This window comes from Piliocolobus tephrosceles, chromosome 6 (genome assembly GCF_002776525.5).
Source record: "Piliocolobus tephrosceles isolate RC106 chromosome 6, ASM277652v3, whole genome shotgun sequence".
Taxonomy (NCBI): Eukaryota; Metazoa; Chordata; class Mammalia; order Primates; family Cercopithecidae; genus Piliocolobus; species Piliocolobus tephrosceles.
This window is the reverse complement of record NC_045439.1, coordinates 82,417,311-82,487,102: the sequence shown is the minus strand read 5'-3', so window position 1 is coordinate 82,487,102 and position 69,792 is coordinate 82,417,311. Positions and strand designations below refer to the sequence as shown.

Genomic DNA, 69,792 nt, shown 5'->3' with positions numbered 1-69,792 from the left:
GAGAGGTTTAAGTTAGTCTTGTAGGGAAAGGTTCAAGAATCCAGGAAGACTTAGCTGGGGGAAGTGAACTCCTGAATGTGAACCAGAGTTCAGTTTAAAAACTATCTGTTGGCCGGGTGCGGTGGCTCATGCCTGTAATCCCAGCACTTTGGGAGGCCGAGGGGGGTGGATTGCCTGAGATCAGGAGTTGGAGACCAGTCTGGCCAAAATGGTGAAACCCCCTCTACAGCAAAATTAGCCTGGCATGGTGGCATGCGCCTGTAATCCCAGCTACTTGGGAGGCTGAGGCAGGGGAGTTGCTTGAACCAGGGAGGTGGATGTTGCAGTGAGCCAAGATCACACTACAGAACTCCAGCCTGGGCAACAGTGAGACTCCATCTCAAAAAAAAAAAAAACAAAAAAACAAAAAAAAACCCACTAAAAAACAAAAAAAAAAACCTATCTGTTGAGGGTCTAGTAGGTACTAGCTCTCTGTAGGGCCCAGCAACAGAAGGGGAGACTCTAATCCCTTCCTTAGCAACTTAGGATTCGCTGTGACAAAAAGTGGCATATGCATGAAATGATCAAAATGAACACTTTATGATAAAGGATTAATTGCTGAGCGGAGTGTTCCAAACAGTAAGTTATAGGAGTTCATTGAAGGGAGTTTCACTTGGGCTACATTGGCTAGGGAAGACTTTGAGGAGAAGATTGGACTTGGGCCAAGAGCGATAAGCTAAGCTTTGACAGGGCAGAGTGGAAAATGAAGAGCAATCCAGGTAAAAGGAAGGGCATGAACACAGGCAGAGGTGGAAATGGTGATAGGATATTCAGGAGACAGAGGGGACAGGCCTGGCTGTGGATGGCCGTAGGGCATTAGATGGTGGCAGGACATGCTGCTGGTGAGCATGTGGCGGCGGCAGTTGAAACAGGGGCTGTGGCTCAGCTGAGAGGCCACGCCACATGGCAGAGCATAGAAAAAAATGAGCAGAGGGTGACAAAACCAGGCTTGGGCAACACCCATGACTGGGGGTGGCAGAAGGAATGAAGCCAGTGGAGGAGATGGAAAGCGAGTGGCCCAAAGTGGGAGAACCAGTAGAGCATTGTCGCAGAAGCAGCGAGAAGGAGGTGGTCACTAGTGCCTCAGGCTTCCAAGAGTAGGAGCCAACATGGCCTGAAAGGATACCTTGAAGTTTAGCCATTTGTGGGGCTGCTGGGCCCTCAGTAGGAAGGTCCTAAGGAGAGGTGGAGGCAGAAGTCAGACTGAGCCAGACTCAGGAGCAAGCAAGTGGGAAGAATGTGGCCAAGTAGTGTCTGACCATGTTAGACAAACTTATTAGGGAAAGGACCAGAGCTGGATGATACTGTTCAGTTATTACATGGAAAAGGGAGACGACTTAGGTATTCTTATCCTGAAAAAGGAGAGGATAAACTGGGGAAGCGCCTTTCCCCAACAGTTATTGAGTGCCTATCATATGCCAGGCAGAAACTGCTAGGAACTTATAATGGCAACAGTCCCTACCCCTGCAGTCCAGTGGGGAAAACGACAGTAAACATGTAAATAAATGAGCAAGCAAAAGTACTGTTGGCCAGGTGCGGTGGCTCACACCTGTAATCCCAGCACTTTGGGAGGCTGAGGTGGGCGGATCATTTGAGGTCAGGAGTTTAAGACCAACCTGGCCAACATGGTGAAACCCCATCTCTACTAAAAATACAAAAATTATCCGGGCATGGTGGCGAGTGCCTATAATCCCAGTTACTCAGGAGGCTGAGGCAGGAGAATCTCTTGAGCCTGGGAGGCGGAGGTTGCAGTGAGCTGAGATCATGCCATTGCACTCCAGCCTGGGTGACAGAGCGAGACTCTGTCCCCCGACTCCAAAAAAACGAAAGTACTGTGGATGACAGTGCATGCACTAAGAGAGTTAACAGGCAGGTGTGGTAGAGAGGACTGAGGGGAGGCCCGAGGAGGTGATGTTTCTACTGAGACCTGAAAAATGAGATGGAGCAAGCCATGGGAAGAACCAGGAGAAGGGCATTCCAGGTAGGAGATGCAAAGGTCCTGAAGCAGAAAGGACTTGCCATGGTTGAGGAACAGGGAGGGGAGAATGGCTGGCAGGCAGAAGTCAAGAGTACTTGCGAGGCCTTGTAGTGCAATGGGAAGGCCACCAAAGCTTTTAAAGCTGGGGGTGAACAGGATCAAATGAACTTTTAAAAGTCACACTGCCTGCCTTGAAGAGACAGGAATTATAGTGAGTCAAGACCAGTGGAAAACCTACTTCCACTGGAAGGCTCCTGCATGAGTCCAGGTGACAGGTGACATCACTTGGTCTAAGGTGGTGTCAGGGATCTAGAAAACACTCTTATTCCTCATAGAATGCTATGGAGGATGGAGTTGGGAATGGTGAGGTTTTGCAACCTAGAAGGAGCATGGTACATGATGAGGTGGGGGCTGGATATACCAGCAGGGAAGGATGCAGGGTCTAAGGCCTGAGCAGGCCCCATACTCTGCTGTGGGTGTCACTAGGTCTCAGCAGAGCTCTTTCCTCTATCCAGCTCATCATCCATGGTAGCTTTGCTCTGATCCAGCTGCCCCGTTTCCACATCTTCTTCCTGGTCCCAGCAATCATCTATGGGGGTGACAAGCTAGTGAGCCTGAGCCGGAAGAAGGTGGAGATCAGCGTGGTGAAGGCGGAGCTGCTGCCCTCAGGTACTAGCCTGGTAGGAGATCAGTTTGGTGGCACTGAGGGAACTGACGAGGCAGAGGCAGAGTCTAGACCACACAGTCTCCTGTTCGGGCCCAGTGGAGCTGGCAGGGGCCTTGGGTGCTAGGGACAAAGGAGCTGGTAGGGGCTAGGCGCAGTGGCTCATGCCTGTCATCCCAGCACTTTGGGAGGCCAAGGCAGGTGGATCACGAGGTCAAGAGATTGAGACCATCCTGGCCCACATAGTGAAACCCTGTCTCTACTACAAAAAAAAAAAAATACAAAAATTAACTGGGTGTGGTGGTGCACACCTGTAGTCCCAGCTACTTGGGAGGCTGAGGCAGGAGAATCAGTTGAACCCGGGATGCAGAGGTTGCAGTGAGCTGAGATGGCACCACTGCACTCCAGCCTGGTGACAGAGCAAGATGCAAGACTCCGAAAAAAAAAAAAAGGGGGGGAGGGGGGGAGGGGGGGAGGGAGGGAAGGAGGGAGGAAAGAAGGAAGAGCTGTTTGCCAGAGGACCTGAGCCTCTCTCATCACAGAGCAGAGAAGCTCAGGCCAGGCTGCCCCTTGCCCAGCTGACCCTCAGCCCCAGTGCTGCCTGGCCCCCCACAGGGTGAGCTTCTGATGGGGGAGGCCTCCCTTGTCATATTCCAGAAGCAGAGCTGAGGCTGGGGTGGGGAGCTCTCTGGAGGCCACATTGTTGCTGGGTTCAGGGCAGCAGCCTCTCACCCACCGTCCCTCCCCAGGAGTGACCCACCTGCGGTTCCAGCGGCCCCAGGGCTTTGAGTACAAGTCAGGGCAGTGGGTGCGGATCGCTTGCCTGGCTCTGGGGACCACCGAGTACCACCCCTTCACACTGACCTCTGCGCCCCATGAGGACACGCTCAGCCTGCACATCCGGGCGGCGGGGCCCTGGACCACTCGCCTCAGGGAGATCTACTCAGCCCCGACGGGTGACAGATGTGCCAGATACCCGAAGGTACCAGACCCAGGCCAGATGTGCCACATGCTTCCATATCCCCTTTGAAGGCCTTGGTCCGCCAGCACTAGACTCCCCGCTCTGTTCCTCCCGTCTGCATCTAGAGACTGGTTGTTTCAGATAATACCACAAACCCTCTTCTTCCCCTCACTCCATATACGTATCTGCCTTTCCCTTTCTCTCATTTCTGGCTTCCAATCTCCGGTGGTGGCCAAGCTTAACTCAAACCCACGCCCCTCCCTACAGCTGTACCTTGATGGACCATTTGGAGAGGGCCACCAGGAGTGGCATAAGTTTGAGGTGTCAGTGCTAGTGGGAGGGGGCATTGGGGTCACCCCTTTTGCCTCCATCCTCAAAGACCTGGTCTTCAAGTCATCTGTCAGCTGCCAAGTATTCTGTAAGAAGGTGAGTGCCCCCTCTTCCCACCAACCCATGGCCCCTTCTTCCTTGTCATGGTACCCATCTGTGCCTTTCTCCTCTGCCTTTGTTCTTGGCTTCCCTGAACTGGGCAGGTGCAAGTTGGTTTGAAACCCGGGGTTGGTGGTGGGTGGGGTGGTATCGAGATATGCTAGACCCTGAAGGACAGAACTGGTTTGCGGATGCCTCTAGGATCCTGCCTGGTTTACGAAGACTCCTTCCCTCAGTTAGGGGTGCTCCACATAGGATTTGCTTCTGGGAGTTCCTCCAGGCAAGGCTGGAGGGGGTAAAAAAACCCATTCCTTCTTACAGAGGATCCCAGCACTTGCAGCCTTATTGGGCTGGGAGAGGGAAGGGCATGTTGGGTGGGGCACAAGTGAAACTGGCTCAGCTCTTAAGAGGAAGAGGAGGAGTGGTGGCAAGGCAGGGCTGGTGGGCCAGGTTGGCCCCAGGAACAAACCCTCAGGTCCTCACACGGGTCCTTTCACACCAGCCTGGACCTGGTGGCAGGTCCCTGCTCGTTTCTCTGGACCTGGCAGGTGAGTCAGGGGCGCTGGAATGCACAGGGCAGAAGCCCAGCCCATGTGCTGTCAGCATTCAGCGGGTGACAGCTCCCCTGTTCTCCTCTGCCCTCTGCTTCTTAACTACACAGCCCCACTTTCCCCCTCTCGGAAGCTGCAGAGGGCTCCCCGCAGGGCAGCTTCCACCTGCTGGTCTCTCTTTGAGCCCATTCCCATCTGCCCAGGCAGCTGCTGGGTCTCCCTGAAGCTGCTCTGTGAAATGCCCTTTAGCCACTAGGTGCCTGGCAGCCTGAGCAGGGACCACTGGAGGGAGCTGTAGGACAGGCTAAGCATGAGGGCTGCTTCTCACTCCACAGACCTTCACCTCCCCATCACCAAGGGACCTTTCCCATGGCCCTGGGGTCTCTCACTTCCTCCTCTCTGGGGCCCTGGGCCAACTCCATCTCTGGCCTTAGAGCCTGGCCCTGTGGCCCATACACTCCCTCTCCCCCGGCTGTCTAGGGAAGGGTACAAGCTGGCTGAGGTCAGAAGAGTTCTATTGGTATGGACACCCCTGGGATGTAGGGAGGCTGAGCTGAGCTGGGTCCTGAGCTGCAGCCACGTGTCCCCAGATCTACTTCATCTGGGTGACGCGGACCCAGCGTCAGTTTGAGTGGCTGGCTGATATCATCCGAGAGGTGGAGGAGAATGACCACCAGGACCTGGTGTCTGTGCACATCTACATCACCCAGCTGGCTGAGAAGTTCGACCTCAGGACCACAATGCTGGTATGTCAGGGCCCACCAGGAGGGTATGTGGGCCACTGTCTGAGCTAGGAGTTGATCCTAGCCGTGCGTGGCTGAACTTTGTTCCATCCTTCTCTACCATAGTACATTTGTGAACGGCACTTCCAGAAGGTTCTGAACCGGAGTCTATTCACAGGCCTGCGTTCCATCACCCACTTTGGCCGCCCCCCTTTTGAGTCCTTCTTCAACTCCCTGCAGGAGGTCCACCCCCAGGTCAGTCCAACCCATATCCAGGTTCTCTTCTTCCTTATCATTTGGGGTCTGAGCAAAGCTCCCAAACCTGCCCCATCAAGGAAGAAACTGACTGCTGATGAGAACCCATCCCCTGGGAGATTGGTGGGGTAACGGAATGGAAAGGATAGGTGGGGGTCACTCTTAGGTGCTAAGGAAGGAGGCAGGCAATAGGGACTTGCCATCTCTGAAGCCATGATGTATTGTCCAGAAGGAAGAGCTCAATCATTGAGCTAGTCCTCGCCATAAACTAAGGGCTACCCTCACCAATACTGAGTCAGTCCTCACCCTGGACACTGACGGAACCTTTATCGTGAGCACTGGGCTAGTCACTACTCACAAATACTGGGCTAGCCCTCCATGAGAGGCTAAGCAGTTCTTCAGCTTTAACACTGATTAGCCCAACCCCTATTAGCAATGTTGATCTAGCACTTAGCAAAATTCCACTAGACTAATAAACACTGAGCCAGCCCTCACCATGCAAACCATCAGGAGCCCTGCTGGCTTGCTTTTTTTTTTTTTTTTTTTAAAAGAACGGGTATTGCTCTGTTGCCCAGGCCAGAATGCAGTGGTGCAGTACCAGTTCATTGTAACCTCCAACTCCTTGGTGCAAGCAATCCTCCCGCCTCAGCCTCCCAAGTAGCTGGGACTACAGGAGTATACCACTATGCCCGGCTAATTAAAAAAAAATTAGAGACAGGGATCTTGATATGTTGCCCAGGTTGGTCTTGAATTGGGGAGCTACCCCTTCCTCTGAACATTGAGTTATTTCTGCCTCTGAACACTGAGCTACCTCTGCCTCTGAGCAGCGAGCTAGCCTTCACTTATTCCTCCTGCAATAGGTCCGGAAGATCGGGGTGTTTAGCTGTGGCCCCCCTGGCATGACCAAGAATGTGGAAAAGGCCTGTCAGCTCATCAACAGGCAGGACCGGACTCACTTCTCCCACCATTATGAGAACTTCTAGGCCCCTGCCCAGGGGTTCTGCCCACTGCCCAGTCGAGCAGAGGTTTGGGCCCACAGCTCACCTCTGTTCTTCCTATTTCTGGCTGCCTCAGCCTTCTCTCATTTCTCACCTCCCAACCTTGTTCCAGGTGGCCATGGTCAGTCACCAGGTGTGGGCTCAGGGACCTCCAGGCCCAGGATGTGTCTCAGCCTGGAGAAATGGTGGGGGAGGGGGGCAGTGTCTAGGGTCTAGAGTGAGAAGTAGGGGAGCTGCTGGTTTGGGGCAAAGTAAAACCTCTGTTTCCAGACTTCAGAAACAAAACAAATCTCAAAAGACAAACTGACCTGACAAGTACCGTGTGTATGCGGGTCTGTATGTGTGTTGGGGTGGCGAGTGTAAGGATGCATTGGGAGCATGGATGCTGGCATCTTAGAACCCTCCCTACTCCCAGACCTCCTCCTCCTCTGGGCTCGCCACTGTCAGAAGGGCTGGCAATTGCCTTGCAGGAGGTAGAGGCTGGACCCATGGCAAGCCATTTACAGAAACCCGCTCAGCACCACAGTCTAACACCACAACTGATTTCACCCAAGGTTTTAAGCACGTTCTTTCATCAGACCCTGGCCCAACACCTATGTATGCAATGCTCCTCAGCCCTCTTCTCCCTGCTCCAGTAGTCTCCCTTACAAATAAATCACTTTTCTGTGTTCAGGGTTTCTTTATTCTGCCCTAGAGCCAGATGGGACATGGGGAGAGGAAGCCACTCACCCAGCCAGCTCACCAGGCTGACCCAGACATCTCTCAAGCTGGCCAGTGTCCTGAGTAAAGCAGCTGGCCCAAGGTAAAGCGCCCCAGCTAGAGATCCCTTCCCCAGCCCAGGGGTGCCCTTCCTGACAGAGGGTCTGTCAGCCACTCGCGTGAGGCCTGGTGAGCCTGCTCAGAAGGGGCGAAGAGGGTGTGGAAGCTTCTGGAGGAGGTGGGCTGGGGAAGAGAACGCGGGAGGGGCAGACTCAGCTGGAGCCTATAGGGAGCCAGAGCCACCTGGCTTTTTCCAGGACCTCAGTCACTCCCAGCCCTTCTCTGAGCAAAGGGAGAGTTGGGCATCTGTGCCTACATGGCTCTTCCAGGCAGTGAGACGACGGCAAGGAGACAAATGAACACATCACCCAACCTCTCTGGCCTGTTTTCTCATCTGCAAAATGGCTGGATGCTCTCCAAGTTGACTTAAAGACAGGACAACCCTCTGAGGGATTTTTTTTTTTTTTTTTTTTTTTTTTGAGACAGAGTTTTGCTCTTGTTGCCCAGGCTGGAGTGCAATGGCATGATCTCGGCTCACCACAACCTCTGCCTCCTGAGTTAAAACAATTCTCCTGCCTCAGCCTCCCGAGTAGCTGGGATTACAGGCATGCACCACCAGGTCCGGATAATTTTGTATTTTTAGTAGAGACTGGGTTTCTCCATGTTGGTCAGGCTGGCCTCGAACTCCTGACCTAAGGTGATCCACCAACCTCGGACTCCCAAAGTGCTGGGATTACAGGCGTGGGCCACCGCGCCCGGCAAGAGAGTGCCCAATTTAAATGCCTACATACCACATATGCTCAATTTCGAGAAAATAGCCACTGGCTTAGAAACTTTCAAGTACTGTGATTCACAGCACACTTTGGAGGTTGCATGTTTAGGTTCTGGAAGAGGCCCTCGGACGGCCCTTTTGCGCAGCGGTCCCCGGAAGGTGCCTGCCCAGCACGTCGAGGGGTCCTGACCAGCCTGCCCGCGGGATGGGGCGGGCCTGAGAGCCGCTCCGCCTGGCGGCCCCGTGGGCCTTCCCCGGCCGGCCCACAGGCCTGGGCGGGTTCCAGCGGTGGGCGCCGGCCGGGGTGCGGTCTAGGCCGCGGGCCGGTGGTTAGGGGCTCGCAGGCCGGCCCCGCCCGCGGGTCTGTCCGGGACAAACCCTTCCGTCAGGGGGCGAGTGAGGCGCGGCAGGCCCTCAGTTCCTTGGCCAAGGAGACGAGCGCGGCCCCCGCGGCCCGCCCCGCTGGCTTTCCCGCCTCCGCCGGCGCGCGGCTTCCGCGTGGCAGGCCGCCCCGCTCCCCGGCCCGGCGCGCTGCCTCTTTGTCTCTCCGCGCCTCCCCTTCTCCCAGACAAATGGCCGTTGGCAGGAAATTGGACGCGCTCGGGGAAGCCGCGCGCAGCGGGGAGGGGGCGCCGCGCGGCCAGCGGGCCTTGGGTGCCCCCAGCCGGGGCGTGGGCGGCGGCGATGTTTTGACATCTCGTCAAAGAAAGGAACTTGATGCTTCGAAAGTGCTTTTCACAGCCGGGCTGTGTCTGCTCCAGAGCTGATTTATAAGCAGAATCTGCGCTCGCTTCTCCGCTCCCTCCCCCGTCAGCCCGGGGACGGCGCCGGAGGCGCGGGCGCGGCTGTGCCCGGCGGGATCGGGTTTATTTATTGCCTCTGGCCCGGAGCCGGGGCGGCCCGGGGACTGCACAGTTCCCTCTGCCCGAGCCCCTCCCCTTGTCTCCCCACCCCCCAAAGCCGGCTGCTTCCCAGGGGCCTGCCTTCCCCAAACCTCACCAGACTCTGGGAGGAGCCCTCCGACGGTCTGGGGTGGAAGTTGGGGACGGTGGCAGAGAGATGGTCAGGCGCCCCATGGGGCCGAATTCTGCTCCACCTCGCAGGGAGCCAGTGGGGAGAAAATGGTGGCGGTGGAGGTCGCCACCTCTGCCCTAAGGTCGGAAAGAAGCCGGAGCTGCCAATCTGAAACTCCCTACGACCCCAGCAGCTCTAGAACCCCCTTCCTCCAGGGGCTATCCTTTCTCTCCAGGGTTTCCTCTATCCCCAGCTCCAGCCAACCCCTTACTCCAAGGCCCCAGGAGCCCTTTCCCTTTAGAATAAATTAAGGAATCTCCAGCTTCTGCTCGATACCCGGAGAAGAAAGGTTTGAAAGATCATGTCCCTGGCAAGCGCCACAGCCCTCAGCCAGGTGATGGGCACAGGGCTGGGTACAGGTCTATCACAGTGCCCTGGCTTCACATCTAAAGAGTCCGGATGGCCACAGGGTAGAGCAGGGACATGTGTTCGGCCCCCTTAATGGGTAGCTTGCGGCTGGCATAGTGGTGCACAATTTCAGGGACGCTGCTGAAGGGCGGGCTGTTCTGGCCCAGCACATATTTGTGTTCCTTGGTCCGGGACAGCTTCATGTGCATGAATCCCTGGCTGCTCCTGGGAAGAGGAGAGGAGACTTTGATGAGTGGGGGCTCTCCTCAGCCCCCCATCCAGTAACCCTCCCCAACCCTACAGCAAATGTTGTGGTTCCAAAGCCAGCTGAGAATGACAGGTGATGAGGGGAGATGGAGGTCAGTCCAGAAAGCAGGGGTGGTGGTGGTGTAAGTAGGTAGCACTGGGCATTGGCTTTGTGGTGAGGCCACTGGGTGTGCCAAGAATGTGTGTACAGGGAGTATACAGGGTGTGTGCAGGTGGAAACTGAGTGACCAACACCACCCCCGCCCCCTGCTGGCCAACCCTGGGGTCCAGGCACCCTGGCCCTCCAGCCTCTGTGGCCAGGGCCAGTTTAACCTCACCTTTCGTGAGCTGTATGGTGGGACACCTGTGAGGGGCTCCTGGTGACTCATGTGGAACCACATACACCCTTGGCAGGAGGGTGGACAGATGTGACAACCAAGCGAGTCTTGGTTGGGGCTCTCCCTTCTAAAGACTAGGGGGAAGGGAGAAGCTGATCTGGAAGACCCCCCAAAATCTGGGACTGCTCGGCTGCCTCCTCCTGGGGATATCCCTTCACTCTCTTGCTCTCTGGGTCTTCGACCAAGCCCCTAGCTCATTTATCTGGCCCTTCGGCCTACGATGACTTCATTCCCTTGCTCAGGGACATGCTCCTGCCCCTCCCATCTCCCTGCCACAACCAGGAAATCGGCCTCAGTGCCTGGCTCTACCCTCAAGACAAGGACCCCACTGCTCAGAGCTCTGGCTAGCTCCTAAATGTCCAGGGACCCTCGGCCCATCAGAGGGCACGGGAGTACCCAAGTACATTTGTCTAAACCACCACAGCTTGGTCTGTCAGGCCTCAGGTCTGAAACCCAAGCACAGGCAAGGGGTAAGGAATGTTTTGGGGAGCCCTGAAGCCTAAGTGTTACGTACTGCTGGCCACAGCCTACCTGGGGACAAGGACAGGGCTTAGAGATCAGTGTGGAAAGCAGAACCAGTGAGGGGGCTGCCTCCATCCTGAGCTCCACCCCGCAGAGAGGTGAGGCTGGCAGTCCTCATCACTCGCCTCCCCTGTCTGGGTACAAAGACCCATTTCACCAGGCCCACAGGTGAGAAATCAGAGTGGGGAGGCTGAAGGGAGGTGACAGATGGGAGGAGAAAACGAGGCCCCATACTCCATCCCTCTGCCTCCCCAGGCATGGAGTCCTCAGAGCCTAGCAGACTTCTGGGAAAAGGCCTGGGGCCCCAGGGCTGGGCGTGTCAGGGTGCAGGGTGGCGGGGGCCATCTGTAGGTCTGAGATAACTGGGGTTGACAGCTCAGGCCCTTGGGAAAAGGAGCCAAGGGCCTGCGGCAAACGGCCCCTGTGGGTGGTGGAGAGGGGGCGCAGTGTCCCGTCAGGCCCAAGGCTGTGGGCAGCAGCATGGGCCCTGCTTTCCTTCACCTCTTCTCAGTTTGGGGCTGACCGCTTCCCCCTTAGTCCACCTGGGGAATTGTCTCTCCTGAAAGCTGCACATTGTTATCTTCTCGAAAGAGATCTGCCTAAGAAGGACAAGTGGCCAGAGAGCTCAGCAGCCACGTGGCTAACCAACCTCCTGCAGAGGGGATGGCTGTGCTTTCCCGCCTCCTGGGACAAAGTCCCAAGGGTCCATTAGGACACAGCAAAGCCCCGGCCAGACCCTCAGGGTACTGGGGTTAGGACCAGCTGGCCTGCAGGACCAGGCCGGCAAGCCTTTCTGAGGAAGTTGTTTAATTACCAGTGAAAGCCCTTCCATTAGGAAGAGAAGAGAAACCATAATCATATTTCAGAGAAGCCATTTATATGTAAACGAGGCTCTGGCAGACAGATGCCCAGCCAGGTCAGACAGGGCGGGAGCAGGTCCCCAGGCCTGCCTTGCCATTTTACCTCCCAGGCTAAGGCAGGCTGGCAGGGCTCCACTCTGGGAGCCAGACCCCTGGCATCTCCCCTTACCTTAGCCTGTACCAAACAATAATATGGCACTGGTGGAGCCCTGGAATACCATGGTTTGCGGAGTCAGACACAGCTGGGTTCAAATCCTGATTTTGGGACTTTATTACCTGGTGGCCTTGGGCAAGTAACAAGGCTCTTTGAATTTATTTTCTGTCTATAAAAAAGAGATCTATCTTGCAGGGGAGTAGTTGGTTTAGAAATGGCATATAGGTTGCTTGGTGTGCTCCATGAACTTTAACTATAATTTTTAAGGCAATACACATTTCTGAGGTTATATACATCAAATTTTTGACAAAAACTTTTCTGGGAAATGCTTCTTTGACTTTATAATTCAAAGACTCCTAGAGTATGACAGCTGGGGGAAAAAAAGCGCTATCAATTCATTTGGCAAAGGTAGAAACCGAGGCTTGGAGATATTAAGTGATTTCCCTAGGATCAACTTTTTCTATTACCTCTTTTTTTTTTTTTTTTTTTTTTTTTTTTAGACAGATTCTTGCTGTTGTTGGCCTGGGCTGGAGTGCAATGGCACGATATCGGCTCACTGCAACCTCTGCCTCCTGGGTTCAAGCGATTCTCCTGACTCAGCCTCCTGAGTAGCTGGGATTACAGGTGCGTACCACCACACCCAGCTAATTTTTGTATTTTTAGTAGAGACCGGGTTTCACCATGTTGGTCAGGTTGGTCTCGAACTCCTGACCTCAGGTGATCCACCAGCCTCGGCCTTCCAAAGTGCTGGGATTACAGGTGTGAGCCAACACGCCCACCACTTTTTCTATTATCTTTTAGTGAAGTTGAATAATTCTCCCCCAGATATGACTGGTTTAGTAGCCCCAAGTTTCCATAGATTGGATTTGTTTGAATGGGAGGGTATAACTGTACTCTGATGGTCCCAGAGAATGTGCTAGAAAGTGGTGCAGGTGTCCTACTAGTGATGGTGGGAGGCAAATGAACATACCACCCCACTGGCTTCCTAACATGGGGTACAGGGTCTACCAGGCAGAACTCCTGGTTACCCAGGGCAGGGCTGGCCATGCTACCAGGGAGTCTGGGAGGCTGATCTACTGCTCCTGGGAGGCAAGCCTGATGGGAAGGGAGGGCCTTGCCTCCCCTACCTCTTCCAGGATCCAAAAGCTCAGACACCCCCCCCCCATCCCCCCGTCCTCAAATGCACACACAGACACACACACTCTTCCTCAGAGTAAACAGGAATAACTTTGTATCCACTACCCTGTCCTCCTCCTAGCACCCAGCCCCCCTCCCGCCCCCTGGCCACCCTATAGACTCCCTCAGGCAAAGCTCCTATCTCCTTGCCTATGCTTCTAGAACATCTTGGGCTTCCATTAATAATGACAGTGATGATTTATTGAGCCCTTAGCACTATGCTAAGCACTTCTCATGCATTATTTCACCTAATCCTTCCCTATATCCTCCCCCATCCATTTCATTAGTAAGGAAACTGAGGCCTAGAGAGGTTAAGGGGGCCCAGGCCACACAGCTAGAACAGAACCCTTCTGAGCTGCATGCTGCGGATCAACTGTTTCTCCCAGTGGACTCTGAGCTCCCTGAGAGCAGGGGCTGAGTCTCAGACATCTCAGGACCCCCAGTGCCTGGGGATTATTCATGGGGGATGGGGAGCTCCCCAGCTTGGCAGGCATAAGGGGAATACTGGAGTCCCCTTCCACCCTGCTGGCTGTCCCTGCACCCACAACCGTCCCCACTCACTTGAGGGACAGGGAGAAGTCATTCTTGCTGGTCTCACTGTTGCGTACCAGGTAGCTGGCCTCTTTGCACAGCCGGAGCAGGTTCTCGGCGTCGGTTCGGCTGATGGCCCCGTGATACCAGCTGAGGATGAGAGAGAGGAAGGGGGGCATCTCTGCTGGGTCCCTCGCCGTCCAGGCCCACCCGTTGTGGGTGTCCCCTGTAGGGAAGCCAGTGCCAGGAGGGGAGGAGCGGAGGGGGAGTCCCCAGCTGGACACAGACACTCACACCTGGTTTTCCAGAGGCAGTGCTGGATCTGTCCACTCCCCCAGGGGGCTGCTGGGCTCCACGCTTAGGGGCTTGGCTGACTTGGGGTTCCCTGCAGAGAGTCGGGGAGGTAGCCGCCCCTTCTCCTCCCGGCCAGGTGACAGGCAGCTCTTCTCCGATCCTTCAAACTGGGCTGTGGGGAACATATCAGTCATGGACTCTAAGAACCCTAGAGGTCCCCAGAGGTGACTATTGAATAGCCAGTGCCCAATCCCTACTTCTTCCAGCCCCAGAAAGGATCAAAGGAATGTTCTAGGAGGGCAGCCCATGCTCAAGGGCCTGACTGGCTCTGGGGACATAATCTTGGATCCATCCCCTGGTGGGGGTGGGCCCAGCCTTCTGTGCCACAGGGCCTCGCAGTCCCCACACTGTGGGAGGAGAGGGCAGAGGAGCAACCCGAGAAACTATGCACGCTTCTGCCTCCAGAGCAGCTGATGCCTTCCCCCAGTCCATCCTCTCAGGGTGGCTTCAGCGCTGATGATATTGTTTCTTTCTCCTCCTCAGAGTTCATTACCGTTCTCCAAATCACCCTGCCAAGCCATTCTGTAGAAATGACTTATTGATCTGAGAACAATTATCTGATTCCCCTTGGTGCCATCCTGACAGGCTAATCCCACCCAAAGCCGCCAGCCGGCTCGCCCCTCCCCCACCCCCAACGTTGCTGCCCACTGGCTCCCTTCCCCAACCCAGAGGCCCAGAGGCGGCACCTCTGCCCTCCCAGACCAGGGCAGCCTGATAGCTGAGCCTACATAAGGAAAGGCTGAGCCCCCATGGATCCCCTGGCCACAGGTACACAGGCACACATGCACACATGCACGTATGGATAGATACCTTCCTTCATCCCATATTTTAAAATACAATATTCAGGCACAAATGTACAACCAGATGCTCATGCCTCTGCACACACACCCTTGGGTGCCCACTCTGGACAGAACTGAACACAGAGGAAGAATTAAGTGCGTTCTTTCTCCTCATTTGGGTTCTTTTTCTCTCCTTGTAGCCCTTACTGTCTTTCAGTCACCAGATGCAAGGGTCAGATCTGCTCCTTTGTGCCAAGGAGTTCCACATTTCCTGTGCCTGTCCCACCCCCATCTCAGGAGTATTTGCATTGCTGAAGGATCTGGTCAAGTAAAGCTCTCCCCAAAGTGAATTTTAAATGGTGGATTTTTGTAGCATGGTGAGGAACACATTAGAAAGGGGCCTCCCTGTAGGAGACACCATCCCACAGCTATGGGGAAGGGAGGAATGTGCATTTTGTGTCTTTCTTCTTATTCCCAAATGAGATTCTTCCTGGGGTCTCCAAACCCTGCCCCACCTCTCAATTCCTCCAACCCAACCCGCAGGGCCTGGAGGGGTGAGGACATGTCACCCTGGCCAGAAGCCCCCCAGGACCCACCGCTGCTGTCCTCCAGGCTGGGCTCAGGGAGGGGTGAGGCTGGACCGGAGATGTCCCTGTCCCCATCAGGCAGGGAGGGGCTGCTGTCCAGCTGTCCCACAGGTGGAGGCCAAGGTAGGTCTTTGATGACCTTAATGTCAACTGGAGCCAGCAGCAGAAGTGAGAAGAGAGACAGACAGTGACAGAGACAGAAAGAGGTAAAGGTTGAGACACCAAAACCCAGAGCCAGGACACAGGACAGCCTAGAAAGGAGGAGGGGGAGGGGCAGACGCGAGGCAGGTCAGCTTTTGGGGAGGGACTCAAGGTCTGGGCAGAGCCAACGCTGACCACACCAGGCTGGCCCGGTCAGAGGGTGGGAAGCTCGGGTGGCAAGCAGCAGGATGCAGGGTCTTGCTCTGACAGCTCGTGGGTCCCCTTCATTTGACCTCTTACAAGCCTCCAGGGCCCAAAGATACCAGGAACAAAGGAAATGCAAGACTAGGAGTGACCAGCCCCTCCCAGCACCACATCCGGGTTCCCATAGCCTCCTGGCGCCCACAGCCTTGCCTCCCTTTCTCCTTTTCCCCACAGCCTGGGAACTCGCAGGCAGCGAGAAAGAGCCAGCCTCGCCTCAGGTTGTCAGGATTACTCAGACTTGGGGGCAGATGTTTTATTGAAATGTAATCCCCACCCCCCATGTGGAGAAGAGTGATGCCACTGGCGGCTGCTGGACTGCTAACGAGGTTTCCTAATGACGCGCATAGATTTTCCCATTAAGCAATCCAAACAGTATTGATTCTCCAAGGAGACTTCTGGAGATAAACGGCCCATCCTCAATGGTGTGTGCTTTATAGGAAGAATATTAGAATCCTGTGGTTTTCCAGTCTGGCTGTCAGGGTGGGGAGGGCAGAGGAGGGCTGGGTCCAGCTCCAGGATGAGCCCCTTGCCCAAGCAGGGCAGAGGGGCATATGCGGGCAGGAGTGAAGTCGAATGCTATTTGAGCCCTTTATGTTCTCCCTGAATCAAGGACCCAGGAGCAAAAGCCCTCTCCCTACTCCGGGCTCTTGCTCCACCCACCTCAGACCGCTAACATGAACTTTTCCATGGTGGACTTGGACTTGGGATGGACAGTGGTGTGGCTGGAACAGAAGAAACCTGATCTTCATCTGGCAATCATAGCCTCACTCTGCTCCTCAGAAATCTCCCTGGGGCCAGACGCCCCTGGTCTGCCAGGGCGTACCACTGGGAGGCAGAGCCCTAGAATTCAGGTTACACCCATAGCTGTCTTCATTGTTTGAAGTAAGTGCCTTCTTTTGTTAAATGTAAGTATTTTAACATATGTCACGAGTTTCATAAGTTTGTTTTGGAATTTATTTTTAAATATACCCAGTCTCCAAAAGACAGAAGTCATCTAAGCCTCCCTGTTAGCTTCCAAGAGGTGGTGATGCAGGGCAATACCTTCATCCTTCTCCTGTACCCATTCCTTGACCCTAAACACAGCGCTGTGTCCACACTGCCAACCCCACCCCCTGCAGTACAGAATTCAACTGCATTTCCCTAGAGTCCTGATCCTGGGCCTCCCTGGGCTCCTAGGGTCCACTCCTTCCATTCTCTTGAGCCTGGAAAGCTGCTCAGAGGCCCCAGCTGACCTGCCCTCTCCAACAGGACTCACCTGCAAAGGCTTTGGAAATCCGCTCCTTCTTCCACTCCCAGGGCTGGTCATACTCCTCGGGGGGCCTCTCATCATCCTCTGGCAGGCGGGACTCCCGCGGCCAGGGGGCTCCCTCACCTTCCGGAGTGGCCCCATCCTCCTCTGGCTCATAGGGTGTGTCATACAGAGGCAAGGGCTGAGTTGCTGTCTCCTTGGAGCCCCGGATCTCTGCCAGGGCAGGGCAGGAAGGGAGAGGTGAGGGCTCAGCCTTGGCTTTCTGGCTCCCCTCCTCCTACAATGCTTCTCAGCAACAAGCCAGGCCTCCTTCAGAGGAGATGCCCTGGCTCTGGGGGGAGCTCAGCAACCACACATCCTGGGTTCCTCACCCTCAAAACACTTCTGGGTCACTAAAAGCAAGGGAGCCAATGAAGGCAAGGGCAGGTGGGCACCAGAGTAAAACACAGGAAAAGGATCCTGCGACAGTCAGTGAGGGCTGGGTAAAATTTACGAGTTTAGGAAACTGAGGCACAATCCTCCCGTTGTCCACTTCCTCCCTGATGCCAAGTTCCATTTGTTTCCTTCTGTCTCAAATGGTATCATTCCTTTTTATCTTTTTCTTTTTTTTTTGAGACAGAATCTTGCTCTGTCACCGAGGCTGGAGTGCCATGGCACGCTCTCGGCTCACTACAACCTCCGCCTCCCAGGTTCAAGCAATTCTCCCATCTCAGCCTCCCGAGTAAGGTACCTACCATCATGCCTGGCTAATTTTTGTAGAGATGGGGGTTTCAACCATGTTGGCCAGGCTGGTCTTGAACTCCTGACCTCAGGTGATCCGCCTGCCTTGGCCTCCCAAAGTGCTGGGATTACAGGTGTGAGCCATTGCGCCCAGCCCGCAAATGATATCATTTCATAATCACAGACACTGCCCAGACACTGTGAACCACCCCTGCCTTGAAACTTTCCCTTCGACAAGTTACATTCATCGTCATAAAGACCTCTCACTTTGACATTCCATGGTTTCAAACACATCACCTTCTCTAAAGCTAATTGGTTCTCTTTTTGGGATCACTGACCCAGCCCCACCATTATTTTGTCCTTCCTGACTATCTTGAATGCTAATATCTGACCTTCAGTTGTGTGGCCTCCTGTACCACTTCAGGTCACACAAGTCACATCTGCTTCTCCAAAGTGACTACTGGAAAGGCAGTGACCATCCTCACCAAAGACCTGGCAAATACTTTCTTTCTGATCACCCCCAGCTGACCTCTCCCTAGATCCTCTCTTGGCCTCTGTTCCCCAAGACCAGGTCTTATGTATTTCTCCCTATCCTAATTCCTTGAAATATATGCCTGGCTTCGTGGCACTTGCTGCATCTGTATTTCCAGTCATTTGTGTCCACTGCCATAAAGACCTTTTGCTTTGATATACCATCGTTTCAAACTGACCCCCTTCTCCAAAGCTAGTAGTTCTCTTATTGGGATCACTGACCCCAGTGAAAATATGATAAAAGCTATGGAGCTACTCCCCAGAAAAATGTGCTCCTATATTTTCACATTTAATTTCAGGGCATTCATGGGGGCTTCATGGGGGCTTCCTGGGGTCCACACCCTCTGACCTAAATAGGGTAGTAAGCTTCTCACTTTCTCCATTTCCGTCTACCACACTGTTCTCCTTGGACCTGGCCCTCCTTCATTCTTCAAATCCCATCTGTTCTTTGCCAATACCCAGTGACCTTCACCCTCATCTTTCCGTGTGTAGGTTACTGCTAGGGTGAACCTGCATGCTGCAGGCTCGTGTTTCCAAGGGCTCCATGGAATAATATTCCTGGGATATTCTTGACCACTCTCTGCCTCCCTTACCACCTCTCCCAAGTAGGAGGAGCAGTTTATTGTATTGGTCAGTGAATGCACGCTCTCCTGCTCTTAAAGAGAAAGAACATTCTGGTTCATACAGTCAGTGGCCTGTTCCTGTGCTGTCTTTGACCCCGAGCCCCAGGTACCGAAGGGCAAGCTCTGAGCTTGGATGGGGACAAGCTCTGGCTCTTCCTTTGCAGGGTTCCCCCACTAGGCCTACTGAGTTGCCCAAGCCTGAGCGGACAAGTTTAATTCTGTGGTGAAGTATTAAGAAGCCCATTGCGATGCCACATAAGCCCATTGTGGTGAACATAAGTAATGTTCTCTAATCAACTTTATCAGTAATAAAGCTGACATTTTCGTCCTGTTCCTCTCTTGCTCAAGAATTCATTATGGCTCCACTCCCCGTTTTGAAGCAAGTCCAGATACCTCATTCCAGCCTACGAAGAAGCACTGCCCTGCCCGTCTCGGACTCTCTCATCTAGGTTCCCATGCACACCCAGCGCTAACATCATTTACCCCTGAACAAACTTCCTCTCACCCTGCCTCAGGGCTGTGACTTGGACAGACCCACCCCGTCCTCTCTGATCACCCCTGATGTGCTCTCTTTCCCCTGGACTCTCTCTCAGCCTCTGTTCCCAAGACCGGGTCTTACTCATTTCTCCCTAGCCTCACTCTTTGGACTACTTGCCCAGGCTCATGACACCCACTGTAACTACATTTCTAGTCATCTTTCTCCAACTGCCATGAAGATGTTTCGTTTCAAACTCATCCCCCCTCCCAAGGGCTAGGGGTTCTCTTTTTGGGATCACTGATCCTCCCAGCCCTCGCCACTATCTTTTCCTTCCTATCTTGAATGCTTCTATCTGAACTTCAGTTGCATGACCTCCTGTACCATTTCCGGTCTCATAGGTCACAGCGGCTTCTCCAAAATGACTCTGAAAGGCAGTGACCATCCTCCCCAAGGACCTGGAAAAGCCTTTCTCCATATTTTCCAGGGACCAAAGAATCAGTCCTTAGACTTGTGAGTCACAAAGCCTGTTCTGCGGAGCCCAGGCCTCAGGGAGTTCCTCCCCTGCCCGTCACTCACCGGCCATCATCTTTTGAGCCTCATAGGGCTCCATGTAGCCATCATTTTCAGGGACCTTCTCTGGGGCTCCTGAAGCTCCTGCTGAACCTTCACCAGTCTCCTGAACATCAAATGGGTCCGCATAGTCTTCTAGGATTGCTAGCTGTGGGAGGAGAGTGAAGACAGTGGGCTTCAGGGAGAGGAGAGGCAACTCTGCTTCTCCCAAGGTATTCTGTCCATGGGAGCAAGAGTCCCAAGTAGGCTGCCTTCGATCCAAACCCCCAGGTACTCAAGGACAGGCTCTGAGCTTGGATGGGGACAAGCTCTGGCTCTTCCTTTGCAGGGCTCTCCAACTAGGCTGCCAACCAAGTGGTATATCTTTTTTTTTTTTTTTTTTTTTTTTGAGATGGAGTCTTACTCTGTTGCCAGGCTGGAGTGCAGTGGCGTGATCTCGGCTCACTGCAACCTCCACCTCCTGGGTTCATGCCATTCTCCTGCCTCAGCCTCCCAAGTAGCTGTGACTATAGGTGCATGCCACCGAGCCCAGCTAATTTTTGTATTTTTAGTAGAGATGGGGTTTCACCATGTTGGCCAGGATAGTCTCGATCTTTTGACCTCGTGGCTGGGGTTACAGGTATGAGCCACCATGCCCGGCCCCAAGTGGTACATCTTTTCCACTAATTTTGTGCCTCTAGGCCATCTCCTAGGCTAAATGGCCAGAAGGAGGCTAATGGGCCTCAGGTCCTGCCTCAAGTCAGGGTCCAAGCAGGACCAGAGCCTACACCAGGTGGTTCAACAAAGGGAATTACTTCAGAGAAACAGTTACAAAGGTGTTGGAAGAGTTCAAAGAGCAAGCAAAGAACAGTGAGACAACTCAGAGATTAGCATGGTCCATGCTTACGAGGGCACTTCCAGGTGGTGAACGAATAAACAGCTGCTCATCATCAAGGAAGGGAAGGGTGAGTACTCACTTTTTCAGTTCTGCTGATGGATCCTCACAACCCCTGTCATGTAGGTATTACTGTCCCCATTTTAAGGAGTCAGAGGCTCAGGGAAGTTAGGGAACATGTCCAGGACCATTCTACGTAAGTAGAATTGGAACCCATGCCCTTTGTGCAAAAGGCTGCCAACCTGCCACCAGGGGGCATCTTGGCTGTCCTGGGAGAGAGAATGCCGGAGCCAGCTTTGGGGCAGCCCTGAAGTTGTGCTGAAGTCCCTGTGGCTCCTAGAGGGCAGGGACAGGAAAGGCTTCACTTTGGCCCTTCACTTCCCACGCTGCCCCTTGCTCCCACACAGGTGGCTCACGGCCACTCCTCTATGCCTGCTGCCATTCAACGCAGAGTGAACTGCAAACCACACACCCCGAAGAGGCGCTCAAGGTGCTCGGGGCGGGGCGCAGCTGAGGACAATAGAACCTTTCTCCAAACTGGGCTTGGGCTTCTCCTGATGGGGCGCTGGCTGAGGCAGAGACTGGGCCCAGTTCACCCAAGGCTGCCAGCACCCCGGGAGCACTGCACCAGTGGGTTGACAGGCGATGACAGGAGGTGGCTCCAGGGCCTGCAGCATGGGGAGAGGCCAGTCTTGCCTTTCCTTAAATCTCAGTCTAGGCTTTGATTCTGAGCCAGATCAGGGCTGTAGGAGCCAGCTGGGCTGGGAGGCCGTGGGGTGACTGGCCTGCTCTGGGTTAGAGGAACTGGGAATGGTGACCGCTAGCAAGGCAGAGATGAAGAAAGGAAACTCTCCGCCTCGGAGACCCCTTCTGCATGTTCCTTCGACCCCGCTATTCCCTCTGAGGCACCTCCCAACGGCTCCTACCATCTCACCTGGGGTCTTCAGCTCCCACCTTGTTCTATTCATGCCCTCAGCTACTTTACCACCTCCCTTGCATCTCTGCTTGCTTGTGGGATAACCACCATCTCGCATCATCCCATTACCACCACCGGGCTATCCACACCTGGAGCTCTTTGTCATTTTTGTCTTTCCAGCTCCAGTAAGCACCTGACATACAGCAGCCACTAGACAAATGTTTCTCCTTGATCATCGCCTATCTCCCCTTGGAGGCCTTCACCCCTAGTCCTTCTTCCGCCAGGAGGTAGAGAAAATAAATCCACTCACCCCTACTCGCCCAAGCTGCTTCCTCCCAGACCAACTGGCACCCACAGCCCCACCCCTTGACCAAGGGGGCTCTGTGGTCAGCCCACCTTCGGTGATTCTGTCAGTCGGCAGCCAGCATCACACTCTTGTGGCAGCCGCTCAACAGTGTCTGAATCAACCAACACATTATCCTTAAATCTTGCGACAGCTCTCCAGTGCTTCAGGAAAAAGTCTGTAGTTAAAGAGATTTGAAAGCTTCCACTTTCCTCTTTAGTTTCTCTCTACTCACCTTGGATCACTTTGTTACCAGAAAGCTGCATGTTCTTTCTACTTCAAAGGCTTTCCCTCTGCCTGGATCGCTTTCTCCTTCCTCCTCAAGAGCTAACTCTTATAGATCATTTCTTTAGAAAGCCTTTCAATACTCCCCCAGGCCTGTTAGGTGTCTCTGTGCCGGGCTATCATCACACTGCATGGTAAATATTTGTTTTGTTCCACGTCTTCCTGCAGACTGTGAGCTTACTGAGGGCAGGAACCATGTTTACTGTCAAATTCCTGAAAGCGCTCCGTAAATATGTGTTAACTCCATTCATAAAACAGGAAGAATGGACAAAGGAAGTACTTTTCCTTGTTCATTCAGCAGAGGAAGCATAAATCTGGATTGGGTGGGGTCACATGAGGGGACAGTCTTTCCAAGCGAAGCTGTGTCATCAGAAGCTGCTTGGCCGGCAGAAGTACCTGGTCCAAGCCCCTGATATTCCCCCCACCCCTGCTCCTCCACTCCATAGAGCCCCTCCAGCCTCTCCCTCACCAAGCCTGCAGGCAGCACCCTTCTTACCCAAGTCCTGGGCCCATGCCCAGAGCCGCGACCCCTCCCAGGCTGGCGTGGGCCTCCTCAGCTCTAGCCTGCAGTGCCCGTGGGCGCCCCGGTGGCAACTCTGCGGGCAGCTCAATGGCTCCTCTGTTCCATTCCTGGCTCCACACCCAGCTCCAGGAAGCCCCGGCCCCACACCCTGGGCTGGGATGCCCAAAGGAGCCGCCCACAGGGCTGGGAGTCAGGAGCAGCAGCAGAGATGCCAGTTGGGAAGGATGGCAGGACAGGCACCCACCCTGGGCACAGAAGATCCCGGGCAGAACCCAGGCCTGCTTTCCTGTGGCTTCTAGGTCCCCAGGATAAACTGCTCAGTGGAGGAAGCTGCCCCTATAGGCTTCTGACCCCTTTGACCTACCCTAATTTGTTGTTTTGTTTATGTTCCCTTTGCCCCACTCTGATGTGCTCACTACTGTATCCTGTGTCAATCTCAGGGCTAGCACACAGTAGATACTCAACGTATACTAAGGGACGCTCAACAGGTGTCCTCTCCAGACTCCATCCTCTGGAGTGACATCACCTTTCAGATCCCTATTCACCTTGACCTCTAATGGCTGCAGGATCAGGCTCTCAGCAGATCTACATCTGAATAGAAATCAAAGACTCTGGCACAAAGGCCAAAGGGAGGAATTGTCCGCAAAGGACCTCTGCGGAAGACACCTAAAACCACGGCTGGTATTTAGGCACACTCTCTGATATAGCCAGAATGCTGCTGAAACGCTGAAAGATTTCCAAACTAGTAGGTAGAGTATCTACTACCCAGAGGATCCCATCCCTCTCCTTCCTGCCACCGGGCAGGGTGCCTCCAGGACTCTGCTATTGTGTCTGTTCCCCTCCCAGAGCAGCTGTCATACTTTGAATCTCCTTCCTGCTCAAGCCTCTCCTGTGGTAGCTAGCAGGCCCGCCATCTGGCTCCTCTTCCAGTCTGCAACTGGGCCAAGCAACACATGCTTGACCCCCACCACGGGGCTCCAGGGGGGTGTGGATCCAGGAGGAGCAAGAGGGGCACGCGTTACAATGCGCGCCTTGGTCTGCAAGGTCCCCAAAGTCTACCACTGCCCCTCTCCTCTGTTTTTTTTTTTTTTTTTTTTTTTTTTTGAGACGGAGTCTCACTCTGCTGCCCAGGCTGGAGTGCTGTGGCCGGATCTCAGCTCACCGCAAGCTCCACCTCCCGGGTTCACGCCATTCTCCTGCCTCAGCCTCCCGAGTAGTTGGGACTACAGGCGCCCGCCACCTCGCCCGGCTAATTTTTTGTATTTTTTAGTAGAGACGGGGTTTCACCGTGTTAGCCAGGACAGTCTCGATCTCCTGACCTCATGATCCGCCCGTCTTGGCCTCCCAAAGTGCTGGGATTACAGGCTTGAGCCACCGCGCCCGGCCCCCCTCTCCTCTGTTTCTTTAGCTTACATTGAGTGTCTGGAAACCTCTTTTTATCTGTAGAAAAAGGATGGTAATAGTACCCATATCAGGGTTGGGAAGAGGAAAATTAATTTGTCAAAGTTCTTAGCCCAGAGGCTGGCATGGAGTCAGTGCTGAACAAATGTTAGCTCTGAGGATAATCTTTTATATTCAGGTATTAAGGCCTCAGAGTTTAGGTGCCTGTCCAGGGTATGCAGCTTGTCAGCAGCAGAGACAAGACAGGGACCCTGGCTTCCTGACGTGTAGTGTCTTATCACAGATTTTCCAAACATTTGGGAAATGCAGCATCTTCTCTCCTCTATTTGTAGATTTAAAATACACTTTAAATCTAAGGAGTCCTGCAGCAAAGAAATCAGTCTAATTTTGTTTAATCCTGTAATTTCTCAAAAATATTTAACCATGGAAGCCCTTTGTCACTGAAAATCTATTAACCCGTTACAGTTTGGGAAATGGTACATTACTTACCTTCCTCGAGATCAAACTTTTTATACCCATTGTTCCTGCTTATTGCAATGTCCTTCTCCTATTTTATCTGAGAAATCCCTTGACATAAAACAAATGTCTTTCCCTTTTCTAATTACAAGAACAATGCCTTGTTTATAAAACAGTCACACATTACAGACATGCAGTCGATCCTACCAACCCTCATAAGACCCTTGGGTATGTCTGGTGCCACCTTAGGATTGGGAACCAAGTGGTGGTCCCCAGCATTCAGGAAGTGGTAAACTCAGTACAGAACACACCCCTCATTCCTTCCCTAAGAGTCTGCTTCCTCTTGTTCATTAGCAAATGCTCAGTGAATACCTCCTCTCTGCCAGGCACCTGGTGGTAGGCGCTGAGGGCCCAGGCACTGGGCTCACCCTACCACCTGCTGGCTGAGAAACCCTGCAAGTGTGACTCAGCATTCCTGTGCTCTGGTTTCCCCATTTGTAACCTGGGGATAGTAGTAGAATCTTCCTCACAGGATTGTTTTCAGGATCAACTGGTCTAACACATGTCAGCTGCTTCAAAATGGTACCAGGCACAAGCGAACTGCTTAGTATATGTTAGCCACTATATTATTAAAGACAAAAAGACCAAATTTCTGAGTCCTTCTGGAGGAGGTCCACAGTGATAGACACAAAATAAGCTCCAAGTTGTGAAGCCCTAAGGCTGGGCACCAGGCTCTGGGGGCACCCACAGGCCCACCACATGCAGGGTTTGGGCCCCACTTTTGCTCTCACATAATATGTTGATTCTGTGGTGAGGGCTAATGGAGTGGTCAGCAGGTACCCCTTCAAGCCCTGGGCCCCAGCCAGGGCTTGCTCAGCCTAGCCAGCAGCTCCCATCCATGGTCCTCAGGTTCCCAGCTCCCAACAGGCAAAGCGCCAGAGCTGAGTTGTCACTGAGTCATTCACTAGCCAAGGTAAGAAGCACAGATGTCTTCCAGACAGAGTTGGTGCCGCAGTGTGGGGTGACGGCACTGTGTGGAGTGGTCAGGCCTGCCATCCAATCCCCCAGTAGCTGCAGGCCTCAGCCATCCTCAAAGCAGCAATGGCAGCACAGATGGCCAGCCTCTGAGGTTTAAGAGATTTAACTAGTCTACAAAAGTCCCTTCACCTGGACTCCTCCCTTCTCCTCCCTTCCTTCCGCAGACTCTCCTCCTCCCTCTATCTCCATCTGCAAGATAAGCAGATCGGACCTACAGACTCTGTGCAAGTCCTAAGAAGGAACAGTAAAACAAACAAGCAAACAAACTCCAAAAAGGCAAGCACCAGGTCTTCCAGGTGCTGTGTCCCTTTCAGCGCCTAATGACATACACTTAATGAACACTGGCTAAGGGATGGTCCTCCATTGACTGGCGGCCCCGATCAATCCTCCTAACCCCAGGGCAGGAATGTCTTGTTCAACTTCAGATGCCCTCACTGTGTCCCTCACTTAACTTTTCCTACCTCTGTCTGTTTCCTCCTTTCCAAATCTGTGCCTGGAGGATCCAAGTCCTGTGGATATCATCTGTGAGATACAACTATTTTTTTAAGTTCTTAATATTTTGGGGCTTGTGAACCCCTATGAGAATCTAAGAGCTATACCTTTCCCCAGAAAAATAGGAAATATCTGCACACAATTTCTGGAGGTTCATGCAGCCCAGGAACCTCTCCATGAGCTAAGAAGAGCCCTGGTTTTAATCCAGGGTGCCTGACTGTCTTATTGTCCGTGCTACCTTCCCACCCAGCCCCAAACTTGTATCTTGGCATGAGGGAGGCAAAGGACACACTGCACAGATGGTCACAGGCAGCTCAGAGCTTCGCCCAATCAGAGCCCTGTTCCCATATCCAGCCCCTTCCCTAATTACACCAGGTTTTTCCTGCTGAAGGTCTGAGAAAAGGGAGCAAAGCAAGGGAAGGCCCAGCTCTCTAGCCCCCCTGCCAGAGCATGGCCTGGGGGCCAGACAAGGGCCCAGCATCATGAAGAAGCTCTTCCTCTGGCCAGATGGCAAGGCCCTGCCTGCCCGTTGCAGGGCGCGGCTCCCGCTGCTCCCACACCTGCCCTGCTAGGCCTGCCCAGATGGCCACCCCTGCACCCCTGCCAACTACGGCAGTGGGTCCCAGGATGGGCTGGCAGCCGGAACCCCGCGAGGAGAGAAGGCTAATGGTCCTGAGCCCCCTGGGCCTCTCAGGGTACTGTCCAGGACCTGGTTCTCTCCTGCCCCCATACTAACTGGGTTTCTGCTCAATCCCTCTGGCTTGTCATAGAAACACCTCCACCCATTTCATCAAATCTCATGACCCATCGCTTCTCAGAGGGTTCTGACTCCCTCAGCCCCAGCCACTGGGTTCCAGAGGAGAGAATAGGCCAGCACGAAGCACATCCCTGTTCCCAGGCCTCATCTCATGTCAGGAGGAGACCTCAAAGCAAGCCAGGAGGCCTGAGAGAATGAGGAACAGAAAACACTGAGAAAGTGGCCACATAGTACATAAACACCAGCTCCCCTGGGCCACAGGGACATGCGCCTGCTCACATCCAGGAACAGCATCTCTTAGGTTTAGGATAAGGGACTCAGGCACCTTGTCTGAGCTTTTCCTAGGGGAAGACTCAGACCCCAAACTCTGCTCCTAAAATGGGTGGGGAGCTGCTCTTTCTAAATGGTGGGAGGCCCCAGGTCAGGGCCCATGGAGATAGCATCCCTGCCCCAGGCCAACTCAGGTGGTATCCTGGGTCTTTCTCATCACACGCATTAAAGAAACCACAGATTATATGGCTCCTGGGAGAGCCTGCTGGATTTCATTCCTGTCCCTGTAGCTGACAAAGGAGTCAGACATCTCTTGGCCCCTAAGTCTGAAAAGCACACAGATCACAGGGCTGACCCAAGCTGAGGGTGGAGGCCCTTGGCAAGAAGAGGCTGTGAGTCTCTGCATGGAACTGTGTGGGTGCAGCCCCTTCCTTGGGGGTGTCTGGGAAAATGTGCAAGGGAAGCTGCGGCTAGGGGAGTCCCTGACCCTCAGGCCATCCTGATAATGGACAGTCACCATGCAGGACATATTTATGCACCCTTCTTTATGTCAAGCATTGTGTCAGGCACTTGGGAGACACAAGAAGACATGGTCCGTATCCTGGAGGAGCCCATGGCTTGGTGGGCAGCCTGTTAGGTCATCCAAGCCACTGTAGAGAGGAGAAGGGCCAAAGACAGCTCAGGCCCATGTTGCCTATGCCAAACAGGCAGTGGTTAGAGAAGAGGAGACTGACTGGTCAGTGGGAAGAACAGGGCCTACCCCTCTCTCTGCCTCACTGTCACCACCTCCATCACATCACACAATAGCGGGGGACAAGAAGCAGACAAGCACAGCCTGGGAGAAGTGCCCTTGAACCTTCCTCTGCAGAATAAGTATCCTGGCCCGGGATGGGCAGCCATGTCCCATAGCAAAAACTAGGAGAAAAAGAATTTGCATTCCTGAGGCTTCTGCTCTGGCCCTGACAGATCCCTCTCATCCAGGAAATCTGGCGGAACGGCGCTCTCTCAGCTAAAAAGCCTCAATCCTGGAGCCAACAGATTCGGAAAGCAGCTCTGCGCTCCAATCAAATAAAAATGTTCTCTGCTGAGGAGAGGGGGGTAGGCCCCAGAACTGAGCTCCCGGGGTTAGCGAAGAAGGACAGCAGAGCCAAGGCAGCCCACAGAGTCATCATCACAGAACTGAGGGGCCTGCAATGGCTTTCAGCTCTCGCTCTGCCAGGGAGGAATAAGGCCGACCGGAGTCAGGGCAAGGCCCTGAGGCATGGTGGATGTCCTGTTCTCCTCCCTATCCTGGTGCCTGCAGACCCGAGAAAAGCTGCAGCCTCCCTCAGAATAGACCCGGGGGAGAGGGAGGCCAGGTGGAGAGGAGGAATGGGCTCAGCTGCTTAGCCCCATGTGGGCAACAGGTCCTGAGCACTGACTATCCTCATACCTGATAGGACAAGGGAAGGAGGAAGGAGTGGGCCTGGACCCCAGGAAGCTCCATTGGCAAGAACTGTAAGCTGTCTGTCTTGGCCTCCTGAGAACAACAGCCCTAGGGCAAAGGCCAGTTCGCGCTGTGTCTACAAGGAGAAACCCGTCTTCACCTCCTTTCTGGGGCTTCGGCACCTGCAAGGATGCTTAGGCTGGAGAAATAGCAGAAGGAAGAGGAGGAGGAAGCAAAGAGGAAACAGGAGGGAAGAGCTTTGTGCTGGCTATGCCCTGGGGGAAGGGTCAGAGATCAAAGGGCAGTGAGCTGCTGCTTCCAGAGGGGCAGAAAGGCCATCAACCAGTGGGGGTTGGGAGGTGCGCCTCAATTCCCGCTAGAAAAAGGCTCACGGATCAGGCTGGAGGGGGCTGCGAAGTGCAGAGCCAGCCCGGGAGGGGCAGGGTCACCAGTCCTGGGGCCATTACAGGGAATGGGGCAGAGGGGCAGAGTTTGGGGCTTCCGTCTCAGATTAGTCGGCTGAGAACCTGAACAAAGGTGGGTGAAGGCTCGGAGCCCCGGGGTCAGGGACTCGCGTCTGCCAGTCGCTGAGACACCGAGGGGCCCGGCTCAGGCCACCTTTGTCCCTCTCGCAACCTCCAGACCCCTGACCGCCTCCCCTCCCCGCCATCCCAGCCTGGCGCGGCACTCACCCTGTCGCTGCTGGCGGGGGGTCCGGAGATCCGCTCATCAGCAGGGGGCGCCGGGGGCCCCGGGGTCTCGACCCGAATAAGGCGGTGTGGGGGAGAGCCGTGGCGCGGGGGCGGTGTGGGGCCGGGGGCGGCAGGGGTGGCGAGGGCGGCGGAGCCGGACGACCCCCCGGAGTAGGGGTCTTCGAAGTCGCGCTCTCGCTGCAGCCTGTAGGCGGCCAGGATATCCGGAGGCGGCGCGGGGGGCGCGGCCGGAGAGGGCGCAGGGGGGCGGTAATCGGGCTCAGGGGGCGCCGGCTTGCTGCCCCCTCCGCCGCCGCCCCCCCCGCGGAAGCCCAGGTGCTCCCGGAGCCACTTGGCTACTCCGCCGCTGCCGCCCCCTCCTGGGCCGGCTCCCGCACCCCCGGCGCCCCGGCGGGACCCCCCTGGGCCGCCCCCAGCGCTCCCCTGGGCCCGCGGCCCCGGCCGGGAGCCCGCCGGAGGAGCTCCGCTCAGTAACATGGGGCCCGCCAGACTGAGCCAGGGGAGCGCAGCGGCTGGTGGGGGGCGGGGGCGGGGGTGGGGAGGGGGCGGGGCTCCGCCGGGCGGGGAGGGGGCGGGGCGCGTCAGTAACAAGGGAGAGGCGGGGCTCCGCTCCCTAACGGGGTCTTCCTCCTCCGGTAGCTGAGAACAGCGGACGCGGGCTTCCAGCCAGTGTGGGCACACAAGAAATGAAGTGGGCAGCCCTGGGGCAGAGGATGCGACTACTGGACTGAGGTTGAATCCTTCACGTGTCGCTACGCGATCCCCTGTGGGGCGCGCATCTATCCCCATCTGTTCTTTTTCCCAGCTCCCAGCTCCTGCGAGACGCAGAGAGGGGAGCCCCCAGACTCCTGACTCTAGGGCGCCTTCCGCCTCTCCTCTTCCCTCTCCCAGGATCTCGCAACTGGGAAACTATAATCTAGGAGGAAAACCTAGGCAGGCAAGAAAAGGGGCTGTCCTGTAAGATGTGTCTGTCAGCCTCCTCCTCCCGGGCTACTTTGGGAGTCCCACAACCTCCTCCCATCCAACCCTACGCACTGCACATACCCGAACCTACGTTACTTCCCAATCCAGGCAAACAAATCTCACATCGCATACAAACAACTCCTTAGAGACGCCCACTTCTCCCGTGTCGTTTCCACACACGCCCTTCTCACACGCAAACAGCCCTCGCTCAAACACCCCCCACCCACGGGAGCACCTGCCCAGAGCGGGCCCACCCAGCCCTGACGGTAGCATGCGCACGCACGCAGAAATCCCTTCCAGCCACATCCCGGGCTTCATTGTCAATCAGATTAGTAACAGAATGGAAACAGACAAGTCAATAAATCAAGTCTAGAAACAGTCCCAGTGTTGTCTATCACCAACTCCTTATCCTCTCGAGGCTTGGATGCTCAAGTGCTAGGCATTTTTGTCTTAGAAATAAAGCCAGTTCCGACTGGGCGCGGTGGTTTACGCCTGTAATCCCAACACTTTGGGAGGCCGAGGCGGGCGGATCACGAGATCAGGAGATCGAGACCATCCTGGCTAACACGGTGAAACCCCGTCTCTACTAAAAATACAAAAAAATTAGCCGGGCGTGGTGGTGGGCACCTATAGTCCCAGCTACTCGGGAGGCTGAGGCAGGATAATCGCTTGAACCTAGGAGGCAGAGGTAATGAGCTGAGATCGTGCCACTGCACTCCAGCCTGGGCGACAGAGTAAGACTCCCGTCTCAAAAAAAAAAAAAAAAAAAAAAAGAAAGAAAGAAAGAAAAGAAATAAAGCCAGTTCCTCACCATAAATGTAACCCTGAAGCCAACACCAACATTTGTTTTACTTTTGGCTCTGCTGGGAAAGTAGCTGCCTCACTTCACCTTACCCCACTCCCTTTCCCCCACTGCCGCAGTGTCTCCTCACTCCTAGCCTCATGTCTGCCTCTTTTTTTTGAGACAGAGTCTCACTCCATGGCTGGAGTACGGTGGCGCAGTCTCAGCTTACAGCAACCTCCACCTCCCTGGTTTAAGTCCTCCCACCTCAGCCTCCCTAGTAGCTGGGATTGCAAGCGTGTGCCACCATACCTGGTTAATTTTTTGTATTTTTAGTAGAGACGGAGTTTCACCATGTTGGCCAGGCTGGTCTCGAACTCCTGGCCTCAAGTGATTCACCCGCCTCGGCCTTCCAAAGTGCTGGGATTATAAGTGTGAGCCAACAGCACCTGGCCATGTCTGCCTTTTGAGGGCGCAAAAAGCCAAGAGGCCCCAAAGGAAAGTAGTTCAAAGCAGGGAGTGTAAAGAAGGATGTAATGGCAAAACTGTGAATGTCCTGGGATTCCCAGCGCCTCAAGTCTCAAAATATTTGTTGAATTCCTGTTTTGTGCAAATTCTAGTTGGGCGAGGTGGCTCACGCTTGTAGTCCCAGATACCCGGGAGATTGAGGTGGGAGAATTGCTTGAACCCAGAAGTTCAAGGCTGCAATAAGCTATGATTGTGCCACTGTTCAGACAGCGCTGCTTGTATTTAGGACAGTACTTCTCAAGCTTAAAGTGGGCACTAATCTCCTGGGGATCTTGTCGAGTTACAGATTCTGACTCTCTAGGTCTAGCTGGGGTGGGGTCCCAGGTGATACAGATAGTGCTGGCCCCAGACTACATGTTGAGTAGCTGGACTGTAGGCGATACTGGAGAATCTGATGTTGTACTTGGTTTCATGAAGTATAATAGAGAAAATACTGTGCGTATTTTTAAAATGTGCAGTTAAATTGACTAATGATGCAAAACAAAGCTGGACACAGAGATGATAAATACAGAAGAATGGTCCAGTTAATGTATATCAGAGAGTTTCCATGGTCACCAGGTGCGAGGGCATGGATAGGTAACTAATAAGAAATCCAGGCCGGGCGCGATGGCTCAAGCCTGTAATCCCAGCACTTTGGGAGGCCGAGACGGGCGGATCACGAGGTCAGGAGATCGAGACCATCCTGGCTAACACGGTGAAACCCCGTCTCTACTAAAAATACAAAAAACTAGCCGGGCGAGGTGGTGGCGCCTGTAGTCCCAACTACTTGGGAGGCTGAGGCAGGAGAATGGCGTGAACCCGGGAGGCGGAGCTTGCAGTGAGCTGAGATCCGGCCACTGCACTCCAGCCTGGGTGACAGAGGGAGACTCCGTCTCAAAAAAAGAAAGAAAGAGAAAGAAAGAAAGAAAGAGAGAGAGAGAGAGGAAGGAAGGAAGGAAGGAAGGAAGGAAGGAAGGAAGGAAGGAAGGAAGGAAGGAAGGAAGGAAGGAAGAAAGAAAGAAAGAAAGAAATCCAATAACTGTGGGCCGTAGCCAAGTATTAGGGGAAGGTACTCAATGCTACTGATCCTTGCTTTCATTATCTCTGGAAAGGGCATGATAATCATTGTGTGAGGATTAAGGGAGATGATGAATATGAAAAAGGTTTGAAAACTGCAAAATGCTCACAGTGGAAGGTGGGACATGAGTTAAACTGCTTGACAGCTCAGAGGAATGAAATCAATCAAGTGTGCAGGCTTCATGCAGTACAGGAGGTAGACCTGAGCTGGATAGGATTGGGACAGATGAAGCAAAGGAGTGAAAGGTCAGCATTAGCTGGACAAAGGCATAGAGGTGGGAACCCGCACATCATAAAGAAGGGGAGTATTCATGGTGGGAAGAGTAGGAATAAAATTAGATGGGAAGGAGGAAAGATGTCATAAAGGTAGGGTTTAAACAATAATTTCAAAATTACAGTAACTTGTATGCACCATACACTTACTCTTGTTTCAAAAGATCTGCTAATGTACTTTCCTCCATTACCAGAGTGTGAGCTCCTAAAAGCAGGCAGTCTGAGCACCTCATGGGGCCACGTAGCTTGAAAGGAACCAAGGATACAGAGGTGAGGCCATCACAGCAAGGCTCCTCTGAGTACTGGGGGGCATTTTCTAGATTCAAATTCTGTTTACCTTTTCTTTCCTTTAGAGATGAGGTCTCACTCTCTTACCCAGGCTGGAGTGCAGTGGCACAATCATAGCTCACTGTAGCCTTGAACTTCTGGACTCAAGCGATTCTCCCACCTCAACCTCCCAAGTGTGATCCACCTCGCCCAACTAATTTTTAATTTTTTGTAAAGATGTGACCTCAGTACGTTGCTCAGACTGGTCTTGAACTCCTGGCCTCAAGCAATCCTCCCACCTCGGCCTCCCAAAGCACTGGAAGTACAGGTGCACACCACCACAGCTGGCTAATTTATTGTATTTTATTTTCTAGAAACAAAGGTCTTGCTATGTTGCTTTGACTGGTCTCAAACTCCTGGCTTCAAGTGATCCTCCCACTTGGGCCTCTGACAGTGCTGGGATTACAGGTGTGAGCCACTGCACCCAGCTTAGATTCAAATTCTTGCGTGTTAAGCAGTTCGCCATAGTATCAGGATCCTGTAAGGAAGCATGGGTGCTCCCACCACCAAGTGCAGAGCCTGTCACATGGCATCGGTTTAACAAATGTTGAAATGGATAAAGACAATTTCTCTTTCTTATTCTTAGTTTTATATAGCTATAATTGTGGTATACACATAATTTTATATCTTTTTTAACTTAACATTGTATCATAATCTTCCCATTTTTGTCATGTAGGCTTATTTTCTTCCAAAATTTTTGGGGAAACTATAAACCCTACAGAAAAACCCAAAGAAAATATAGTGGAGGCTGGGCACAGTGGCAGAAGCCTGTAATCCCAGCACTTTGGGTGGCCAAGGTAGGCGGATCACTTGAGCTCAGGTGTTCAAGACCAGACTGGGCAACATGGTGGAAAGCCTGTCTCTATTTAAAAAAAAAAAAAAAAAAAAGTAAGTGTAGTGTAAACCTATTTACCCTTCAGCTAGATTCATCTCTTTTTAAATTTTGGCATATTTGCCATATTCCTCTCCTTTTTCTTTCATTTTCTTACAAACTTGGTACAAGTTGCAAATATCGTGACACTTTGGTTTTACATACTTTGGCAGGCATTGCCTAAAGATAAGGAATGCTATCAGGCTACAAGATGATTATCACATTTAGGAAATTTAATATTTATGTAATACTATTGTTTATCATAAAATCCTTATTAAATTTTTTGATTTTTTCTGAAAGTGTCTTTTATAGTTTTTTTTTTTTTTAAACATTTTTAAATTTTCCTTCAGGCAGCCTCCTGACTCCAGAGTAGGCTCAGAGAAACTCCCTACAGTTTTTTTTTTCCTGATTCCAGATGTTTGTTTGTTTGTTTGTTTATTATTTTGAGACAGTCTCGCTCTGTCATCCAGGCTGGAGTGCAGTGGCACAAACTGGACTCACTGCAAGCTCCGCCTCCCGGGTTCACGCCATTCTCCTGCCTCAGCCTCCCGAGTAGCTGGGACTACAGGCGCCCGCCACCTCGCCCGGCTAATTTTAGTTTTGTATTTTTAGTAGAGATGGGGTTTCACCGTGTTAGCCAGGATGGTCTCGAACTTCTGACCTGGTGATCCGCCTGCCTCGGCCTCCCACAGTGCTGGAATTACAGGTGTGAGCCACTGTGTCCAGCCCTGATTCCAGATTTAATTAAGGTTCCCTATTTCATTTGTTTGCTAAGTTCCTTTAGTCTATTTTAATTTTGAACAGTCCCTTACTCTTTTGTTGCTAGTTTTGTTTTTCATCACATTTATCCTTTTGAAATATCGGGGCCAATTGTCATGTAGGATGTCCCACATTCTGGACTTTTCCATAGTTTCTTCATGGTTAGATTCAGGTGACACATTTCTGAAAGGAGCACTATGTAGGGGATGTTGTGGACTTTTTAGTGTGTTACACCAGAAGACCCATAATGCCCATTTGTCCCTTTATTGGTGATTCTAGGCTTGATCACTTGGTTAAGCTGGAGTCCACCAGATCTCTCCACTTTACAATTTAAAGAAAGCTGTGGAATGATATTCTGAGATCTTTTAGCTGTTTTCTTCAAGCAACATTTTACCCCGTGGTTTTGTCCCCCACATTTGATGATCTGTACTTACACTTGCTATTACACTGGAGATTGCAAAATAGTGACTCTCTAATTCCATAATTCTATGAACTCAAAATATCTGAGACAGGTCTCAACTAATTTAGAAAGTTTATTTTGCCAAGGTTAAGGATGCACCCATGACACAGCCTCAGCAGGTCCTGAGGACATGTGCCCAAGATGGTCACAGCCCAATCAATGTGTATAAAATGTACATTGGTCTGGTCTGGAAAGGGGGGACAACTGGAGGCCAGGGAGGGGGCTTCCAGTTCATAGGTAGATGAGAGACAAATGGTTTTATTCTTTTTGGTCTCTGGTTAGCCTTTCACTGAATACACAATATACATGTGAGAGGAGAGGAGAGGAATAGTCACTTATGCCTTAGTCTGGTTTAGTGAAACAATAGGGCAGAGGAAACAATCAGATATGCATTTGTCTCAAATGCATATAATATTCAATAATAAGCCTCAGAGGGATGGTTGAGTTCCACAAGGAAATTCCTTGTGGGCAAATTGGAGGAAAGTATGTTGCTTTTTAGAATCTTCATAGCTATCTTATTTAGGAATAAAATGGGGCCAGGTGCAGTGGCTCACGCCTATAATCCCAGCACTTTGGGAGGCCAAGGTGAGCGGCCTTATGCAGGCTTCATGCAGGACAGAAGGTAGCCCTGAGCTGGTAGGATTTGGACAGAAGCAGCAAAGGAGCGAAAGGTCATTTCCAAGCCGAGAGATCAGGAGTTCAAGAGCTTGAGCTCAGGAATTAGAGACCAGTCTAGGCAACATGGCGAAACCCCATCTCTAACAAAAAAATAATTAGCCAGGTGTGGTGGTGTGAGCCTGTAGTCACAGCTACTCAGGAGGCTGAGGTGGGAGGATTGCTTGAGCCTGGGAGGTAGAGGTTGCAGTGAGCTGAGATCGTGCCACTGCACTCCAGCCTGGGCAGCAGAGTGAGACTTTGTCTCAAAAAAAAAAAAAAAAAAAAAAAAAAGATAGGCAGGATTGCCTGACACAGTTCCCAGCTTGACTGTTCCTAGCTGGCATTCTTCTGTAAAGGAGAGCTTTCTTACCTCTCCCCCAACCTCCATCTCCATGGAGTGAAATTGTTTTTTAATTCAACATGATATAATCCATTACTATCACATTATTATTCTTTTTGATGCCCAAATTACCCAAAATTTGGCTATTGGGAGCCTTTTTAAGAGGCTCCTGTGTCCTTCTTCTGTTTTGTTTTGTTTTTTTGAGAGGGAGTCTTGCTCTGTCGCCCAGGCTGGAGTGCAGTGGTGCAATCTCGGCTCACTGCAACCTACACATCCCGAATTCAAGCGATTCTCCTGCCTCAGCCTCCTTACCAGCTGAGATTATAGGCGCCTGCCACCACACCCAGCTAATTTTTGTATTTTTAGTAGAGATGGGGTTTCACCATGTTGGCTAGGGTGGTCTCAAACTCCCGACCTCAGGTGATTCACCCTCCTCAGCCTCCCAAAGTGCTGGGATTACAAGCGTGAGCCACAGCGCCCAGCCTCCTATGTCCTTTTGACTTGGTCCCATTAATGTTTAAGCTTTTCCGTGCTTTCTCACACAAGATGTTCCAGAATCACTTTGTACTTCCCCTGCTGCAGACTTAGAATCAGTCATTTCTTGAAAGAGATCTTACTCCTTTTAGTTGGGAACGGTATTTTAAAATTGACTTTTTACTTTGTAATTTTATTTTATTTTTGAGACAGGCTGTCACTTTGTCTTCCGGGCTGAGTACAGTGGTGTGATCACGGCTTACTGCAGCCTCAACCTCCTGGGTTCAAGCGAGCCCCCACCTCAGCTGCTCCAGTAGCTGGGACTTACAGGCATGCACCACCACGCCCAGCTAATATTTTGATTTTTTTGCAGAAATGAGGTGTCACTCTGTTGCCCAGGCTGCTCTCAAACTCTTGAGTTCAAATGATCCTCCTGCCTCAGCCTCCCAAAGTACCAAAATTATAGGCATGAGCCACCGTGCCTGGCCTGTAATTTTAAAATGGTTATTTAATATAAATAATTTAAATAAATTTAATACAGCACAGAGATACTGCTCCTTTTAAGAGCAGGGCTACTGCATAGGCAGTGTGCCCAGAGCAGCCTCAAGTCACATTCTTGTTTCCCCTCTTAACCTCCTAAAGTTGTGCATATTTCAAGGCTAAATCCTTAGCCTGACTGGTTTCAGATGAGCCCGCATCTCCAAAGACTGTCCTAGGCCCTTCCTAGGATTTCACTGAAGCCCCAAGTCAGTTACTTTTACCAACTTTCTTTTTTTCTTCCCTCCTTACTATAGAGTTAAGAGGAAAGTGCACTATTTCTCCCGGTCATGTCCCTATCAAGGATAGCAAAAGGGAAAAAAAGAAAGACCTAAAAGGGCTACAAATTGCTAGAAAAATAGGAGCACACACTTTTCTTTTTAGTGGAAATACAGACTATTTCTATTTGATATGAAAATAACATGATTCTGTGTTGAAAGGACACAATTTAAAATGCAGCAACTCTCACCTATAATCCTAGCACTTTGGGAGGTCAAGGTAGAAGAATTGCTTGAGGCCAGTTCGAGGCTGCAGTAAGCCAAGATTGCTCCACTGCACACCAGCCTGGGTGACAGAGCAAGACCTTGTCTCTAAAAAAAAAAGCAAACCTGGCCATTTCACTCATTATGGACTCCATAAGAAACCACGGTTCAAATATTTATGGAGAGACTGTGTGCTTGGAACATAAACATATGTTAAGATCCAGTCCTACCTTCAATGAGCTTGAATTTTGAGTTTTCTAACTGTAGTGGTCTGTGACTTAAAGTTGGATCCCGATAATAAGAGAAGGGGGACATGGGAGTGGAGAGTCTCCAAACGGCCTGCCAAGTCAAGTTCCTCTATCTTACTCCAAATTCAAGATGCTTCCCTGCCCTTCCCACCTGAAATCAAAATAGGGCTGCTTCCTAACAGAGCCCAGGCTCCCATCCAAAGGTTTATATTGGGTATAGTAAAGAGTCCCTTTCCCCTATCTTACCAACACAAACTGTTTCCCCATCTCCCCAGCCTGGAGTCAGGGCCTGGGAAAAAGAGGAACAAGACCAGAAATAGGTAGAGATTCACACCCCTCAGGGTATGTGAACTCTTCCCAGTAAAGGGAGATTGCCTACCAATACAAACCTATCACCTCATGTTCTGTTCACATTCCATCACCTCAGAAAAAAAAAAAAAAAAAAGAGCAGGCAAGCGAGAGCACATTGTTTTTATGTAAAAAGCAAGGAGGAATACATTCACATACGTATATGCATATATAAATATGTGTTCATACAAGGACTGTTGTGGAAAGACATAGTGGAAACTGAAAATAATTGGTGGATAGGGTGAAAAATGAAAAAGAGATGTACTTTTTAGTAGACTTTTGTGCATGTATTCCATATTTAAAAGTAAACGCCCAGAGACTCCGTCTCAAAAACAATTTTTTTTTAAATTAAAAAACCAAAAAACCAAAAATTATCCGGAGAGGTGGTGCACGCCTGTAGTCCCAGCTACTTGGGAGGCTGAGGCAGGATAATCGCTTCAACCCGGGAGGCGGAGGCTGCAGAGAACCAAGATAGCGCCACTGCACTCCAGCCTGGGCGACCGGAGAGATTCTGTCTCAAAAATAAATAAATAAATAAATAAAAATCAATGACTCAATAAAAAATGTACATGAAAAGAAAAAAAATCACAAGGTCATGGGGGAGCTGTTTTGCTGGTGTGGAATGATTCAGAGAACGATATTTGGTAAGAAATGGATTATAACTGCTTGGTCTGAAGCTGCATCAGAGGATTATATGAGAGTTACTGTAGGTGGCGATCTTCGGAGTGGCTCAATTTTCAAAGGAGAGAAAAACATTGGTTCGTTTCAAGAAAGGGAATTATCATTTATATAAAATGTTACAAACAAGTGGGAAAAAAAGCCGAGCCCCTTGCCGTGCCATTGTTCCCACAATGCCGTGACTCGGATTCGAACCGAGGTTGCTGCGGCCACAACGCAGAGTACTAACCACTATACGATCACGGCGAGCTACCGGGGACCCGTAGAATTCTGCTTCTGATTATCTTCTTCAATAGTCATAGGCCTTCCCAGTTTGCGCGTCATGAAATGGCCTACTTCTGAGGCGGGGTTCCAGCCTGTGGCTGAGTCTGATAACGCGCAGGCGCGTTGTACTCCGCCAGTTGCTTTTCTTCCTCTGTTTTGGCCCATTAGCCACGGGCGGTGGTGATGTTGACCTGGGCTCCCTGTGACCGCAGTGGGAGTTTAGGGGAGACGGCGTGAGCATCCAGGAATGGGGCTGGGCGGAACTCAGACTCGCCTTGGGGGATGCCCATTTCCTATGCCCCGGAGACCCTTTCCGCGAACCGTGGAGGGTTCCGGGCCTGCAGGGGGCGCTCCTCACGGGTCCTCCCTCCTGCATCCTCCAGCGGTGACCCAATGCCGCCTCTGTGGAGATTGTGGACGCCCTAGAACCGGGTTCCACGTAGAAAAAAAATCAACAAACGCATCTCCCCATCTTGCCAACACCCACTTCCTTTCAGCCTCTCATACTTCCCTGACCGCCCTGACTCCTCCTTCCTCAATGTCCCCGCTATGCCAGGTGCCCCCCTAGGTTGTGTCCCAGGGTGGCAGCAGGGACTAAGTCCTATTTTAATTATTGTCACCAGTGCTCTCGCCCCCACGGCGCCTAGAACCGGCCGAGTACACAGCAGGCACTGGCTATTTGCTAAACTCAGAACGTACCATTGGTATTTAACAAGCGAATTCCAGAGAGACCATCTGCCTCTCCAGTGTCACCCGCTCCCGTCAATCTTCCCTGTGCAGAGCCGCCGGAGGGATCTTGCTAAACACGGTTTAAATATTTTTCACTCCGGCCCTCCTCACCCTCACCCCTGGACGGCAGAAACTTTGTCTGCCTTTTCCAGCTCATCTCTTGGCCCTCCTTCAGGGTCGTTCCCCACTCCTCAATTGCACTCATTCACTCAACACGTCCTTGAGAAGCGCCAACTACCTGTCAGGCATTGTTGGGGTGGGGACTTAAAAAGAAGACACAAGACTTATAAAGAGGAATTAAGACCTTTCCTTTTTGGTGAAACCCCGTCTTTACTAAAAATACAAAAAAATTAGCCGGGCATGGTGGCGGATGCCTGTAGTCCCAGCTACTCGTGAAGCTGAGGCAGGAGAATCGCTTGAACCCAGGAGGCGGAGGTTGCAGTGAGCCAAGATCGAGCCACTACACTCCAGCCTGGCTGACAGAGCAAGGCTCCATCTCAAAAAAGAAAAAAGAAAAGAAAAAAAAACGTTTTTCCTTTTCAAGACTCCTTTTATCCTGGCTGCCTGACACATTCTCATTGTGCCTTTAAGAGCTACTTTGATCCTCACTTCCTTTGCTAAGCCTTCTTTTCCTATCATTAGGAATCTGCTACCAGGGCTTCCGTGGAAATTTACACATACGTCTATAACACTCTTTAGACTGGTGAGTGCTCTGTGCTTTGTCTTCAAGAACGCGCCCAGGCTCAGAGGAACCAGAAGCCTATATCTTTCCAAAGTCCAATTTAGCCAGAGCCAGCGTAAACGTCGCTCTCAAATGTCACAATGGGATCGGGGTCCATTTTCCACAATGTTGTGAACTCAGGATTAAAAAACGGATTTGTACAATAAAACGTAGCCCCCTTGCCGTGCCATTGTCCTCACAATGCCGTGACTCGGATTCGAACCGAGGTTGCTGCGGCCACAACGCAGAGTACTAACCACTATACGATCACGGCGAGCTACTGGGGACACGGGGCCTCGGCTTGTCGCCTGAACTCTTCTCTGTTGAAAGCCCCGCCCCCTTGCAATGTCATTGATTTGTCACTGTTTGTTCTCGCCTATCTCCACCCTCGCAGCCATCGGAGGGCACGCAGGCGCATTAATCTCTACTCGCCCGATTTTGGTCCACACTTGCCTCCGGACCAGACACCCCGTTTCTCCATCGTGGAGGCTGCTCTCGGGGTTCCCCTTATCCCGCGCCTCAAGGAAGTTTTGTGGTGGTGGGTCAGAACTGATTTTCCTTGTTGTAAAATTTAAGAGACAGCTCCAGTCCCAGCTAAAGTCGTTCAGTTAGCATGACAGCCAGGGCATGGTGAGCATCAGAGAGACTTTGGGTCAGCATTCGGGCGTTCCCCAGGGGCTTCACAACATTGCAGGCCCGGACTCATAGGAATCCTTTGGTTGCAAAGCGCTTTCATGTCCCTTCTTTTGCGGTCCGTGTGTACAACCAAGAGGAGACTCCGGGCTAGGGAGTCCACAGCGCTCCCGGCTGCTGTTGCGGGTGAAAGTGGGTGCCAGAGGAACCTGGTAGATAATGGAAGCTTAGGAAAGCTGGAATGGCCGCCATCTAGACGAGAAGGGCAACACTGGGTCACCTGCTCGTCGTGGCGTCCCGGTAGCTCGCCGTGATCGTATAGTGGTTAGTACTCTGCGTTGTGGCCGCAGCAACCTCGGTTCGAATCCGAGTCACGGCATTGTGGGAACAATGGCATGGCAAGGGCGTCTTTTTGGACTGAGAAAGCCACGTTCTTCTGGGAAGCTAACTCTAAAAGCTGCTACTTGCCATAAGGCCAGAGCTGAAATTATATGGACAATTAAGTGTGCACAAAAAGTTCCGTGGACACTCTGGGGCTTTCCTTTCTGTTTTTAATTTTTCATCTGCTAGTGAATCAGTCATCCCCCACCTTCCCCAATATGTGATTGTTTTCTTTTTGTGTAGCTTCTGTGTGGTACTCCTTATTTTATCCTTATGAATGATCAAATCATATGTTGGGTCCTCTAAAAAAACCTCATGCTAGCTAAAACCTCAATACTTTGGGAACAAACGGGTGACAGGAACAATGTGCAAGCATTAATTAAGGGTTAGAAGAATGCAGATTAGACCGTACGCTGAACCATTCTTGCTTCAGATCCCATGACAAGTGAAAAATATGACTGCACTAGAGGTGCTGGTTCCTGTAGCCACTGTGAGGGGTGCTAATGAGAGGTTTGTGGCCTCCATCTCCACAGTCTCCTAGGTGAGAGGGGGTTTTCTCCTGGAGGGTTTTCCCCTAACCTACCTCAAGTTTAAGCACATTTTCTTTGCTTGTTTTATGTGGACCTAAAAAACCCAAACTCAACAAATTCAGGTCTGTCATTTGGCATTAGGCAAAATGGATCTGAGTTTTGGATTTGACTTTCAGGCAGCTGGTGGCAGCTATGTCACTGTCAAGGAGGGAATGAGAGGGGACTGAGGAATGAGCCTCTCCAGCTCCTCTCAGCTATCCTGAGGGTGGCAAGGCAAATCCGAGATCATTCCCGGGAGAGATAGACATTGCAATGGGGTTGCGCCCTCTCTACCCACAATCAATCAGTAAAGAATGACTGAACAGCACCTAAAAGCAAGGCACTGGCCTCACGCCTGTAATCCTAGCACTTTGGGAGGCCGAGGCGGGCGGATCTCTTGAGCTCAGGAGTTCGAGACCAGCCTGGGCAACATGGCGAAACCCTGTCTCTACCCAAAATACAAAAATTAGGGCATGGTGGCGCGTGCCTGTAGTCCCAACTACCTGGGAGGCTGAGGTGGGAGGCTTGCTTGAACCCAAGAGGCAGAGATTGCAGTGAGCTGAGATCACACCACTGCATTCCAGCCTGGGCAACAGAACAAGACCCTGTCTCAATAATAATAATAATAATAATAATAATAATAATAATAATAATAATAATAAAAAAGACAAGGCACTGCTGGGGGGCTGTAATCTCCTCAGGTCTCCAGTCTCCCAGTTCCCTACATTTGGTGGGTTTAATGACGCACAACAGGACGGCTCAGACCACGAGAGTGTTCTGTGCAAAATAGAATGGGGAAAGGTGAGCCTGAGAACTTGCCAAGCTTTGGATGACTGATTCAAGAGTTATATGTCTAGAAAATCAACATCGTCAACAACAAAAAAAGAACTGGCCAACAGGAAGGTGGTGGCTTACATTCCTCCAGCCCCTCACCAAATAACTACCTTGACAGATTTCAATCTGTGAACTGGAATAAGGTGTCAAGGTGGGATTCCAGGAAAGGCTCTGGCTTTTCCCCTGAAGACCTGCCCCCACTGCCCTGCTGAGGTGCTTGGGTAGGCAATGAACTGCTCCCACACCCTGAGGAGAAAGTCAGGAGTAGCCACTCTCTAAGAGTACTACAAGGAAAAAGTATCAACCAAGAGGCTAGGCATGGTGGTTCATGCCTGTAATCCCAGCACTTTGGGAGGCCAAGGTGGGAGGATTGCTTGAGCTCTGGAGTTTGAGAGCAGCCTGGACAACATGGTGAGACCCTGTCTCTACAAAAAATTCAAAAATTAGCCAGGTGTGGTGGCGTGTACCTGTAGTCCCAGCTACTCAGGAGGCTGAGGTGGGAGGATTGCTTGAGCCTGGGAGGTGGAGATTGCAGTGAGCCATGATCATGCCACTGAACTCCAGCCTGGGCAACAGAATAAGACCCTGTCTCAAAAAAAAAAAAAAGAGTCAATTAATAAAACAAAAATCACAAACTTTCACCATCTGAGATAACCTGCTAGCCATCCATGTCTGAAGTCAGGAATGCTGAAGAAAGCTGAACTGAAAATGTTGTATTGTGACCTAGTTGCAGGAAGAGTGACACCAGGGGAGGGTGCTCTCCTGCACTTCGGACTAATGGCCTTTTTGGCAGCTACACAGTAGTGCAGGAGATGGGCACATCCGGTTCTCAACATTTCATAACACCGTCTTTTGAGGTCAGTCAATTTTCCTTACAAAACAGACTTTGATAATGACTTCCCTACAGGAAAAAGCATTGCTTTGAACAAGCTTATTGGCACTGTTCTCCTAACTGTGGGTGTTTTGGTTTAGACTCTTAAGAGTCTGGTTAGCATAATTAATTTCCCTTATGCCTACTTATCTCTAGGTACACCGACAAAATGGAGTGTCTGGGCTGGCAAAGCCAAGAGCTGGAGGCCCTGGCCTGGAATGACCTCATCAAGACCCTGCTGCCCTGGGACACTCTCTCTGAGCAATCAGTCAGCACCCCCTTCCTGTTGGTCTCTTGCTTTTAAAATTGTTTTATGATTTCTGATTTTGGGAATGTAATCTTTCCTCTTGTCACTTCCAGCTTGAGGTTGGAACTCTTTTCTAGGTCTCAGTGCCCGGAAAGAGGTAGGCAGTATAAGAGCACCCTGTTCACACATTCCAGCTCCAGTTGTTCCCATCTTGGTTGGATTTGTGAATTTCTGCAGGTTTCCAACCTCTAAGTCACTTTGACTTTTTTTCCCTGCCATCTGAGAGACCCTGAGGTACAGTAGTTGACAGTACTAGACTAGTCCTAACTCTAATTAAGGGGTAGCCTAAATTGGGCACGGTGGCTCACGCCTGTCATCCCAGCACTTTGGGTGGAAGGATTGCTTGAGCGCAGGAGTTCAAGACCAGACTAGACAGTATAGTGAGACTTTGTCTTTGTTGGGGGAGCTAGCATAGCTTAGAAATGAAGCCTCTAGCCCCCGAAAGTAGGCTGCTTAAGATTTGAATCCCAACTCATCCACTTACTAACTGGGTGACCCTGCGGGATCAACATGTCTCCATGCCTCAGTTTCCTCATTTGTAAAATGATTGTAAAATGATTTCTCATTTGTAAAAGGATTATTATGAAGATTAAATGAATGAGTATTTGTAAAGCAATAGTGCCTGGCACTTACTAAGCCCTACTGAAGTTTTGCTTAAATAATACAGCAGATAGGACTATAACATAATGAAATCAACTCCTTAAAAATGAGCACCCTGGAACATAAACATCCAAATGAGTATTGTGTTTCAAATCAGGCATTCCACTTTCTCCAAACAGCTGCCCAAAATATTTTTGGAATTCTTATTTGGAGATTATTTTCAGGGTTAATTTATAAGCCATATGAGTATATCCACCTCAATATTTATAATCACATTCTATTTTGAAATAACTTTTGACTGCTTTTAAAGCCACCTTCAAAGAGAAAAATGTCACCACTGAGTCTTTTAAGATGCAAATATTTCAATGACAATGCCAGAAATGTTTTATAAGTAACATTCCAGCAAAAGAAAAACAATTTTTTTTTTTTTGGTAGGAGTGCGTAGACTTCAAAGGGCAAACCTTACAAGGGACAACAGTAATTTACAAGCTTCAGATTGTCTGCTTAAACCATCAACCCCACGGCTTCCTGGTTATACTTTCTGGTTATACCTTGTATATCTGGGAGCTGCCAGCCCCCACGGGGGCACAGTGTCGAGCAGCTGCAGTAGCAGCCATATGCCACTGGACCAGCAGGCTGTGGTCCTGGAAGTCTTGTGCAAAATTCAGAATCTTGATCCACAACTCAGAATTACCCAGTGAAAGTCTTCATTTTCAATAAGGTCCTCTCCAAGTGATTCATCTGCACAGGAAAGTTTGAGAAGTGCTGCTCCAGCCTAAAGCTCTAATGGAATCCTTCATTGTTCATCTTGTGAGTACTTGGGCTACTAGAAGGGACCTGCCTAAATCTACTGAGCCTCATCAATGGGGGTGTCATTGAGGTTTTCACAGTAAGGAGAGGGTGATCTGGGAGGGGGTCATCAAAGGGCCCATGTTTAGGGCCATCTAGGGAGGAGGCAGCACATCTGGATTTCCACTAGGAGGCGCTGTGCCCCAGGAAGTAGTTATGAAAAGCTGAGGCTGGAAAAGACTCATTTAATTTGCAACATACCACTTCTAACTTAACTGAGCCTGTTCCACAGGGATTCTCTGGATATTCAGGACTCAAATTTCATCCATCTACTTATCCATCCATCCATCCATCCATCCAGCCAGCCAGCCAGCCACTCATTCATCATTCATTCATTCATTCTTCCCATAAACTAGCATCTTTTAGTTCTTAAGTCATGGGGAGCTGCAAAGCTGTATAAGATACTTCTTGTCCAGGGTAGTTTATTTCTGAGCTGAGTTTGTCAACTGAGATTTGCCCCTCATCCAAAGTCAAGTGACTAGCACAGACTGTTCAATATGCATTAGTTGGTCTCTTGCTTTTAGGTACTTCTCTCCATATCCACAAAAAGAAACTGTGGGGAGACATCGTGCAGGACTTTATTCCTGTCAAGAGACCTGAAACTAATTCCTGAGCCAGGAAGAATGCAGGAGCTGCCTTGCAGAAGCAAAAGTCTAAATCAATGGCTTCCAAACATTTTAGAACTGATAAACTAGGACAAACTTTTCACCATTGAATGAAAAAATGAGGTCAATGTGGTAAGCTTTTGAAATGCTAAATACATTTAATTCAAAGGACTGTCCTCTAGACTGAGACAAGGCCCTTCTTATTTTTGAGGTATTAAAGTGACTTTTATAAAACTATGGAGAAAGTAGGTGATTGTTTGTTTGTTTGTTTGTTTGTTTTTTAGATGGAGTCTTGCTCTTGGCTCACTGCAACCTCTGCCTCCCAGGTTCAAACAATTCTCCTGCCTCAGCCTCCCGAGTAGCTGGGATTATAGGCATGTGCCACCACACCCAGCTCATTTTTGTATTTTGAGTAGGGATGGGGTTTCGCCTTTTTGGCCAGGCTACTCTCGAACTCCTGATCTCAGGTGATCCACCTGCCTCAGCCTCCCAAAGTGTTGGGATTACAGGCGTGAGCCACTGCGCCCAGCCAGTGACAGTTTTTAAAAAACATCTTTTCTGGGAAACGTTTTAAATTGGCAATGTTGGTCTCCAAAATTAGTTTTGAGTTACTGGTCAGTAAAATCTGCAAATACAAATACTAATGCAAATGCTACAGAGCCCAGAGAGCAGAAGAGTCAGGCTGAGCAGAAATGGTCCTGGGTGAGTAGGGGGTCTGAGGAGGCATGCTCAGAGGGAGATGTGTTCCTGTGCTGTTGGGCAATGGTCCATGCTGACGCCTATCCTCCCGCCCAACAAGCAGTAGTGCCTAGTACAATCTGTGCTCGGCCTTGGACATATGAATTAAATAAGACCCATTCTTACTCTGGGATCATTTTAGTTCGGGGTTTATCAGATGAGTGAAGAACTAATTACAACCATGCCAGACATATATACAAAGTGTATTGGAGCTTAGATCATTGATTCTACCAGGATACAACATTTGATCTGAGTTCCAAGACATGCATAGTACTTTTCCTGGAAAAGAAAGGGAAAGGATATTCTACAGCTACTCCGGAGGCTGAGGCAGGAGAATCACTTAAGGACGGGAGGCGGAGGTTGTAGTGAGCTGAGATCGCTCCACTGCACTCCAGCCTGGGTGAGAGAATGAGACTCTGTCTCAAAAAAAAAAAAAAAAAAAAGCGAAGAGGGGAAGGGCAGAAGTAAAAGCAAGGAAGTATGAATGTACAGATAGCATAGGAAAAGACAAGTTGTAGCTACAACATTAGATATGGAAGGGAGGGAGGTCAGGGAGGGCAGATCACATGAGGCCAGGAGTTCAAGACTAGCCTGGCCAATACGGCGAAACCCCATCTCTACTAAAAATACAAAAATTAGCTGGGAGCAATGGCACATGCCTGTAATCCCCCCTTAAACAAGCCAACAAAGAAACAACAAAGATATGAAGGAGAGAGTGGAGGGTGAGAGAGGGTGGAGCCAAATCGTGATGAATCTCTTACCCTTATTGAGTCAGGCCTTTTTCCTGGAGGCTGATGACATTGCTTTGGGGATCCATTGACAGCCATAGCCTTGTTCTCCAAACTAATACACCTATGATAAAATATCAGGAATTCACAAATTTCCTGAAGGCTGTCCATAGGCTTTGTATCAGGCATTGCGGTGAGGGGTCATTTAAGTTCCCATTTTTAAGCAGAAGAGAGACATAGTCATACCTGTGTTTTAGAAATGTTAGGTGTAAATGGAAAATTATATCCTGATAAAAGTCTTTATTCAGGAGAGACAGAAGAGAATTTCTGCTCCTTGGACTATTAGTTGATGTTGGAGTTTAGGGACTTAATACTCATCTAGGGATGGACGAGGGACTCTTCCCTCAAATCACACCCATTAGATGTTTTCTCTTTAGTGTGGAGGTACAGGGGATGAACACGTTGGATGAAAAAAAAATGGATATGAGGCTTGAGTGTGTCATCCAGAAGATCACCAGGATGGCTAGATAGTAGAAAGGAGAGCTATATTGGTGATATCAGTTTGCAGCTGGGAAGAGAAAGTCTCCAACCTGGGCCAATGGAGCTCTTTCTTCTTCTTCTTCTGCTTCTTCTTCTCCTTCTCCTCCTCCTCCTCCTCCACCTCCTCCTCCTCCTCCTCCCCCTCCTTCTCCTCCTCCTCCTCCTCCTCCTTCTCCTCCTCCTTCTCCTTCTTCTTCTTCTTCTTCTTTTTTTGAGACAGTATTTCATTCTGTCGCCCAGGCTGGAGTGCAGTGGTGTGATCACAGCTAACTGCAGCCTTGAATTCCTGGGCTCAAGCCATCCTCCCATCACAGCCTCCCAAGTAGCTGGGACCACAGGCACATACCATCACACTTAGCTAATTTTTGTATTTTTTTGTAGAGACAGGGTTTCACCATGTTACCCAGTCTGGTCGTGAACTTCTGTGCTCAAGCGATCCACCCACCTCAGCCTCCCAAAGGGCTGGGATTACAGGTGTGAGCCACCTCACACAGCCTGCTCTTTCTTCAAGGAGGGGAAGGACAGGTTGGGTTTTATGCTTCACAGAGTTTGTGTTATACATATTCAGCAAATTTGGGGAAAAGCCATACATATTTATGAGGGGAACTGAGTGTATGTGCAATGAGTAAACATGTATGTAACATACATGCCGCGTTTACTTTGGGGTAAGGTTTTGGCATTAAAATGAGGTGGGATTGGCTCCACATCAAAAGGTGAACTATAGGACACAAAGGCAATTTGTGCACAGCCTCTGTAAACTGTCTGAAACTGGCTTAAGGTCTGCAATAGCTTCTGAGAAAAGAATATTTGTAAGGCTGGTCCTCTGTCTAATCAGACTGCTGTCTGGGTTTTAAATCAGAGTTCATAGCTCCTATTGTTAGGGACCTTAGCCACAGGAATTTAGCAATTTGCTATGCCAGCTTGAACCTTGGACCCATAGATAAGTTACTTCCCTTAACCTTTGGATCTATCTTACTTGATAAAGGGGCATCTATTTTGGTCTCTCAGATCAAAAGAGGAAGATCTAATATCAAGTATATAATGTTTTCTAGAGTCAATGTAGCCAAAACAGCATGAAAAGAGACATATCCATGTTATACTGATATCATTGTTAGTTTTGAGCATTTGACATGATGGTACAATGTGCAAATTTCAAATGTAATTTTAAGTTAAAAGGGAGCGATACATACAAAAATTGCAACAATCTGACTTGAATTTTTTTTATTTCCAAACTTTCTTCTAAATTTCAGTTAGGCTGGCCACGGTGTCTCATGCCTGTAATCCCAGCACTTTAGGAGGCCGAGGTAGGCAGATCACTTGAGGTCTGGAATTCAAGACCAGCCTGGCCAGCATGGTGAAACCCTGTCCCTACTACAAATACAAAAATTAGCCAGGCGTGGTGGCACGCACCTGTAATCCCAGCTACTCAGGAAACTGAGGCAGGAGAATCGCTTGAACCCAGTGGGTAGAGGTTGCAGTGAGCCGAGATTGCACCATTGCACTCCAGCCTGGGCAACAGAGAAAGACTGCGTCTCAAAAATAAAAATAAAAATAAATAAATTTCAAAAAGTCTAACTGTTTCTGTGTCATGACTACTCTGGTTGACTGGCCTCGTCCTGAGTCTAGATACATTATTTTTAATCATATAATCAAAGCTGCAAATAACTTCTTTTTCCTTTAATTCTCTTTGGCCAAATGCTCCAAGAAGACTCACAGTGATTCACAAGTTCATATGTTCACAAATTCTCTGATACTCCTCCCTTCAAGAAGTAGAGCTTAGTCAGGCTTGATGGCACAAGGCTATAGTCCAGCCACTTGGGAGGTTGAAGTGGGAGGGTCACCTGAGCCCAGGAGTTTGAAGCTACAGTGCACTATGATCATTCCTGTGAATAGCCACTGCACTCCAACCTGGACAACATAGCTAGACCCCATCTCTAAAAAAAATTGTTTTTAAAGAAGTAGAGGCCGTGCGTGGTGGCTCACACCTGCAATCCCAGCACTTTGGAAGGCCCAGGTGGGTGGATCACTTGAGATCAGGAGTTCGAGACAAGCCTGACCGACATGGTGAAACCCCGTTTCTACTAAAATACAAAAAAAAAAAAAAAAATTAGCAAGGCATCATGGCGCATGCCTGTAATCCCAGCTACTCAGGAGGCTGAGGCAGGAGAATTGTTTGAACCCAGGAGGCAGAGGTTGCGGTGAGCCGAGATCACACCACTGCACTCCAGCCTGGGCAACAAAGCAAAACTTTGTCTTAAAAAAAAAAAGTGAGATAATCAGATAATCAATGTCTGTCTTTTAAAGCTGCTAAGTTTTCAGGTAATTTGTTACACTGTGATAAGTAACTAATACAGATTTTGTTACCTAGAAGTGGGGGCACTGCCATAACCAAAACCTAAAATGTGAAAGTGGCTTTGGAATTGGGAAGCCTTGGAGGAAAGTGTTAGTGCAAAGTCTGAATACCTTGAAGAAGCCTCAGGCCCTTGAGGAGATTGTGAGAGCACAAAGGAGGAAAGTGAGGAAAACCTTGCTGTCAATTGGAGGAAATGGGGCATTATTACAGAGCAGCAAAAAGTTTAGCAACACTGTCACCTGGGCTAATGTAGAAAGTAAAAATGTACCAAATGAACCGCATGATCTAGCAAAAAGATTTCCAGGCAACCTGTTGAAAGCATCTCCTGGTTTCTTCTTATTGTTCATAGTAAAATGCAAGAGGAGAGAGATAAGTCAAGAACTATTCAACATGAAGGACACGAAGGAACCAGAACATGAGGGGTCTGAAAACTTTCAGCCTCTCTAACTGGCTAAATGTAAGACATAGATTCAGTTTTGGGGGTTTTGTTTTTGTTTTTGTTTTTTTAGAGACAGGGCGTCGCTCTGAGGTCCAGGCTGGAGTGCAGTGGAATGATCATAACTCACTGTAGCCTCAAACTCCTGGACTGAAGCAATCCTCCTGCCTTGGCCTCCTGAAGCTCTGGGGTTATAGGCATGAGCCACCGTGCCTGGCCAAGAAGTGAATTCTGAGCAAAGATCAAATCTAGGGCACTACTGGGAAAACATGGTCTAAAGACAAAGTAAAATTCTTTGTCACAATGATCCAAGGTAGAGCCTCAGAGTACCATTCAGTAAGACAAAAGGCCCTGTAAAGATTTTAAGGGTATGCTTTATAGATACTCTCCATTAAACAGTGGCGCTTTTCAAAAGCTTAAGAGCACTGCACCTCAGCAGAAGCCCAATATTGAGAAGGCCTTATTGCAGAGAGGTTTGTGGCTGCTGTCTTAGACTTACGGAATGAACCGCAAAAAGATTCACAGGATCCACAAAAAGATTCACAGATCCACAACATTTTAGAATCATATTGGCAGAAACAGCTTAGAATGAAAGGGACAAAGACTACATGAATGAAGAGACTTTTGAATTCCCAAAATTCCACCTGCTGTAATCAGACAGAAAACTCCACAGCTGAAAAACATGAGTTATCTCTCATGGAAAAGGAAGGATGACTTAGCAGAACCAAGAGCTCCAAGGTAGGGACCAAGAGTCATGGGGATGAGTAGGAATGAATCCTAATAAAAGAATCTCCGAACTTTGCCTAGCTGGGTCTCAGAACCACCATGGACCAGTCCTAGTTTTCCCCTTTTTGCACAGGAGTGTTTCTAGTGTTTATCGTATGCCCGTCCCACCACCGTGTGGTGTGTGTGGGTGTCTGTGTATGCTGGGGAAGATAATTTAGTTCCAGTTCACAGGTGTTCAGATTGCAAGAAGCCGTCTTTAAGGAAATACACCTGAAAAGCATTGTCTGCCTCTGGACCTGGTTTATATGCTGTGACTCTGGATTTTGAACTGATACTGAAATAAGAAGAGACTTTTGGGACCCTTAGGAAAGGAGTGAATATATATTGTGTAGAAAATTACAAATAATTTGTGGCCAGATGGTGGTTTAAAAATATATCCACAAATTCCTTGATACTTTTCCAAGTATCTTCTTCAAGATATAGAGCTTAATTTCTCCCCATTAGAGAGAAATTTGGATTTAGTGACCTTTCTAACAAATAGAATATGGCCGATGTGACAGTGTGTCACTTTCCAAGTGAGGTCATACAAGGCATTGCACCTTTCTTCTTGCTGTCTCTGTTGGGTCACTAAAGCCAGCTGCCATGATGTGAGGACACTCGAGCAGCCCTGTGGACAGAGTGGAGGCTTCTTGACAACAAACATCTAAGTTTGATAACTTTCATTTAAGCCTATGACTTTTATTTTTGAGATGGAGTTTCACTCTTGTTGCTCAGGCCGGAATGCAATGGCATGATCTCGGCTGACTGCAACCTCCGCTTTCCAGGTTCAAGCGATTCTCCTGCTTCAGCCTCCCAAGTAGCTGGAATTACAGGCATGTACCACCACGCCTAGCTAATTTTGTATTTTTAGCAGAGAAGGGGTTTCTCCGTGTTGGTCAGGCTGATCTCGAACTCCCAACCTCAGGTGATCCACCTGCCTCGGCCTCCCAAAGTGCTGGGATTACAGGCATGAGCCACCATGCCCAACCCTCCTATGATCCATTTTGAGTTAATTTTTGTATATTCTGTAAGTTAAGAGGTAAGATTTTTTAATTGTTTAAAAATACACTGCTATTCAATTGTTCAAGCACTTTTTGTTGAAAAGATCATTCATTCCCCATTTTATTGTCTTGGGACCTTTGTCAAATATCAATTGATGGCTGGGTGCAGTGGCTCACACCTATAATCTCAGCACTTTGGGAGGCCAAGGCGAAAGGAGGCCGAGGTGAAAGGATCGTTTGACCTCAGGAGTTTGAGACTAGCCCGGGCAACACGGTGAAACCCTGTCTGCACTAAAAATACACAAAATTAGTGGGACATGGTGGGGGGTACTCGCATCCCAGCTACTCGGGAGGCTGAGGTGGGAGGATCCCTTGAGCCGGGGAGGTGTAGGCTGCAGTGAGCCGAGATCACCCCACTGCACTCTGGCCTGGGTGACAGAGTGAGGTCCCATCTCAAAAAATAAAAAACAAAAGTAAAAAAAATCAGTTGACTATGTATGTGTGAGTCTGTTTCTGAACTCTCTTTTTGTTCCATTGATCTAAATGGTTATCTTTATGCCAAAACAACCTTGTCTTAGTTTCTGTAGATTTATATTGGTAATCAAATTAGGTAGTAGTATTTCTCCAACTTTATTTTTATTCTAAAAATTATTTGGCCTTTTAAAAAATCTCCACATACATTTTAGAATCAGCTTGTCAATTTTTACAAGAAAACTTGCTGAGATTTTGATTGGGATGGCATTGCATGACTAAATCAATGTGTGGAGGAATTGACTTGCAACATTGAGTCTGGCAATCCATGCAAATGGCACATCTTTCTATTTACTTGGATCTTCTTTAATTTGACATCTTTTCCCAAATTTATCCCTAAGTGTTCAATATTTTTATGCTATTATAAGTGGCGTTTTTAGAGAATTTCCAGATATCTTTCTGTTCTTGGTTTCTAAGTTAATTCTGTGGCTACTAGGGAACATTGTGGAATTTCAATCTTTTATCCAGACTTGTTTTATGACTTGGAATACAGGTTTTCTTGGTAAATGTCCTGAGGGGACTTGAAAAGCATATGTATTCTGCTGTTGTTGGATGAAATGTCTATAAATGTCAATTAGGTCAAGGTGTTTTATAGTGTTATTCAAGTTTTCTAAATCCTTACTGATTTTCTTTCTACTTGATCTATCAGTGATTGAGATGTTGGAAAATCTAATTGAGGTGGTTTTGTCTATCTCTCAACTCTTTCAGTTTTTGCTTTCGCGTATTTTGGAGCTCTGTTGTTAGATGTATACAATTTAAAACTGTCGCATTATCTGATGAATTGACGTTATTATTATTTTATTATTATTCTTTCCCTTCACATGTAGGGCATTTGTTCATAGGAAGGCCACAGTTTTTGGTACCTCTCCTCACAATGATCCCAGATTCCTGTTGGGTGTGTTGTAAACAGAGGAACCATTCCTCAGGCCCCCTGCTCTGAGCACATCCCTGACCTTTTTACTATTAAGAAATTATTGAGGGCAGGCATGTCGGCTCACGCCTGTAATCCCAGCACTTTGGGAGGCCGAGGCGGGCGGATCATGAGGTCAAAAGATCAAGACCATCCTGGCCAACATGGTGAAACCCCGTCTCTATTACAAAAAAAAAAAAAAATACAAAAATTAGCTGGGCGTGGTGGTGAGCACCTGTAGTCCCAGCTACCTGGGAAGCTGAGGCAGGAGAATCGCTTGAACCTGGGAGGCGGAGGCAGAGGTTGCAGTGAGCCGAGATCGCGCCACTGCACTCCAGCCTGCAACAGGGCGAGACATCGTCTCCAAAAAGAAAAAAGAAATTATCCAGTTGTGTTTGCAGCCGCCGTCGCTGCCACACCACCGTCGCTCTCCAACGCCAACGCCACCTCTCCCTCGCCGAGCTCCAGTCGAAGGAGAAGGGGATAAGTAAGGAAGTCTCTATACCTTGGCATGTACAAAGCCAACTGCCAGCAAATTGACCGGTGGTAAAACACCCAGGAAGCAACTGGCTATAAAAGCCGCTCGCAAGACTGCGCCCTCTACTGGAGGGGTGAAGAAACCTCATCGTTATAGGCCTGTTAACTGTGGCACTCCGTGAAATTAGGCGTTATCACAAGTCCACTGAACTAATTCGCAAACTTCCCTTTCCGCGGCTGGTGAAAGAAATTGCTCAGGACTTTAAAACAGATCTGCGCTTCCAGAGCACAGCTATCGGTGCTTTGCAGGAGGCAAGTGAAGCCTATCTTCTTGGCCTTTTTGAAGACACCAACCTGTGTAACAATTAGGCCAAAAGATATCCAGCTAGCACTCCGCACACGTGGAGAACGTGCTTAAGAATCCACTATGATGGGAAACATTTCATTCTTAAAAAAAAAAAAAAATCTTCCTGTTATTGGTAGTTCTGAACGTTTGTTTGTTTGTTTGTTTCTTTTCCCATAGGGTCAAAAGGTACCTAAGTATATATATGAATTACTAGTGCAAAAATAGGGGACAGAAATCAGGTATTGGGGCAGTCTTTCCATTTTCATTTGTGTGTGAATTTTTAGTATAAATGAGAGGACGTAAAGCATTAATGCAAGTTAAAATGTTTCCGTGAACAAGTTTCAGCAGTTCAGCTTTATAATAATTGTAAATAAACCTGTTACATTTTTCTGGACAATGCCAGCATTTGGTTTTTTTTTAAACAAGTAAATTTCTTATTGACAGCAAGTAAATAGTGTTGGTAGCATTTTTATCATATAGTAGATTCTATCCATTCACTATACTTTTCTGAGTTGTCCTACATGCAAGCACATGTGTTTAATGTTGTCTGTCTTCAGTGCTGTTCCTGTAAGTTTGCTATTAAAATACATTAAACTATAAAAAAAAAGAAATTATCATTTTTATCCCTGGAAATATTTCTTGCTCTGAAATCTACTTTTTGTTTTTGTTGTTGTTTTGTTGTTTTGAGACAGGGTCTCGCTGTGTCACCCAGGCTGGAGTGTAGTGGCACGATCTTGGCTCACTGCAAGCTCCGCCTCCCGGGTTCAAGCGATTCTCTTGCTTCAGCCTCCAGAGTAGCAGGGACTACAGGCTCCCACCACCATGCCCAGCTAATTTTTGTATTTTTAGTAGACACGGAATTTTGCCACGTTGGCCAGGCTGGTCTTGAACTCCTGACCTCAGGTGATCCACCTGCCTCTGCCTCCCATAGTGCTGGGATTACAGGTGTGAGCCACCACACTGGGCCTGTTAAAGTATTTTTCCTGTCCATCTTATGGACATGTATGTTGGACTGCTTGTTATTGTCCTGCAGGTTGTTAAGATTTGTTTTTATTTTTATTGTTTTATTTTTTGTGTTTAAAATTTTTTTTTCTTTTAAAAAATAAGAGACAAGTTCTCCTATATTGTCCAGGCTGGTCTCAAATTCCTGGGTTCGAGCGATCCACCCACCTTGGCCTCCCAATTGCTGGGATTATAGGCGTGAGCCGCTGTGCCTGGCCAGTTGAGGTTTGATTCATTTTCCTTTTTCTCTCTGTGCTGCATTTTGGATAGTTTATATTGCTGTATCTTCAAGTTCACAGTTAATCCCACCCAGTCTATTTTTTTGTATCAGATATTATATTTTTAATCTCTAGAAGTTCCATTTATGTCTTTTTGTATTGTGTTTCTCTCCTTATTATGTTTATGTTTTCTTCTATATATATATAGAAGAATATATATATATTTCTTTTTGAAATATATATATATTTCTTTTTGACACAAGGGCTCACTCTGTCACCCAGGCTAGGGTGTAGTGGTGTGTTCAGGGCTCACTACAGCCTCAACCTCCTGGGCTCAAGTGATCCTCCCCACTCAGTCTCCCAAGTAGCTGGGACTGCAGGCGCATGTCACTGTGCCCAACTAATTTAAATTTTTTTGGTAGAAATGGAGTCTCTTTATGTTGCCCAGACTGGTCTCAAACTCCTGGGCTCAAGCAATCCTCCCACCTTGACCTCCCAAAGTGCTGAGATTACAGGCATGTAATCTCTGGCTGCCTTTTACATTCTTAAGAATATTTATAATATTTATGTTAGCTGTCTTAAGGTTCTTGTCTGCTAATTCCATCTTCCTAGAGTTTTTAGATCTATTTATACTGATTGATTTTCCTTTTGGTTATTGGTTATATTTTTCTACCTCTTTACACATCTGGTAATTATTTTCTTGTATGCCAGACTCCATGAATTTTACATCATTAGGTGTTGATATTGTGGTATTTCTTTAGAATGTTGACATTATTGTGGTATGTGGTTAAAATTGCTTGGGGTTGCCGGGCGTGGTGGCTCACACCTGTAATCCAAGCACTTTGGGAGGTTGAGGCAGGTGGATCACTAGGTCAGGAGTTCCAGACCAGCCTGGCCAACATGGTGAAACCCTGTCTCTATTGCAAATACAAAAATTAGCCTGGCATGGTGGTGCACCCTGTAATCCCAGCTACTGGGGAGGTTGAGGCAGGAGACGCACTTGAACCCAGAGGCAGAGGTTGCAGTGAGCCAAGATCATCCCACTGCACTCCAACCTGGGCAACAGAGCGAGACTCCGGCTCAAAAAAAAAAAAATTACTTGGGGTTATTTTCAAACTTTTAGGGCTTACTAACTAAAGCATGATCCTTCTGGCCAGTAGTAACACAAACTATTCACAGCCCTGTGTGAGCTCCAGAAATTGTTTAGTTTACTACATTCTAGTGGTCCTTTACCTGGCTTCATTGTGTTTCACTGGATGCATACATAGGTTACTTCTCAGCCAAAGACTCAAAAAGATTCCTCTGCAGATTTCTGGTGTTCTCTGTCTTTGTAAACTGGGCAATCCCAGGGCTCACCTCATTTGTTCTCTTTCTCTCAGAGATCATAGTTATATGTTGCCTGTTGTCCAATGTCTGAAAGCCATTGTTTCATATCTTTTACCCAGTTTTCTAATTCTCCAGAAAGAGAATTATTATTATTATTATTATTATTATTTTTTTGAGACGGAGTCTCGCTCTGTCGCCCAGGCTGGAGTGCAGTGGCCGGATCTCAGCTCACTGCAAGCTCCGCCTCACGGGTTTACGCCATTCTCCTGCCTCAGCCTCCGGAGTAGCTGGGACTACAGGCGCCCGCCACCTCGCCCAGCTAGTTTTTTGTATTTTTTAGTAGAGACGGGGTTTCACCGTGTTAGCCAGGATAGTCTCGATCTCCTGACCTCGTGATCCGCCCGTCTCGGCCTCCCAAAGTGCTGGGATTACAGGCTTGAGCCACCGCGCCCGGCCAAGAGAATTATTATAACAGTTAATTTTTCACAGGTGAAAACGTAAGTCTGTTGACAGATTTTTCATGAGTTCTTCAATTTGATTAACAGTAATAGGATTTGGGGGACTTTCAATTTCTTCTTGAGCCAGATGTAGTAAGATATTTTCCTATAAATCGGTCTTTTTCTTTAAGTTTTTAAATGCTGTTAATAGAATTATTTTATTAACTTTTAAACCTCTCTCTTATTTATTGCTGTGCCCCTAGTTTCATCCATATCTGCTGAAATGTATATATCTGTCCCCTGCTACCGAGGGAAAAATAATAATACTCTGCCTCTCTTCCATTCTCCAAATCCCACAGAAGTACCTCTCATTTATGGCATCTAGCATGGAAAATGGTAGCAAAACTAAGAAATGCTCCAGACTTCCGAACTCTTGGGGGATCACAGAAGAGAGATCCTGCGTTGCTAGTGGATAGTCTGGTGCAGTTCACTGCTTCAGGTGCTCAGCATCCATACGTAGCCTTTCACCCACATTAATTTTCAAACAATGAGAATGACAACACAATGCTTTCACCTCAGTTCTGTGACTATCTGTCTTGCAAATGAAGATGCCCTCACTATCTTCCTTGGAAGGAGAGACCCAAAGTCTTATCAGTCATTTGTCTACTCTTTATGATGCTCCTTCTTTTTCCTTTTCAGTCACAACCTTCCTTTGGTATCCTATAACCTAAAAACTAAGTTACGAGGTTAGCTACCATCAACTCACCCTAAATGAAAGAGTAGAGGACAGAGGAGAAGAAAGTCTGTATATTAGTTGTACATCTATAAAACAAATCAGGGAAAAATATGTTTAGCTATTAAAATCTCTCATTTTTTATTTATTTTTTTTTTTGAGATGGATTCCTACTCTTGTCACCCAGACTGGAATGCAATGGCACAATCTCAGCTCAGCTCACTGCAACCTCTGCCTCCCGGGTTCAAGCAATTCTCCTGCCTCAGCCTCCCAAGTAGCTGGGATTATAGGTGCCCGCCACCACACCTGGCTGATTTTTGTATTTTTAGTAGAGACGGGATTTGCCATATTGGCCAGGGTGGTCTCGAACTCCTGACCTTGTGATCCACCCACCTTGGCCTCCTAAAGTGCTGGAATTACAGGCATGAGCCGCTGTGACTGGCCAAAATCTCATTTCTTAATTGGTGATGAGGCAGTAGTTGGTGTTGATAATTTCCTTCTTCCCCTATCCATTTCACATTCCCTATTCTCTCAGTCAGCCCTTCAACTACTCATAGCTCTTTACCTTATAGCATGACTTACACCTTCACTGTTAAGTTTGTGAACTATTAATGGTTCTGATTGAACCGTGTTGCTATAGTCTTCCTTTACTTTTTGATGTGGGACATTGAAGTATTAAGAGGCATCATATCTAGGATGAGTGTTAAATCCACTGAGGAACTGCTGCCTCCTTCCTCCATTAGGGGGCAATGTAATCAACCTGCCATCAGGTGACTGACTGGTGCTGCTGAGAAATGCTGCCATACTAGGGACTCATCGTTGACCTTTGCTATTGGTAGATTCAGCAATCACCAGTGGGAGTAGCCAGATTAGCCTTGGTGAGAAATCCCTATGGCAGAGCCCATGCATAACTTCTCACCCTGCTACCATGGCCACGTTGTTTATGAGTCCGTTGAGCAAGCCCTGGGGTGGCTGGGGAAATAGACTGAAAGGCATTCAACCTCCTGCCAGTGCTTCCCATTGGCTAAACCCAAGCAGAAGCCAAAGGGCAAGACAGTCTAGTGACACAGTCCACACAGGTCAGAGCAAGATGGAGAACAAGGGAGAAGGGATCTGGAGAAAGAAACAAAAGTTATTCAGTGTACTCTCTGTTGTGGTGCCTCAGGTAAGATTTCTGCTCACCACACCTAGACTGTTTTTTTCAATTAAGACTTTGTAGACGCTCATTGTTTCAATTCTGGGGAGACCATAAGCACTTAGCCAATGACAAGGATGCCTGCAGCTCAAACCACTGACTACCACACAGGCCTTGTGCCTCATTTCCACAACCGTAACCATACTGTCTGGCATTTATACGCTGCCATTAGCCTGTGCCACTGTGAGATCCCATTATTCCCACTGAGATCAAGGAGCCTAGATGAATGTCTGGCACACAGTGTCTGCTCAATAAATACTTGTTTATTGCATAAACACCTCGTGAGGTAGGTTTTGTTATCTGCTTTCTGTGTATTTTGTTGCAGTCAACTGGCTAACCTTTCTGGCTATCTTTGATCAGTTTCTCTCTTCCAGATCTCAGCTTGATTTCCTAAAGCTTAATACCACAGTCAAATTTATTACTTCCAAGCTCAGAAAGCGTAGCTGTTAGATGGGCTAAGCATCAACTCATGGAAACAGCAGCATCTGTAATGTTCCTCATTGCCTTCATTTCAGAAGTTGTGTTCTTAACAGCAAGGAGCGTGAATGCTTTTTACATCTTCGACAAGATCAGGACTCAGAGCATGTGAAATGGAGGCAGGGAAACACAAGACTGAGGGAGTCCAGAGATTTGGGCTCTAGCCTGGTTCTACCTTTTGTGCATTGTGTTAGTTTCCTGGCGTGGCTGTAACAAATTACCCTAAACATGTAGCTTAAAACAAAAGAAATTTGTTCTCTCATCATTCTGGAAGCTAGAAGTCTGATATCAAGGTGCTGGGAGAATCACACATCCTCCAAAGGTTCCCTCCTTTTTGCCTGTTTCAGCTTCTGGTGGCTCCAGGCATTCCTTGCCTTGTGGCTTACCTAATTCCATCTCTACTTCCATCTTCACATCACTTTTTTCTCTTCTGTGTCTCTGTATTCAATATCCCTCTGCCTTTCTCTTACAAGGACACCTGCCATTGGATGTAGAATTTGCCCTAAGTCCAGGATAATCCTATCATGAGACCCTTAGCTTAATTATATCTGCTAAGACCCTTTTTCCAAATAAGACAATGTTTAAGGTTCCAGGGATTAGAACTTGGACATTTCTTTTAGGGGGTCGTTATTCAACCCACGACAGGCACATCAAATCACATCCTATTCTGGGCCTCAGTTTCCCCATCTGTAAAATAAAGGGGTTGGATTGGATGAATCCCTAGACATGTTATAGTTCTCTTAATCTTTACTTCATGTAATCAAGGTTATATAAGTAATGTCACCCTAAACAGTGTGGTTACAGGAGACAACCAACAATTGACCACCGAAACATTCTTCACAGCATAGCACCACAACATAGGCAAGAGGTCCTACTTTTGTGTTGTGTTTGTAAACCTGGCCCCAGCCTTGGCTCCATGCTCAAGAAGGTAAAATTGGCTTTAACTATTAAGCAACTCATCTCTGCTTCAACAGCTCACACCCACATGCCCAAAAAGAAGTAGGGATTTCTGATTCTTTAACAGAGGCTTCTGCAATCTCTGTCCTTGCACATATTGCCAGTGTCATCTTCTATTACCTTTAGCTTGCTGCCCTGCAGCTCAGAAAGCCACAGGGCAGATTTCATGACTCGTAGAAAAGAAAAAAATGTATTGAAGTGCTTTATTTAAATATAAACCACAGTCATAAATTATTCAGATATATATGAATAGCTATTTTTGGCAAAGGAAACGCCAGCGAATTTCAGTGGGCTCTAAAGAAAAAGCCGTTGAGACTATGCTGAGTGATTTGGGGGCCTGCCTTCCTGGAAATCACCAAGGTGATAAAGGTGGAGCCACTAGACAACAGAGCCATCTTGTAATTCTACAGAACAGATGGTGACACTAAAACATTTCCAAAGGCTCAACATTTTAATGAGGCAGTAGGTTAAGATTGGACAATACCCCAAACACAAATCTGATAACACTTCATAACAATTTCCAAGAAAGACCCAGTGGTCTCTTTCTAGCGCCCTCTCCTAAGCAGTTGGTTATATACCAGTTCGGAAAGGGCAGAAATCTTTGTGATTAATGTTCAGCATCATGGCTACCCCAAGGCGGGACACTGATATAAGCACAGTTGTCAATCAACAGAGTTCTCCAGCCTCTTTTGTCTGCTCACTACCCCATACCCCCATCCTCTCCTGCCCAACCATTTCTAGTAGGGCATCCTCCTGTGACCACTTCTTTCTGCAACTCTCCCCACCCTGGCCCAGCTCACACATACAGAACTAATCAGGTGTCATATCCCTGGGGCCTTGCTCCTTAAATTCCAAGATAACCAGTTAATAATTTAAGGTTTTATCTTAACTGCTTTACAATCGTTTACTAACCTTTGCCAAGTCTTTTGCTGTACCAGCATCAAGTACTTTATTGTTGTTTTCCATCTTCTGGGAGATACGAAAAGAAAAAACTGTCAAGTCAGTCATTCTGGTTTGTTGATCTCAGCTTCACAGTCTATGGGTAGAGGTCAACTCTGGTCCCTAAACTTTTCTACCCAGGGTTTGTGAATCTTCTTTCCCCTCATTAAATATAATCTCTTTATCTAAATCTCCTCAGAGGGAGCCAGCTAACTTGCTAATTTGTAGAAGGCTGTTAAAAAATATCCTTCTACCCCAAAATAACATGATCATTTTTATGGAGCTCTCTCAAGCTAACCTCCTTTCTGATGAGACCCTGAGGCCAAGACAGGTCACAAAAGAAGATTCTCTGCTACTTCCAAGGCCCCAAGGTGTATCTGGATCTTCCAAGTATTCTTGTCTCACAGAATCTGTCTCATTTGTGATATAATATCCAAATCATGGCAACGGAGCAATGGCATATGGGAGAAAGCAGTGTTGTGTCCATTTGTGTAGAATAAAAGATATACGACAGAAAGAAATCTGGTGTGAGTAGGAGTGGGCCTAGACGGTGTGTCCGTTCAGTTGAACGCTCCAAATATAAATGTTGAGGCATTAGAGAGTAGGCAGACGACTTAGTCCACTTGGGCTGCGGTAGCAAGCTACTACAGACTGGGTGAGTTAAATAACAGACACATGTTTTCTCACAGTTTTGGAGGCTGGAAGTCCAAGATAAAGGGGCCAGCCAATTCACTTTCTGGTGAGGGCTCTCGTCTTAGCTTGCAGACTGTGTCACCTTCTCCCTATGTCCTCAAAGGGCAGAGGGCGCTAGAGTGAGCAAGCTCTCTGGTGTTTCTTCTTATAAGGAGACTAATCCTATCTGATTCGGGTTCTACCTATGACCTCATATAACATTAACTACTTTCTTAGTCCAAATAAAGTCACATAGAGGGTAGGACTTCAACATATAAATTTTTTGGGGGAAAGGGACACATATCAGTCCATAGCAGCAGAGAAGGCTTAATCTAGACCTCTCGCTCTGTGGCCCAGAAAGGTGCGTCATACGTTCCAACTGGCGGAGCCAGTAATCTACTGTTCTGGGACCTGGGTTGTATAAGTGAGGCTTATAAATCACTGCTAGGGGCCGGGCACGGTGGCTCATGCCTATAATCCCAACACTTTGGGAGGCTGAGGCGGGCTGATCATGAGATCAGGAGTTTGAGACCAGCCTGACCAACATGTTGAAACCCTGTCTCTACTAAAAACACAAAAATTAGCCGGATGTGGTGGTGTGTGCCTGTAATCCCAGCCACTCAGGAGGCTGAGGCAGGAGAATCGCTTGAACCCGGAAGGTGGAGGTTGCAGTGAGCCGAGATTGCGCCACTGCACTCCAGCCTGGGCGACAGAGCAAGACTCCATTTCCAAAAAAAAAAAAAAAAAATCAGTGGTAGGAGCAGAGAGGGAGCCCCTGGGAACATGGTATAGATGGTATGGTGTTTAGTGTTAGCTTCACACATTCTGTAGCTTGGGGCCCATGCAGGTGTCGATGAAAAGAGTCAACATGAATGACCATGGCCCATTACACAGCCCTCAGGAGGTCCTAAGAACATGTGCCCAAGGCAGTCGGTACAGGTTGGTTTTATGTATTTTAGGGAGGCATGAGACATCAATCAGATACATTTCAGAATATGGTTTGGTTCAGAAAGGCCTGACAACTCAAGGCGGGTGGCTTCCAGGCAAGAGGTAAATTTAAACATTTTCTGGTTGATAATTCATTGAGTTTATCTGAAGACCTGGGATCAATGGAAAGGAATGTTCAGGTTAAGATAAAGAATTGTGGAGACCAAGTTTTATTGTGCAGAAGAATATGTTAGATAGCAGACTTCAGAGAGAGAGAGAGTACCTTGTAAAATGTTTCTTATCAGACCTAAAAGGGCACCTGGCTCTTAGCTGATTGTCTCCTGAATCTGGAAAGAAAGGAAGGAAAACAAAGGGGAAAAGAGATTCTCTATAGGATGTGGACTCTTCCCCCAAGAGACTTTGCGGGGCAATTTCAAGGTATGGCAAGGAAATGTATTTTGGGGTTAAATATCTTTTCCTTGTTTCATAATGTTATGCCAGAGTCAGACTGAAAAGTAAGTCACAATATATAGGGTCAAATAAAACCCATCTGATGATATTTTATGGTTTATAGGGTATGACTCCCTAGACCCCGTAGGTAGGAATTTGGGCAGATATAAAAATCAGGGCTTAGTCCTCACAGGCCTGAATTTTTTTTTTTTTTGAGACAGGGTCTCATTGCGTTGCCCAGGTTGGAGTGCAGTGGCACAATCAGAGATCACTGCAGCCTCAAACTCCCAGGCTCAAGTGATCCTCTCACCTCAGCCTCCACGTAGCTGGGACCACAGATGTGCACCACCATGCCCGGTTTTTAAAATTTTTGGTAGAGACAGCATCTCCCTATGTTGCACAAGCTGGTCTTGAACTCCTGGGCTCAAGCAATCCTCCTGCCTTGGCCTCCCAAAGTGCTGGGATTATAGGCACGGACCACAGCGCCAGGCCAGGCCTGAAATCTTTCAGCGCATGAAGACCCTTTGCTCAGAAGTTCTGTCTAACTCACTGTGGCCCACTGGCCCACAGCCTGGGCCAACAGGGGATGCAATTTTTAGAGTCCTGGGGATGACTTGCTGGCCTCCAAAATTTTTTTATTTTACACATTTTAGGAGTCAGGAAACAATCCTGAACAAGATGCTCTATTTCCCTTCACTTGCTCACTGATTCTTAAAAGTTCTTTAACACAGGGGTCCCCAAACCCCAGGCCACGGACCAGTACTGGTTAGGAACTGGACACACAACAGGTGGTGAGCGGCAGGCGAGTGAGTGAAGCTACATCTGTATTTACAGTCACTCCTTTTTGCTTGCTTTACCACCTGAGTGGAGCCTCTGGTCAGCTCAGCGGCAGCATTAGATTTTCACAGGAACATGAACCCTATTGTGAACTGCACATGAGAGGGATCTAGATTGCGCACTCCTTATGAGAACCTAATGCCTGATGAGCCATCAATGTCTCCCATCACCACCAGACGGGATTGTTTAGTTGCAGGAAAACAAGCTCAGGGTTCCCAGTGATTCTACATTATGGTGAATTGTATAATTATTTCATTCTATATGACAATGCGATAATAGAAATAAAGAGCACAATAAATATAATGTGCTTGAATCATCGCAAAACCATGGAAAAAATTGTCTTCCATAAAACCGATCCCTGGTGCCAAAAAGGTTGGGGACTGCTGCTTTTAACAGAGTACAGGACCCACATGGGCTACTTTCTGTTTTTTTTTTTTGAAATGGAGGAGTCTTGCTCTGTTGCCCAGTCTCGAGTGCAGTGGCACAATCTCTACTCACTGCAACCTCCGCCTCCCAGGTTCAAGTAGTTCTCCTGTCTCAGCTTCCTGAATAGCTGGGACTAAAGGTGTGCACCACTACGCCCTGCTAATTTTTGTATTTTTAGTAGAGACGGGATTTCACCATGTTGGCCAGGCTGGTCTCGAACTCCTGACCTCAGGTGATCTGCCCGCTTTGGCCTCCCAAAGTACTGGGATTACAGGCATGAGCCACCACCTCTGGTCCCCACGTGGGCTACTTTCTGACTTTGGTTTATAGTGAGGCAGCCGATTCAATTCTAATTTTTTAATTTTTTGGTGCTCCAGGTGAGGCTTGAATTAGATTTCTTTTTTTTTTCTTTTCTTTTTGGAGGAGGGGAATGGAGTCTCACTCTGTTGCCCAGGCTGGAGTGCAGTGGCACGATCTCGGCTCACTGCAAGCTCCGCCTCCTGGGCTGCCTCAGTCTCCCAAGTAGCTGAGACTACAGGCGCCCACCACCACGCCCGGCTAATTTTTTGTATTTTTAGTAGAGACAGGATTTCATCGTGTTAGCCAGGATGGTCTTGATCTCCTGACCTCGTGATCCGCCCGTCTCTGCCTCCCAAAATGCTGGGATTACAGGCGTGAGCCACCGCGCCCGGCGTTGAATTAGATTTCTTAAGGACAGGTTTTGATCAGGCTGGAGAGAGGAAAACTGGAGGAGAGAGCCAAGGGAAAAGAGGTGGGGCTTTGGCTCTGAAGACGCTCTCTGCTGGCTTCCTATTCATCTGTGCTGTTCTCCCTCATGACCGAGCCTGCCTCTATCACGGCCCCGCCTCCCCTGCCCCCATTTCACCAGGTTGGGCCCCATTCCCTCGTGCACTCCGGACAGTGATTTCTCGTGGAAAGGACTGGGTTGGAACTGCTTGCTGAGGTGGAGGGGAAAAGAGTGAAGCAAGAAGGTGACTGCACCATTGCATTCTATCTTCTCACAGGCCGCCTTCCAGTTTTTAATGCCACAGTCAGCAGACCCGCCACTTGGAAAGGTTCTTGAGAACTCAGCCTGTGGACTGAATCATGGGCGGAGTTGGTAACTTCAAAGCTGGCGCCAGCCTGGCGGCCCTTCCCTGCTATTAGAGTTATCTTAACTTATTTCAGGAGAACTTCGATTTATAATACACCTATCTTCATTGCAGCACTGTTAGTGGAAGACATTTTCCGGAACTGGAACAGCCTCTTGAGATGTGACTGGGGATTGACTCAGTTCCGCAGTTGCAATGCCTCTGTCAGTGTCCTCTGGGGTTTTACCAGTGCCTGGGGCAAGTCTAGAAGTTACCTACTTTGTTGTGACCCTAATTGAGAAAATACCTAACTGTCTGGATTCACATCTAAGATTTCTACTCAACAGCAGTTGGGCAGGTTGCTTTACCTCTCTAAGACCCCATTTTTGTAAATAGGGTTTTTAAAAAGCAGTAACTACTTCATAGAGGTTTGAGAGGATTCAGTGAGATAATGCATGGAAGGCCCTTGGCTCAGAGATTGGCACGTAGTAAACTCTCAATAAAAGTTAACTGACATTATTAATAAAAATTGAGGCCAGGCATGGTAGCTCATGCCTGTAATCCCAGCACTTTCGGAGATCGAGGCAAGGAGGACCACTTGAGGCCAGGAGTTCGAGACCAGCCTGGTCAATATAGTGAGACCCTGTTTCTATTTGTTTATTTATTTAAATTATTATTATTATTATTATTATTTTGAGATGGGGTCTCACTCTGTCACCTAGGCTGGAGTGCAGTGGCACGATCTCAGCTCACTGCAACCTCTGCCTCCTGGGTTCAAATAATTTTCCCGCTTCAGTCTCTCGAGTAGCTGGAACTACAAGTGCCCACCACAGTGGCTAATTTTTGTATTTTTAGTAGGGGTGGGGTTTTGCCATGTTGGCCAGGCTGGTCCCGAACTCCTGAGCTTTCCTCCTGCCTCAGCCACCCAGAGTGTGGGGATTACAGGTGTGAGCTGCCGCTCCCAGCTGACCCCATCTCTATTAAAAAACAAAACAAAACAAAAATTACCTGGGTATAGTGGTATGCATCTGTATTCCCAGCTACTCAGGAGGCTGACGTGGGAGGATCACTTGAGCCCAGGAGTTTGAGGCTGCAGTGAGCTATGATTGCACCACTGCACTCCAGCCTGGGTGACAGAGCAAGACCCTGTCTCAAATAATAATAATAATGATAATAATAATAGTTGAGTTTTCTGGTGATCATATTAGAGCATAGTTTCTGTGAGCATTTTCTCTCTCCCCTGTAAATCTCTGTCAGATTCCACTGACCCTATTCAGTGCTCTGACACAGAGCTTGACACCATCTTACTGATGCATCAACATTCTTGGCTGGGCTCCATGGTGCCATGTTCCTGTGCTGGCCTCTCAGGCAGGTAGCATCCAGCTGGCCATGTGCATATTTACAAAAATATGACTCCTCAGAGTACTATTAGTTTTTATTAATTTAATTTTATTTTAGATTCAGGGGATACCTGTGCATGTTTGTTACATGGATTTATTGCACACTAGTGGTGACTGGGTTTCTAGCACACCTATTGCCCAAAGAGTGAACATAGTACCTAATAGGTAATTTTTCAACCCTCTTTCCCCTTCAACCCTCCCCTCCAGAGTGCTATTCTTTGTCTAATACTTCTTTCTTATCTCCAGCAGTGTTCCTAAAAGATGACAATAATAATAATAGTAGTAATAATATCTAACACTTATTAAGAGCTACTGTGTGCTGCAGACCTTTTTGAAGATAAGGGATACTGAGGTAGGGCGTGGTGGCTCACATCTATAATCCCAGCACTTTGGGAGGCGGATTGCTTGAGGCCAGGAGTTTGAAACCAGCCTGGGCAACATAGTGAGCCTCCCATCTCTACAAAAAATTTAAAAAATTAGCAAAATGTGGCAGTGCATGCCTGAGTCCCTGCTACTCAGGAGGCTGAGGTGGGAGAATTGGTTGAGCCCAGGAGTTCAAGCCTACAGTAAACTATGATCATGCCCCTGTACTCCAGTCTGGGCAACAGAGTGAGACCCTGTCTATAAAATAAGTTAATTAATTAATTAAATAGAGGTAAGAGATATTTAGAAGGTGAATTTTAAAAAGATAATACCTTAAATGGAGAAAATGTATTTAGCATTTAATTCGACTATATAATTATTAACGAATACATTAATAATTTTTTGGTTTGAACTTTAGAGTTATTTGGCAAAAAGGCTTACTTACCTACTTATAATCAACAAATTTGCCTCCAATGACCCCTATTAACTTACTATGTAATATATAACTTACTGTATGTGATATACATGTAACGTATTATATGCAACGGACCTGAACAGCAATTTTCCTTGGAAAATGGGCCATATCATCCTGTGAGTTTTGTTAATCACAAAGAGATCTCCTTTTGACGAAAAATTCAAACTTGGGACTTGTCATTTGGGAAAAGGGTCTCCTTCTAATTTCTCTTTGTAAGACAATCAATGTCACAGACATAATGTTCATTTCCCTTGAGGAAAAAACAGCTCTTGACAAGAAGAAATATGGTATCAGCAAAGAACCTGCTGCTCCAAATTTGTTAAAAAGCAGACTAAATATTCTGTTTCGATTTCTGAATCAAATGCATGGGAGGATACACAGGGATCTATAAACTGATGAGTCAAGTATCCTTGCACCTTATGTCTCAAGTGAATTTTGTGTTTTGTGTGACATATACATATATTTCACTTGCTTAGAAACAAAGTTGGGTTTCTAAAAAATCTTTCCTTTTTTGAACTTTTATTTTACTTTTTTTTAGACAGGGTCTCACTCTGTCACCCAGGCTGGAGTGCAGCGACGTGATCTCAGCTCACTGCAACCTCCGTCTCCTGGGTTCAAGTGACTCTCGTGCCCCCGTCTCCTGCGTAACCAGGATTACAGGTGTGCGCCA

The 69,792-nt window shown here is 48.8% G+C and overlaps 2 protein-coding genes and 4 non-coding genes across 10 annotated transcripts in view; 2 read left to right on the top strand and 4 right to left on the bottom strand.

The window, feature by feature from the left end:
* DUOX1 (dual oxidase 1) overlaps positions 1–7,264 on the top strand; it is a 36,229-nt gene extending 28,965 nt beyond the window's left edge. For both annotated transcript variants that reach the window (XM_023227200.3, XM_023227201.3), the window contains 6 exons: positions 2,533–2,686; positions 3,431–3,663; positions 3,910–4,068; positions 5,213–5,368; positions 5,471–5,599; positions 6,460–7,264. In XM_023227200.3, coding sequence (XP_023082968.2) covers positions 2,533–2,686; positions 3,431–3,663; positions 3,910–4,068; positions 5,213–5,368; positions 5,471–5,599; positions 6,460–6,582 — 954 coding nt within the window. In that variant the 3' untranslated portion in view covers positions 6,583–7,264. The remainder of the gene's footprint in view (positions 1–2,532; positions 2,687–3,430; positions 3,664–3,909; positions 4,069–5,212; positions 5,369–5,470; positions 5,600–6,459) is intronic.
* A 1,593-nt stretch (positions 7,265–8,857) lies between these two features.
* Positions 8,858–29,713, bottom strand: SHF (Src homology 2 domain containing F). Of its 4 annotated transcripts, none has more exons than XM_023227204.3 (6): positions 29,207–29,713; positions 19,740–19,881; positions 16,818–17,024; positions 13,732–13,903; positions 13,468–13,663; positions 8,858–9,775 (listed from the first exon to the last, which is right to left on the bottom strand). In XM_023227204.3, the coding sequence occupies exons 1-5, from the start codon at positions 29,702–29,704 to the stop codon at positions 13,501–13,503; spliced, it is 1,182 nt and encodes a 393-aa protein (XP_023082972.1). In that variant the 5' UTR covers positions 29,705–29,713; the 3' UTR covers positions 8,858–9,775; positions 13,468–13,500. The 4 variants fall into 4 exon arrangements, with proteins under 4 accessions (XP_023082972.1, XP_023082970.1, XP_023082971.1 ...); XM_023227202.3 differs by having other exon boundaries at positions 13,468–13,587; XM_023227203.3 differs by lacking the exon at positions 13,732–13,903.
* A 9,470-nt stretch (positions 29,714–39,183) lies between these two features.
* Positions 39,184–39,255, bottom strand: TRNAH-GUG. The gene has a single exon. It is a non-coding gene; the product is annotated as a tRNA-His (tRNA).
* Positions 39,256–40,925: 1,670 nt separating this feature from the next.
* Positions 40,926–40,997, bottom strand: TRNAH-GUG. Its single transcript has one exon. It is a non-coding gene; the product is annotated as a tRNA-His (tRNA).
* A 666-nt stretch (positions 40,998–41,663) lies between these two features.
* Positions 41,664–41,735, top strand: TRNAH-GUG. Its single transcript has one exon. It is a non-coding gene; the product is annotated as a tRNA-His (tRNA).
* Positions 41,736–54,283: 12,548 nt separating this feature from the next.
* LOC111552830 lies at positions 54,284–54,413 on the bottom strand. The gene has a single exon (XR_002734743.1). It is a non-coding gene; the product is annotated as a small nucleolar RNA SNORA11 (small nucleolar RNA).
* Positions 54,414–69,792: the final 15,379 nt, after the last annotated feature.

Bases quoted from the DNA above. Each gene is read 5' to 3' on its own strand.
- SHF (XM_023227202.3), bottom strand. From the start codon at position 29,704: ATGTTACTGAGCGGAGCTCCTCCGGCGGGCTCCCGGCCGGGGCCGCGG. The intron at 19,882-29,206 runs GTGAGTGCCGCG...CTCCTCCCACAG, and splicing joins CCCCCGCCAGCAGCGACAGG to CTAGCAATCCTAGAAGACTA. The intron at 13,588-13,731 runs GTGAGTGTCTGT...TCTCATCCTCAG, and splicing joins CTGCCTCTGGAAAACCAGGT to CTGGTATCACGGGGCCATCA.